The sequence below is a fragment of the Salvelinus sp. IW2-2015 genome, linkage group LG22 (assembly GCF_002910315.2).
Source record: "Salvelinus sp. IW2-2015 linkage group LG22, ASM291031v2, whole genome shotgun sequence".
Taxonomy (NCBI): Eukaryota; Metazoa; Chordata; class Actinopteri; order Salmoniformes; family Salmonidae; genus Salvelinus; species Salvelinus sp. IW2-2015.
Genome location: NC_036862.1, coordinates 16073887 through 16145975, shown reverse-complemented (window position 1 = coordinate 16145975; position 72089 = coordinate 16073887). Strand labels below are relative to the sequence as shown.

Here is a 72089-nt window from a genome sequence, read left to right as displayed (position 1 = left end):
CATCCATTATCCAACCCCCCCTTCACACACACCCTCCCCTTTTTTTCCAACTCAGATGGGAGACTGCAGAACCCTCCACCCCCCTCCCTCCCACCTCCATTTCACAAATTACTTTTCATTGCTGCTGCCTTAATTGGCTGCTAAACAGGCACAGTTGGGGCCAATGAGATTCCGCGGGGTAAACAGCTGCCTCCACACGCAATGTAATGGCAGGGTGCTGAGAGACAGACCTGAGACCTGAGCAAACCATCAGCAGGTAGCACCCCTACCATGGGGTCACTGTAGCAACCATGGACTACACTATTGTGTAGGAGACAGTGCATGATAAACAGGCTTGCATAACTATTTAAGCTAKTGTTCCATCAATTGAACAACATTATAACAAGGTAATAAGAAATAAGCTACTTATGTACCACATTCACACTTTGATTCTTTATAGGAAATCTTTAGCACAGAGTGTCATTTGAACATAAATTATAGAAACTGTAAATTGAAGATATGTATRTTGGAAAATAATGCAACTCCGTGGAAGGTCMGTTCCACTCCAGAACACACCTTCCACGTCGTTCATTATTGTCCATAGAACGCATAGCTCCTCATTGWTTATCCCTTMCATATTGTGTGTACCAAATGTATATCCTATGTTTTAGTTTTACAGATGCATAAACCACCTTAACAAATGAAACATGTAGTCTAACAGAAAGATCGACAGGACCAATGACATCCTCTCTCATCCCAAATTAAAATTGAAATGGTGCATATGGCTGTCTCTGCAGTAACTTCATCAAAATCTTATCTTATTGGACAAAATGAAGAAACCATGGCCCCCTTGACAGCAAATATCATATTCAGTTAGGCCCTATCAGAAACAAAACAGAAAAATGTTTCTGTGTGAATTCAGTATAGTTCATGATTATCAAATATGCAAATATATATATATATTCATATATATATATATACATATTTTCTCTCTTTAAAATTGTATATACACTGGCAAAATTAGCAGGTGCTCTAATGTTGCACCCCTCCTCTATATTGTATCTCTGAATACATCTCATGCATGTCACAAAAAGCAGTGACTGACTTTTTTATGACTGTTTGTGTAGGCTAACCCAGACATGACTTTATGTTGAGGGCCTGTTGCATTGTATGACAATTCATGAAATATGTAAAGTGATGCTCCTGTTTGAATAGGGCTTTAGTGATAAAGAGGTGTGATGCTTCAGGAACAACCATTACCTCATCATCATCACCCAGGGCTTGCTGGACAGATGGCTTGTGGCCGAGGGGGGTCAGCTGTTCCCATCATACCCTCATGTGACTCCTTTAGTCCTACAATGCCTTGTTATCTTAAGGCTGTGGAACACAATGTGAAGGAATGTGCATCTTCAGCAATCCACATGAGATTCACAGACTGCTCTCCCATGCGCTAGCGAAGCTGAAACCCAGGATTAGCAATAGAAACTAAATTCAAATGTCATCTTGTTCATCATAAATGTTGGATTTTATGCCACAAATTGATCAATCAATGTGTTCTCTCATAGTAAATATGAGTATGCTATTTTAATTTATCCTAAAATGGGTCAGACAATACAGATGTAGGATCTTAATTTGAGTCAGTTTGCTACCACAGAAAAATTATCCTGCAGCAACAGGAAATGCRAATTATTATGTGGATTTTTGTAGGGGTTGACACATTGTTCGTTAGGGCAAATCAAGTCTGACACTTTAAAGTGGAAATTTCAAACTTCAGAAGCATTTTWAAACCTTRAATACACTACAAGTTTGCATTTCCCGATGTGCAGGAAAATTCTCAGAAAAAAGAGTGATCAAATTAAGATCCTACATCTGTATAGGCCTTTTGAACAGTGTAGAACAAGATAACCCTATTTCTTGGATACTCAGCATCAGCAGCCCAGCAATGCAAACCACTGCACTTTTTCCTCCCTCCGTAGACTTATGGGTTCCCATATGGACTCTCAAGGGCCTGTTGTTTGCCTATCACAACAATTAGGTCATCACCAGGTCTCTGTTGGGTTGCTCTGTTTACAGATCTCAGAGAGGTGGTAGCCATTGCACAGCAGTAATAGGACACCCTTTCGCTCAGTGACAGGTCCAGGGTCTTGGATCGTGGGTGGACAGACAATATTACGGTCTGTAACAGAATTCGACCAAACGTCATTGTCTGTGTCAACAGATCGGTCAATACAAACCTGTAACTGATTCCTCTCCTCCTCACTCTCTTGAAGTATTGACGCAGTGATACCAGGATCATGTTGCATGGTGCCCTTATAAAATGATTGATACACAAATCTTGCGTGCAGTGTTTTTTTTTGCTTAACAATGGGATTGTTTGTGTGTGTCACACAGGGCTCACAAAACTCCAATTCACAGTAGATTAAATGATCAACTCACTTTTTTTAGCACTGACTTTGCTAATAGCTCCTTTATTGAGGAAAAATGTACTTACTATGACTGAGATACGTGGTTGTCCCACCTAGCTATCTTAAGATGAACGCACAAACTAAACTCAGCAAAAAAAKAAACTTCCCTTTTTCAGGACCCTGTCTTTCAAAGATAATTTGTACAAAATCCAAATAACTTCACAGATCTTCATTGTATAGGGTTTAAACACAGTTTCCCATGCTTGTTCAATGAACCATAAACAATTAATGAACATGTACCTGTGGAACTGTCGTTAAGACACTAACAACTTACAGACGGTAGGCAATTAAGGTCACAGTTTTGAAAACGCAGGACACTAAAGACTCCTTTCTACTCAATCTGAAAAACACCAAAAGAAAGWTGCCCAGGGTCCCTGCTCATCTGCGTGAACGTGCCTTAGGCATGCTGCAAGGAGGCATGAGGACTGCAGATGTAGCCAGGGCAATAAATTGCAATGTCCGTACTGTGAGACGCCTAAGACAGCGCTACAGGGAGAAAGAACGGACAGCTGATTGTCCTCGCTGTGGCAGACCATGTCTGTAACAACACCTGTACAGGATCGGTACATCTGAACATCACACCTGTGGGACAGGTACAGGATGGCAACAACAACTGCCCGAGTTACACCAGGAACGCACAATCCCTCCATCAGTGCTCAGACTGTCTGCAATAGGCTGAGAGAGGCTGGACTGAGGGCTTGTAGGCCTGTTGTAAGGCAGGTCCTTACCAGACATCACCTGAAACAACGTCGCCTATGGGCACAAACMCACCGTCGGTGGACCAGACAGGACTGGCAAAAAGTGCTCTTCACTGACGAGTCACGGTTTTGTCTCACCAGGGGTGATAGTCGGATTCGCGTTTATCGACGAAGGAATGAGCATTACACTGAGGCCTGTACTCTGGAGCGGGATCGATTTGGAGGTGGAGGGTCCGTCATGGTCTGGGGCGGTGTGTCAGAGCATCATCGGACTGAGCTTGTTGTCATTGCAGGCAATCTCAACGCTGTGCATTACAGGGAAGACATCCTCCTCCCTCATGTGGTACCCTTCCTGCAGGCTCATCCTGACATGACCCTCCAGCATGACAATGCCACCAGCCATACTGCTCGTTCTGTGAGTAATTTCCTGCAAGACAGGAATGTCAGTGTTCTGCCATGGCCAGCGGAGAGCCCGGATCTCAATCCCATTGAGCACGTCTGGGACCTGTTGGATCGGAGGGTGAGGGCTAGGGTCATTCTCCCCAGAAATGTCCGGGAACTTGCAGATGCCTTGATGGAAGAGTGGGGTAACATCTCACAGCAAGAACTGGCAAATCTGGTACAGTCCATGAGGAGGAGATGCACTGCAGTACTTAATGCAGCTGGTGGCCACACCAGATACTGACTGTTACTTTTGATTTTGACCCCCCGTCTTGTTCAGGGACACATTATTCAATTTCTGTTAGTCACATGTCTGTGGAACTTGTTCAGTTTATGTCTCAGTTGTTGAATCTTGTTATGTTCATACAAATATTTATGCATGTTAAATTTGCTGAAAATAAACGCAGTTGACAGTGAGAGGACGTTTCTTTTTTGGCTGAGTTTATAATTATTGTAGCTATGGATAAGAGCGTCTGCTAAATCAGTGGTTACCAAATGTCCTTTTTTTTTAAGGAACTCAGTCCGTCTTTCAATTTACTCTTGAAAGTTATAATAGTAGAATGCACAAGGTGCAATTTCTAAATTAGGTAGTGCATCATCAGTTTTCCTCGGGTCATGTCAGTCATTGCAGACCTTAGAGAGCTATTTATAACTTGTAAGAAATATCCAGATCAACTAGCCCATGTCCACTAACGCTTTTTAGCCAAGTTTTTAAGCCCATAGATTTTGTTGTAAGGTTTGAGTCACTCAAAATATCACATGAATACACATTAGACATGGCAAAATGTATAAAATTGCAAGAWAATTAACTTTAAAACTGCAAAAATATTCACTGCACCCCATGACAAATGTGTATAATTGCAGGAAATAAGCTTTAAACCTGCAATATTTTCTCTCCAACAAGAGGGGTGTGAACAGTTTGTGTCATGAACAATTCTTGTGCCCATAGAAAKAGACGTGGAGTGTGCGCCTCGGGATGTTCCCCAATGCTGGAAGGGGGGCTTGAGTGAAAAAGTTTGGGAACCCCTGTGCTAAATGACTAAAATGTAAATATAATATTGGCCTACTGGTGTTCAGTGCATCAGTGCATGGAGGGTAAGATGGTTGAAATATTGTTATTAGGGGATTAACTCATTGGTTTCTTTGTAGGCTACACTTTCTTGACAAACAACTCTCTAACATATTGCACCTGAGTCATAGTTTCTGCCATAGAAAAGACCAGAGGCGTCATTCCTGTAGGGGCACAATTTTGTCAAGATTGGGTTTAGCTAGCCTAGACAGGTTCCCAATCTCCCAACCTCATAACTAGATACCAAGAAGCCATTTCAGCCTACCAAGTTAAAGTAGCTAGCTTGGCTAACTATCTTAGCTGGCATGCCTGCTGGCAAGGTAGACTTCAGAAAAGCAAGCAATAACTAAATGTACTGAATAAGACTCACATTCCTTTCAATATCTTACCCAGATTTGACCAGATATGCAGAGTAGCATATTTTGTTTCTTTAAAAAAGAACAACCAGTCAGGAGGATATATACAGCTCAAGAGGTATGCTTAGATATGCAAAAAAATATATACATGTTTTTTAACATAGAATTAAGCATAATGATTACGGCTCTAGATTGCATGAAAAAGCTGTTTCAGGTGTTTGAATGCAATAGGCTCCAATTTATGGACTGGGCGTAGCACCCCTCCAGACCAGCCACCAGACATTCTCATGTACTTTGTGCCCCCTCAGATTTTTGGGGTGCATGACACCCCTGGAAAAGACCTCTGCTGAATGAATCTGCTGAATGCATCGCATTATGATTGGCAATCTCGAATTATGCGCCGCCCACAACAGCAAGCGAGTGAGAGARAGAGGTACCATATCTCACCACGGATTGTTTTCCTTTGATAAACTCTTCTGCCCAGAAACAGGGTATGGGCATCAGTGGCAGGGAATGAGCGATTGGTTGGAACTGCGCGCGGCGGCAGTCCCCGCATCCCTTGCCATGGAAACTGTCAGCAATTTAACATCAACCGACATCAAGGTTTTCCATTTGTCTGCCCGCATATTCAGGGGATAGTGACACATGCACCTATTTTTTAATTGTTAAAGACCAAGCGTTTCAATTGTCCAAATTGTTTCCGTTCTTATAGACCCACACATTATTGTTATTTAAAAATCGTATATTCCCGTTTCACCACAATTACACATTTTGTTTCCATAATTAATATTTGGCAACATGTGGCCAGAAGATGATCTCATATGTTCATAGGATCTATTTGAAGGCATTGACATGTGAAGGGGGTGTTATGTTGCCCTGTCCCTGACACAGTTAAGTAGCTTAATTATAAGGCCACTGACTCTAATAACCGAACCTGTATAATAACCATAATAAACTGATGTAGACTACCAGACAACGCAGGAATTATTTATGTATTTTTTATTTGGTAGACATTGTCGCCTCCTTGTGGATTTGGCAGATGTAGGGAAACTATCTGCATTTTCACTGCATTAACACTCATTATCAAACATAAACTGCTATCCGGTCATTTATTTCCAAGATATATAGGCAATTTTTATCCGATAATATAGGCTACATTTCAGGTCTATAGATAAGTTATTTTCAAGATTATGGAGGCAGATTTGAAACGTATGATATGCTTACTGTCTCTTTAAAAACGGTGAAGGTTCCACATTTTGTAGGAAGTTGATTTATTAATTTATTGTTTTACATTGAACCTTTATTTAATTAGGCACGTTAGTTAAGAACAAATTCTTATTTACAATAACGGCCTACACCAGCCAAACCCGGACAATTGTGCGCCGCCCTATGAGACTCCCAATCACGGCCGGTTGTGATACAGCCTGGATTCAAACCAGGGTGTCTGTAGTGATGCCTCTAGCTCTGAGATGCAGTGCCTTAGACCGCTGCGCCACTCAGGAGCCCTATTATTACAGGAAATKAATATACAACAGAGTGTGGGAGGAGGCAGTAGTTGTACAAATCCGGTAGCCAGGGAAGGACCCAACGAGGCCAACAAGCTATCGGCTAATAGCTTTAACATCACATGTATGTGAGATTATGGAACGCATGATTACGGAGAGGCTAATTTACTTCCTGGAGAGCAGGGGGCTAGTATCACCACATCAGAGTGGGTTCAGAACGGGTAGGGGAACTATGGACCCAGTGCTCTGCTTAGAAGCAGTGTTCAGGAAGGCTGAGGTGAACAAGGAGTCTGTTGKWGCTGTCTTTTTTGATGTGGAGAATGCATATGATATGATGTGGAAGGAGGGGTTGATATTGATATATATCAAGCTTGATGTTATGGGRGTAGGAGGAAGAACGTACAACTGGATAAAGGATTTCCTGTTTGGAAGGTCTATTCAGGTGAGGGTGGGTCTCTATCAGGCAGATACCTGGTGGATAACRGTACACCGCAGGGGAGCGTGATTAGTCCTCTGTTCTCAATTATGTTTACCCTCAGGTACGGCGGGATATTGGGARGTCGTTATTTGCAGATGATGAGGCCTCATGGAAGAGTGGAAGAAATGTGCCTTACATAGTCAGGAAGGTAAAGGAAGCAATTGATGAGGTAGAGYGGTGKGCATWAATGTGGGGATTCAGGTTCTCTGTAGAGAAAACTCAGACAGTGGTCTTTACCAGGAGGAAGGTGGGAGATTAGGTATGTTTGAGGGTATATGGGAGAAACTTGGAGAGGGTGRSRKMYWKCMKKTYCMKTGRGGTRTRSKYTGMCKMWMSAYWSRCYWKRSYRSMAYASWYTRWKASARWKSKGRYMMMKKSWAYRTWSMMKKKSYCMSMWYTSTMWYARWSTRTKSYRSYMWRGYSWRTSKWKMGKCARMSYAYACCYCAMKGRAMMKGMWRKMYSYCACYYWSTWGTGGGATGTTGATGTTGTAGTTTTAATTAGCAAGGCAGAGGTAAAACGCCTGATATGGACAGTTATGGTGCAGAAATGGCAGGAGCAGTGGAGTAGAGATACYAAGGGCAGGCATTTATTTCAAGTACAGAGGAAAGTCAGGAGGGGAGGACGGAAGGAAGGGACTGAAGAGAGGAAGACATTTTTACAAGATTAMKGGTGGKACACAGCTGGTTGAACAAGACCTTACATGTGATAGGAMAGCATCCAACAAGAAAGTGTGATTATTGCCAGGAAACAGAGACAGTGGAGCATACTGCCCACATGCTACAGTGTGGGCAGTATCCGAGGGAAAGAGAGAGGCTGAGATCTAGTATGAGGGAGAAGGGGATACAGGGAATTAGTTTGAAGAGTATATTGAGTAGAACGTCATTAGATATAGTCTCAAATATTTTGTTATCTTTTTTAAGGGCAACGGGGCTGGCAGGTAGGATTTAGATTCCCCCGTTACTGGCCTACACTCCAGTACAGTAGGTGGCGGTAATGCACCATAACGTTGGATGCCAGCCGCTGATAAACCCCACCGAAGAAGAAGAAGACGAAGGAAATGAATATCGGGACACATTGTCGTGGAGCTGAAATTGAGACAKTGTATTGAACACACTGTCTGTAACCACAACGCACTTTGATAAAGGTAATCTAGTTCGAATATATTGTGATACTTTGTAACTTTACCCCAACCTGGTAAACAATGTTGCAAAGTTTAATGCAGTTACTTCCAACAGGGGGCTACGACTCCTTACCGATAGCGTAGACATGGTCCGGTGTGGTRCGCTTCAAGTGTCTAAAGAGAACTTTTAAAACCAATGTTATTTACTTGTTTAATTTGTAAAGGTAGGCTAATGTGTAAGTAATTTGCTATAACGTGATTTGCGTGTCATACTAAACTACTTTCCAGGTTATGTGCTTTCACAAATACCCTTAATAAGAAGGCTTTCTCACAGAACGCAGCTGGACTCGTGAAAGATGTTTGAATTAACTTAGGCTACAACACCTTCGCTTTATGTAGGCTAATTCATTATCCATAGCCTGGCCAATTCCATGCTGGTACTCCGTTCATGCTGCAAATACGGCTGTTTCACATTTGTGGATCACTTTCTCCAGTGTATTGCAGTGGTTGTTGTGTAATGTGTGTACAACCTTCCAGGCTGAATTTCTCAGACTTTTAAAAAACCCACATCATCTGGAAGTAGCAGGATTTCAGTCCACCACCTGCGTATAAGGACAGCCTAGAGGCCATGGTGAGCTTCGGAAATGCAATTAAATATTGTGTGTTGTAATTTTGCAGATTGACTGTAGTTTAGGCTGATATATTACTTTAGTCTTACTTAWGACATTGCCAAAATCATACATACTAGCTTCTCTGAGTGTGTGATTATGCAAATCAAACCATAATGGGAATCTAATGTGCTGATACTAGTATCACAGTTGGTTAACCATGACATGTAATACTAAAGCAATTGTACACAAGTGTGCTAAATAATAATTATTTTTTTGCACGCTGTGCTGCATTCATAGGTATGAGGCGGAGYCGAGTACCGTAGATCAAATCAAATTTTATTTGTCACATACACATGGTTAGCAGATGTTAATGCGAGTGTAGCGAAATGCTTGTGCTTCTAGTTCCGACAATGCAGTAATAACCAACAAGTAATCTAACCTAACAATTCCACAACTACTACCTTATACACACAAGTGTAAAGGGATAAAGAATATGTACATAAAGATATATGAATGAGTGATGGTACAGAACGGCATAGGCAAGATGCAGTAGATGGTATAGAGTACAGTATATACATATGAGATGAGTAATGTAGGGTATGTAAACATAAAGTGGCATAGTTTAAAGTGGCTAGTGATACATGTATTACATAAAGATGGCAAGATGCAGTAGATGATATAGAGTACAGTATATACATATACATATGAGATGAGTAATGTAGGGCATGTAAACATTATATTAAGTGGCATTGTTTAAAGTGGCTAGTGGTACATTTTTACATAATGCTTGTTTTGAACAACCCCGTTGTAGAATCTTATTCTAAATGCATGTACACCATACATTTCTCAGTCTACAGTGGTGGATCTCAAGACAAAGGAGGAGAAGGATGCAGCGCTTGACAGACGGATCGAGGCTCTGCGCAAGAAGAATGAAGCTCTGGTCCGGAGGTACCAGGTGAGCTCCCACAGGATCCGATTTATAGTTCTGTTGTAGCAGCATYTGGGTGGCTCAGTTGGTAGAGCATGGCACTTGCAATGTCAGGACCGTGGACCCGATTTCCCCGTTGGGGCCACCCATATGAAAATGTATGCATGCCCAATAAGTTGCTTTGGATAAAAGTGTCTGCTAAATAGTATACCCTATTGTATTATATTTTTAGCTTATATCACACAGCTAAATTGCGTAGCCACGTTGTAAAATAGCTTTCTGACTGTCCGGATATTCAAATGATGGTCATCGGTCACTTTTCTGTTGACTCCCAGAATTAATGCATGATTTATCAGGTTAGGGTGAGACACTGATGAGCCTATCATCAATCAGCCAGCCTTTATTTTGTTATCTTTCTACAGGAAATAGAAGAGGACAAAAAGAAGGCGGAGCAGGAGGGTATTGCCGTGAAGACGCAMCCACCCAGGAAGGGCCGCCCTCACGATGGCCCGCCAGAGGGAGACCGATGGAGGACAGAGAAAGAGAACTTCACTGTCACCGTAGACCTCTCCAAACCTGCAGGGGTGAGATCAGGATGAGGGCTCTGTCTCAGCACATACTGTAGTACCAGGCTATATCAGACCAAGCTGACTAATCAAATCAAATGTATTTATATAGCCCTTCTTACATCAGCTGATATCTCAAAGTGCTGTACAGAAACCCAGCCTAAAACCCCAAACAGCAAGCAATGCAGGTGTAGAAGCACAGTGGCTCGGAAAAACTCCCTAGAAAGGCCAGAACCTAGAGAGGAACCAGACTATGAGTGTTGGCCAGTCCTCTTCTGGCTGTGCCGGGTGGAGATATATAACAAAAACATGGCCAAGATGTTCAAATGTTCATAAATGACACAGCATGGTCAAATAATAATAATCGCAGTATTGTCGAGGGTGCAGCAAGTCAGCACCCAGGAGTAAATGTCAGTTGGCTTTTCATAGCCGATCATTAAGAGTATCTCTACCGCTCCTGCTGTCTCTAGAGAGTTGAAAACAGCAGGTCTGGGACAGTAGCACGTCTGTGGGAACCAGGGTTCCAGGGTCCACAGGCAGAACAGTTGAAACTGGAGCAGCGCACGGCCAGGTGGACTGGGGACAGCAAGGAGTCATCATGCCAGGTAGTCCTGAGGCAGGTCCTAGGGCTCAGGTCCTCCGAGAGAAAGAGAGAATTAGAGAGAGCATACTTAAATTCACACAGGACACCGGATAAGACAGGAGAAGTACTCCAATATAACAAACTGACCCTAGCCCCCCGACACATAAACTACTGAGCATAAATACTGGAGGCTGAGACAGGAGGGCCGGTCAGGAGACACTGTCCGATGATACCCCCGGACAGGGCCAAACAGGAAGGATATAACCCCACCCACTTTGCCAAAGCACAGCCCCCACACCACTAGAGGGATATCTTCAACCACCAACTTACCATCCTGAGACAAGGCCGAGTATAGCCCAAAAAGATCTCCGCCACGGCACAATGACTAATGACCAAATCAGTCATGTTCATTAGGCAYCAMAATTAGATATGGACTAGTTACTACCTGAACTTGTCCAATAARAACACACAATTTYCATTTGAAAGCAATTTATTAAGTTTGTGCCAACTGGACAAACATGATTTAAGAAGACCAAAAACATGACAATGTCCACTCTCAAACACTTGGCCTTGAGATAACCTCCTGAACTCTGAAAGGTGGCCTCTACCAGAACAAGTCTCATAGATGGGCGCCTGCAAAAGTCTATTTGCCCGCTCACATCCAATTTCCTGTCAGTCAAATCATAAATTTTCCCCTGCTCTGGCAGCTGGATGAGATTWGGGATGCCTAATGGAGGACGTTGAYATGAGGTGGACCTGAGAGGGCCAAAAATCTTACAGCAGCTGGGTGAAATGATGCTAGCTGAGTCTGGTACATCTGACACAGAACATGGAAGTGATGACGTACACCATGAACAGAGAGATGTTTTGTACGTGCGTCATGTCTGCCCATATTAGGAAACCGCTCATGGAAATCGTGCATCTGGTTCCAACTTTATACCCCTKCTTCAGCTTGATGATTATAAATCTATGTTCAGATGGGTAAAAGTTATATAATTACATTCTACATAGGTGGAGGTGAATGCAAATCCCTGGCTATGGTTGTGTCCCAAATTGCACCCTATTCCCTTCATAGTGCACTACTTTTGATCAGAGCCTATGGGGAAATAGGGTGCCATTTGGGTAGCACTCTGTATGTCCCAAATTGCACCCTATTCCCTTCATAGTGCACTACTTTTGACCAGAGCCTATGGGGGAATAGGGTGCCATTTGGGTAGCACTCTGTATTACTACCTGAAGGGGATGCTCTCAAGCCATTCCTGCTCTTGAAGGTAATTCCAGTACGTGCCACCTCCTGTCAGACAGCATGTTTTTTAATAAGCCTCCCGTGGAGAGACAGGCTGGAGTGCATTTTAATCAAAGCCKGTTGAGATCATGTCCRGTCCCAGATGGCCCCTACATCTGTGATCCACCCCACTCTTCACACAGTAAAGGTCACTCATTCAGACAAGAAGGGACTTGTTTAGGGTACTGTGGTATTGCCCTAAATGTATGTATGCCATGGTTTTTCCCGGTCTCAGTGGGATAAAGCGGACCTAATCAAAACGTATGTTCTCCCTGCAGGAGAAACGGGTGATCAATGACTGGAAACAAGGGCCACCGCGAGACAGGCGGGACTCTGAGGAGGGATACGACCCCAGACCCCAAGGTGAAAGCCCCCCGCGGAGGGCTTCGTCCGGGCGGCTCAGCAGGGGTGGACAGAGAGGGGGAGGATCACGGCAGGAGAGGAGAGAGCAACGCACTGACAGACCCCTAGAAGACTCACGCCAGTCCCATGACAGACCACCAAGAGAGGGGAGACCACCAAAAGAGGAGAGACCACCAAGAGAGGACAGGGGTCCAAGCATGGAGGGGCCAGGAGAGGGCCCCGGCCGCAGTGAACGTGCCCCACGCAGAGGAAGGGGAGGAAGAGAAAGAGAAGGAGGACCACCACCACAAGGTGGTGACAGGAAGTCTAAGGTCTGAGAGCAAAACCATGTYAGCTAATAACTAGCGAGGYAATGTTGCTGTAGATGTGCCAGGTTGTATAGTTTCAATAGCCTCACGGAGGTTTACCAGTGGTATAGTCTCCATAATGAAGGTTCGACCTTTTGGTTGTACAGTATATCTTAGTGATGACGATGTAGGTTACTTTGCAATGACATGAGTAATGGGGAAGATGAGTACATACTATAGTAATTGGAGAAAAAGACCAGATTTAGCTAAAACATATGGGTGTGAAATGAAGCGAATTGGGATGGCGTATCACTTCTCTCTTTATTCTTTCTAAAATAGTGTGCCTCTGTTGTGCCTCTCTGTAGGAGTGGGAGGAGAAAAGGAGGCAGAACATTGAGAAGATGAACGAGGAGATGGAGAAGATTGCAGAGTATGAAAGAGGACAAAGGGTATGTACAGGATGCCATTTTGTGAAAATACAATTACAATCGGATTATTTGATGACAGTTTAGCATTGAAGACGTGAAATAGATGGAGTGTAAGGTTGCTGTTTTTGGAATCCCTCTGCAGCCTGCCGAGGGAGACAAGCCCATCCGTAACTTCCTGGATGACCCGCGGCGCTCCGGCCCAGTCCCGGACATGGACCGCAAGGAGGGCAGCCGCCGACACGTCCGAAACTGGGGCGGTGTAGACTTTGACAACGTGAAGACAGGATCTGAGCTGGAGAAGGAGTGGACAGTGAGTGCTCTGTTTTGTGGAAGGCATGATCGGTCAAATGTTCTGTGTGGTTTGTCTTCTTTTGGTTGAAACGATTATTTTCTTGAAAATTATTTAAAAGTTTGATTTATCGGTTTATAATGTCTTTCCTTTCTCTCCTCTGCRTCGTTAGTAATTCCCTTCTCTCTTAAATCCTGTTATCAATCCTGCTACTTTCCTTTCCCCTTSTCTTTCTCTCTCCCACAGAGTCRGAGACCAGGAGKCCCTAAGGGCTCCATGGATATGACCATGTCTATGACGGGCCGGGAGCGKGCCGAGTACCTCCGCTGGAAGAAGGAGCGTGAGGAGATTGACGAGGAGCGTCTGGCCAGGCACAGGAACGCCACGGGCCAGTGGAGACGGGAATGGGACGCCCAGAAGATTGACGGCTTGTGAGTGACTGACTGGAGGAGGACCACTGACACACTGATGACACCTCGCTCACAAATATCCTYGGAGACAGCCATGGCTTTATTCACAAAAATAGTAGAACAGCAGGCATTCAGTGAACCAAACCRGGCAGTGCATACTGAATCCCCAAGATGACAAAACTGCTCCAAAATATGAAATTACCAGATGCCACACTTTGTTTTAGATGTTGTGYTCAATTTACTGAACATCCTGAGATGCAGCCCAGAAAGAGAGAACCACAAGAGAACATATCTAAATAGTAGTGGATAAACATGAACCACATTCAACAACCTCTCTTTAATTCGTTCTTTCGCTGTAAGCAGTGTGAGATTAGAAGGTCCATACAGGTGCATGTTGGGGAGGCTTGGCTGTGGTCAGGGTTTTGAGTTTATTTGTATTTTGACAGGGACAGTGCACATTTTAATCAACGTTTCAGTAAAAGTGCCGGGTTTTAGCCAGATGGCAAATTTTCAAACGCAGTCCCTGGGCAGGTTATTAAAAACTGTCAATAATAACAGATCAACAATGAGCAGTGAGCACATGCAAAGCAACACGTAGCAAGCAGACAGACAGACAGACAGACAGACAGACAGACAGACAGACAGAGCACAAAAAGCAACAAAACAAAATACATAAAAGCAACAAACAGTGTTTCCATACCTCACAAGCTACAAACAGATAACATGGAARGCGGSGATACACAGCTAGGGATTATGTTCACAAGTCGAATTGTCCTTTAGCCATGTCTTTGTTTCTTGTGACTGTGCAATAGGTGTGGGGGTGGTGGCAGGGAGGGGTTGACAGGTCCTGTGGTAATGCAGTGTGACAGGGAGTGAAGGTGAGGAGGTCTGACCCTGTGGTGCTTTCACAGGTTCAAGGAGGACCCAGCTGTGGCTGTGGAGGGCATGCTGCCAGACCAGGGAGGCAGAGGCAAGTCATCCCCCCCCCCCCCCCCCCAGACTCTGATGACAAGGCGTTGTTGGTTGCCACTGTTACGGACAAGGACGGCAGACTTTACTCAACTCTTTCTCCCCCTCTATCCCAAACAAACGCATTCACCCATTTACAGCAGTGCTTACTCTCAAACAGATCTTCTGCTAAGTATCATAGTCACTACAAACCTTTCCATTAGACACAGCACACTCTCATTGATGCTTTGGGAAGGGGATACCTAGTCAGCTGCATTTAACCCCTCAGGTGGCTGCCTTAATCGACACCAGATCATCGGTGCCCTTTCGGTTTTTGGTCCAACGCTCCTACCCGCCAGGCTACCTGCCGTCCCTGGAGCAACACTCTAATTTTAAGAACACTTTTATCTGAGCTCCGTTAACATAGTGTATTATCTGTGTATGGTTATGTTGTGGTTCCCCTGTGTGTAGTGATGTGAGTGACATCACTCTGTGTGTCCTCCCCATAGCCAGGAGGCGTGGCTCCCGCCCACAGCCTCACAGCGGGGCCTCAGGTTAGCCAATGGCATGGGACTGAGTTTGTGTGTTCAGTGTGTCTTTCCCCCCCCTGTATTCTGCTGTGTGTTAGGATGTGTACCGAATGGCATCTGATTCACAATAACACACTACTTTTGACTAGAGCCCTATGGGTCCTGGTCAAAATGGTTCACTATAAARGGATTATGATGCCTTAAGAGCAGCACTGCTGTGTCTACTGGGGCTGACATTCATTCGTTTTCAAGGTCTTTAATCCTGTTCTTCCACTCCAACCCCTTTAATTTGAACTCTCCTCATCCTTCACTCCCACAGACGATATGAAGGGGCCTCCCAAGGCGCCMACGTTCGGAGACTTCCTGGGGCAGGGTAGAGGACCCAGGGAGGGGGGGAGGGGACGAGGACAGAGCTACAGGTACAGCTCCTCCTCTTCTAAGGCTTTAGAACAACATCTGTTTTGTTTTCTGCTTTCGTTCCTCACCATTCCAATGACCGGGTCTCTTTGACAGCATGCACGATAACCGCTGGGAGGCGGAGGAGGAGAAAGAGAAGGAAGACAAACCCAAGAAGGAGGAGAAGACTTGGAAGGAGGAACGGAAGCCCAAATCTCCCTCATCACAAAATGTATGTCGTCTCCCACCACCATGCAYTTGGATCTGTGTTTTGGCACATTATATATATAATCTAATAAATGCCATTTAGCAGACACTTATCCAAACCGTCTTAGTCATGCTTGTATACATTTTACGTATGGTTGGCCTCGGGAAACGAATCCATCACCTTGGCGGTACAAGCACCATGCTCTACCAACTGAGCCATACAGGACAATGTATACCAGTGTTGTTTTTGAACATGATCTCTTTCCATGATCCACATTAACAGGTGACTTGCCTGCTTCTTTCCCTCTTAGATGGAGAAGAGTGGTGATGCAGATGAGGATGAGTGGGAGGATGCCAGCGACGAAGAGGACTATGATACGGACGGGGATGACGACGATGAGGGGGAGGAGGAAGGGAGAGACGGACAGTCCACGAAGAAGGCACCTCGCCCAGAAACCACAGCATTAAAGCCCGTCGCCACCTCACCCCTTCCCTCCACTCCCCCCTCCGCAACCAGTCCCAAAGAGAAGCGCACCCCGAGGCCCAAGGTCTACATCCCCTCCCCACAGGAGGCTCAGAACTCCCCCGATGGCCTCAAGCCCCTCAGTCCCTTTTCTCTCCTGGACGGCCACCAGCCGGTCAGAGACTGGGGGGAGGAGATGGAGATGCAGTCACCCCGGAGCAGTATGGGGGAAAGCCCCCCAAAACCCCCCAGCACTGATGAGGGCCCTGCCCAGGTTAAAGTCCAAGAAGACAGCCGCAACTCCAGCCCCAGTCCCAACGAGAAGGAGAGAGACAAACGGACAGGTACAGATATTTATATACTGGTTTGACCATTGTATTATATTGCAAGATCATACCATACATTTGGCATACTGTTGAATGTGCTTCCATTTTAATTCAGGATAAACCAGCAAAGTTGATCATAGGTTTCTTCATCCACACTCATCTCCCCCCTCCCTCTATCATTCTCTATATAACTCTCAGTTGTGGTCACTGCTGCTCCACCAGAGGAGACTCTGATCCAGGAAAAAACTCCCGCATCATCATCATTAGATCCTGTCTCTACACCCACTGATCCCCCAGAGAAAGAGGAGACCACAGCCATTCCACCAGCCCAGGAGACACCTGCTACCCCCACAGAGGGTAACTATCCCACTGCAGAGCAGCTGTTTAAAAAAAAAAAATCTCTATCAAATCATTTCTAGGTAACAATTAAGTACCTTACTGTGATTGTTTTCAATTAAAATGGCCCGCTTCTTAGCAAAGAGCAATTTCTCCGACAAGAATTTAGCTAGGACTGTCTGGCAGTGATCTGAGTGGGGAGGGGAAAACTAGCTGTTATTAGTAGAAAGGTTTGGAACTTTCTTGTTGGTCTGTTAACAAATTTAGCCTGGTGATGTCATCAGGAAGGCAAAAACTCCTTCCTACCAAACCAGGCTGAAATTTCAGGCGGCCTTTTCAAACGGCTCTTGCACGAAAAGGGCAGTATCGTAATTTTCAACATTTCCACGCATTATTCCAACCTCATAGTGTGGAAATGTATATAAAACACAAGAGTTTCACATTTTTGACTGCACTGTGCCTTTAATGCTAGAAGATCCTGTGAGGCTGAATTACACACAGAATAAAAATGCAGGCAAAGCAGTATTGTTGCTTATGGTCATCTGACGTTTTATTTTTATGACTACCTGAAGGTTGTGGTAAAAATAGAATGATGTCTGACTCGTTCTTCCTTCCCTGAACCATCTGACCCAGATGAGGCCCCTGCCGCCGCTCCTGTCCTGGAGGCTGACCAGAGCCTGTCTGGGCTGGCCACAGCCCCAGAGACGGCCCCAGACACCTCAGAGCAGTCATCTTCAGGTGCGGTTCACATCAATGACTTTGAGACTGGGTTTCTGTATGAAGTCTCTGACTCCCACCGAGCACTAACCACAAAACACAAACCAACCTACCTCCATCCTTCCCTCTCTTAGCCTCCTTTTTTATATATTTTTCTTAATTCGCCGCTCACCGCTCTCCTGTGTGTACTCTTATGCTGTCTATCTGAAGTTGGCTGGCTGGCATGACCCCACAACCAACGTCTATTGGGCACGGTCAAGGCTTGTCTGTCGCTCACTGCTTCACTCTGCATTTTCTGGCCAWTGGGAGCCCTCTCTTTCCTCAATCCTCTGTGAAACTCCTCCGCCTTGCCATTTCCTCCTGGGGAACTGAATGTACTAACCTCCGCCCTCTTCACGATGGCTACAACACCTCACTGTGTGAATCCCTGACGTTTTACCCCTTGAACACTTTCCTTTGGGTTCTCCTTCTCATTTCCTTGWTTTATGGGTTAATGCATTTACTATACATGCTGCCCACCCTGTCCCCAACCTCAAATGAGCAAAATCGCATATTTWTTTCYGTTTTTCATGGGTTTGTTAATCGCATGACTGACATATGGATGAATAGTGGCTTGAGAAGATTAAGAATCAAATTAGCTCTTCCATTAATTTCTCCTCATCATGCTGTCTGCTTCTTAAATTGATGTCTGTTTGGCTAAGACTTATCACTAGGCCTGAAATGGAATGATGCAAATTGTGCTAACCAGAACCAGACACTCATTGGATGACAACAGTACATGTTTAAACAGTGCATTACTCCATTTGAAACCACCAAACAAACATGTGTGTTTTATTGCCCTGTGTTTATGTATTTTGTCTCAATGTCATCAAAATGCATATTTTAGCCTTTCCCATAGTCTCCACTTTGACATGCCTAGGAAGGTTGAATAGCACCTCTCTGTAAAGCTCTTCAATGACAAACACAAACAATTCCCGTGTTTCTCACTTATTTGCTACATCCATTTTTGGATGTATAAATTAATAATGTACAGTATACTCATTTGATTCTTGAAGAATATAACTCAAATGCCTCATGAACTTAGTTCAACTGTTGTACTCTGAGCGAACCCCAAATATATAAGCTTGTTTTACTCCATTATTTGTAAACAAACACTATCGCCTCAACATGATTTTAAAACTATCCTCTTGATATCATGGCTGGTCAGTCTTTGCATCCATAGCTCTGTCTATGAATTTCAGTGGTTACATTTCTCCAGGCCCCTCCCTTAGCTTTATTCCCAAACAGAAGCGGGGTGACCACTTTGTTATTGTTTCAATTAAGGATTCTAGCTTTCATGGTTTCAGAAACCATTTATTGCTTTCTCATGAGCTTAGTTTAAAAAATATATATGGAATGGTACATTATAAAATGTGGCTCATTAGCACAGTGTAAAATGCACTCTAAATCATTTTTTAACAATGTGTAGGATAATGTGCATTCATTGCACTCCCTTTGTCTCTGAGGGCAGAGTGCTAAGAATTAGCACTGACATGCCTTTTTAGAAGTGCATCAGTTATTTATGACTCAAGCTTTTTACATCAGTCGAGTTTGTCTGTAACAGCCCAGATGGTATATTTGGGGATACACAGAACAAATGAATTGAGCATTTCTCTGTGGAGCTACAATGCACTGCACTTTGGCAAGGCTGCTTAAATGCCCATTAAATTAACATTATGAAGGTGGGATTGTATGACTAGATTTTTGTAGATTTTTAGTCGAGAGTACTAAATGTAGAATCCATCCCCCAACCCTTATGAGTGTTCTGTTGTAGACCAATTGCTTCAACATGGATTGATGTTTTTGTAGGTTATTGCAGCCTTCTGACGCCATGACTTCACATATGTGATTGACAGCTGTACCTCGGTATCACAACATGATACCGTTACGACTGTTTTTCGTATTGAAGCCCTGGCAGTGAAAACTCCCATAGTCTGTAGAAGGCTCTTCTGAGTAGATAAATGTTTCCTTGTTGTCTGGTCCTTGTCATCATTATTAGGCGTCTCCTTACAACCTGGTAAGTGTGTTTCTCTGGTGGTAATCACCACAGCTAATGGCTGGGGCTGCATCCCAAACGGTGTCATATTCCCTTGATGGTGCAMTACTTTYATAGGGCTCTGGTCACAAGTAGCGCACTATAAAGGGAATAGGGTGCCATTTGGGGTCASAAGTAGYGCACTATAAAGGGAATAGGGTGCCATTTGGGACTCRACCTGTGCTTTGGCTGAATGAAGACGCTCACTACACCAAATCCGATTGGTCTAGTGAGGGTGGAGATCAGTGAAGTACGGGAAGAAGAGGCACAATTAATGTTGAAAGGCTTTTATGAGGAAATTAGCTGCGGTCTGACCGACATGATGGTGTGGATGTAATGGAAACCCTTTTGAACTCTGAGCCTGATTGAATAACACCGCCTCTCTTCGTGTTCTTTGATGTTTTACGAGACTAATATTGGTCCATGAGAGGACTGTTACCCAATCCCACATTGAATAGGCAATCAAATGATCATTTCAGAAAAGGCCTATTTGGCTGAGGACACATACTGTCAATGATGAGTAGCTTGGGTTACGTTCATTTAAGCATATTCCATACATCGTAGTACTATAATATCATGTATGAGCATTATATAAATGTTTGGACAACCATTGGTACTTATTTTGTCTGCTGAGAGCTAATACCAGTCTGGGACCATGCTGTCCCATGCATGTGGTGCTGTGTTGGACACAGAGGGCAGATTAATCCAGTTTGCAGCACAGTGACCCCCCCCTCTGTTCTCTATCAACAGGCTGAGATCTGCTCTAGGAAACTGACTTTTCAGTACTAGTGGTTCACAGATGGGAGGATGAGGGGAGAAAAGAATGACAAGAAGGAAGATACTGGGCCTCGTGCACCAGCAGCCATCACAGACAGCCTGGAGGGATGTGGTCGGGCACCTGGCCTCCAAACCGCTTCCTCTCCTCAACAATCAGACCACGTATGTTCTGTTCTGTTTGACTAGGAGCAGCACCTTGTATAGAATAGTGATACTGCCGTTCATTTGAGCCACTATGGTAAATGGCTTGGGTTTTATAGCAGCCAATCAGGATGTAACTGTGATGTCAACAAAGCCCTGACTTGTTTTTACCTTTTTTCTTTTTGTGTTATTGGTTTGTGTGTGATTAACAAATCAAACTATTACATTTCGCAAAGACTGAAAAATATAAAATTCTCTTACCTCAGTTTTTCAACCTTTTTAGCATTTTTTAAAAACCACCTCTTTTGGAAGGTCAAAGAGACTATGCCCCTTCAACATGGCTAAAAATGCCATATTTGGCATGCTAACAGTTGAAAGAGCATTCTCCTTGAATGTAGACATCCTGGTGATGAGTTTATCCACACTTGTTTTTAATAGCCCTTACTTTAAATATTGCCAAGACCCCCCCCCMAAAAAACTGCCACTGTTACTGTCCCAAATGGCACGATCTCTATATAGTGCACTTCTTTTGAGTCCTATGGGCCATGGTCAAAAGTAGTGCACTATAAAGGCAATAAGGTGCCATTTGCAATGCGAACCCTCTCTTTGTGAAGTGTGCGTGGATAAGGATTGGCCTTAAAATGTAATACTTTTCAGTTATATTTTGTCATGAAACTGATAATGTGAACGAATATAAGCCATGCCATTGAATAATGTACATTCTGTCTCCTGATAATGTAACAATGTTGGTTTACATTTGGGACCCCAAGAGGAGTATAGTTAAATGTTATTCCGTTATTTTTAAGTGGGGTACACTGTACTTAAATACAGGCATCATGTGATCCTGGCAATTATGTTTGTTGATAACCATGACAATCCAAAGCTTTCCTTTAATTTCTTATTTGCAATAGATCGCTAGTGGCGTTTCTAGTTTTAATCAAGGGGCATCAGAACATGTAGCTCAACAAGCCAAGATTTTGGTTAGATTTTTAATCTTGTTGGCTTTTTAGCCTACTCTTAGTCATGAACTCAAACTCTGGCTCACCTATCATGTTCAGGAGCACAGATATTGAACTATGCTTTAATTTTATTTCTCAAAAAGTAATGAAGAGGTGAGATGCGAAGTCAAGAACCCAAGGAATTGCAATATGTAGCCTATAGTATTTTGAAAGCAACAAAACATTCCAATGTTTGTGTGTGTGGGGGGAAAGGCATCTATTGTCATTTGCATTCGTATATCCTCGTTTTCCGTTTCTGATGACTTCGTGATTGTATTATAAGCATCGAATTTACCTGCAATTTCTTCGTTTGAATACAAAATTGCGTTGATTTTTGGAGTGGAATGTAACTGGCCTATCTAAACTAGCTTGACCCGAAATCGAATACATCAGTTGATAACCATGATTTTTTTATTCCAAGATATTGACACTTTAATCAATCAAGAAGGAGATTACAATTGAAAGCTTTTTGATTTGTCAGGAAACTCATTGTTTTATATGCAACTGTCAAATTTTCAATATGAAATGTATTMTGTTTTATTTTGCTTCTTAGTTTTCATATCAAATAAATGTATGGTGGTACGGTCTCAATTATGTTTCTCGTGATTTACAATAAATGCAACCTCAAACAGCAGACTGATGTATTTTGCGTCTCTTGTGCCTATTTGTAGGGATTATAATGATGTTTCTGCCAGTCCCACAAAGTGAATGGAGTGTCCAGGCTTTTAGTTCATGATTTTGCTCAAGGGAGAATATTTTGTTCGTGATGCTTTTAAAGGTATTTCACCATCCACGAGACCAGAAATATTTAATAGATCTAACTGGATTTTTTTTTTTAAATCAACAACCCTCATGGACATAATTTTGATAGACGTCTGTGCGATAATCATAGGCAAATGCACCGATCATATTTCTGGGACGTAGGCTAACTGTTAAACTATAATCCAATCTATGTGCTTTTATAGCTTTTGACCCGCCCTATTTGATCCCATTAAATTGTAAACTGTTCTGCATAGCTGGTGCGCGCCAGACGCCCTGTCCTGTTCATAGAGAGGGTTAATTAAAGCATCGTCCCACCAGGAGCAGTGACAGCGTTTCCACAATGCCCACCTGACTTGAAGGGGAAAGAGGCTTTGGAGGCTTTGGACACTGACAAAGAAACAGACTACATTCGACGCCAGGAAAAGGATATAACAATTGCAGGATGAAARCCAACAAACAAGTTACCACCGTGAAGCAGAACGGGAACATGAACAGAAGGCCGAGCTATCCGGGCGACCAGCGGGTGAAGCATGCCAACTTAACCACAAAGATTTGGGTTAAAGTGGCGATGGCGATTGCTTATTTTCTATGCGTGTCAATAGCTGCCTTTATTCTGGCAATCTACTATGTGTTCTTTTGGAGTCCGGATCCTGTCAATAGCCCGGCAYATGACAATGTCACCATCCCGGCAGTCACCAACAACACAACGTGCCAGCCGAGGTTATGACTGCGTTAGATCGGTAGGCTATCCTCCGCGGTGATAGCCCGCGCAATGGTTGAGACTTTTTAGATCCGCTGTAGGACAGACACCTGGAGAGAACACAGGCACACGCAGCAATGGTGTACCGCGACAGAGTGGATAGCATGACATTATTTGAAGAAGGATATTGGGATTTTTGCAGCAGTCTGCTGAACTATTCAGGTTAGCCTACCGAGGAAATTATAGAGTTTGACAACCGAAACACGTGTGATTGCCTGTAGCTTTTCGGATGCAGAGGGAGGGACATTTAATCAGTTAACCCATCCACTCATTCTCTCTGTTACAATAGACATGTAAAGACAGTTWAGCACGTAACTCCAGACAAATAGTTAATCTACAGTGAAACTGTTGTCACCTGTAACAAACCCCTATAGACGATCTGTTTTCTATTATGTGGCACTGTACCCCCCCACCCCCATTGTACTATTTAAATAGGTGGTATAACAACGTGGCAGTTTTKACTTTTTTTCATTAGAGACATTTAGTTTCTAAGTACATAATAAACATTCACAATGTATGTTTGAATGTCATGATTCTCTGTGTGTAATATGATATTCTCAAACGACAGTCATTTAGAATCCGGCAGATGCATCTTTTGTTACTGTTCCATGGAGAACAGGCACAGGAATTGGCACACTACATCTGCCTMTGTATTTTAATGTGGCAAGTGTCTCCTACATGCTTCATTGTTCACAATATTGATGAAAGAGTGCAGTTTGTCCTCTAAGGGCCCCAGGTGTTTGTAAACTCATCTTGATGTCCAATTTTCCTCATTGTGTGTGTATCTTTCTTTGTTTAATCAAACCTCCGTTGGTATATTGCCAAGAGAAGTAAACACTTAGCCTACTACTATCCCACTGCTATCAAACATCACGACAGTAGCTATGATTGACAATTATTGTTACAATTGAACAGTCGCTGTACCTCGCTATACTCTCCCTATGTCTCGGGGGCATATGGGTGAAGCGGGAGAGGGCTGCAACACTCCATTAAATTGCAGAGGAAGTTGTCAGGACCCGTTCCTTCTCCCTAGCTGCCTTTGCTTCCATCTCCTCTCCGAGGCGAGACTCATGTATGACTCATGCTTTTTCAGCAGCTGTGATGTGATGGCTCCTATAAAAACCTTTAAATTGACAACTTTTTTTTACCAAACTTTTGACTAAGCAAAGTGGGAACTGGGAAGGTGCGAACAATCCTGAAAGAAGATGACAGAGGTAAGAAGGGAACTGAGGCACCTATCTGAGCTGGGTCAGACTGGATCTGACTCCTACAAGGCTGTCTCCAGACATGCCCCCTCAGCTTCCTGCAATCAGGATCAGCTCTATTGGAGTTCTGCCTTCTGGGTAGGGATATAAATATTAACCACACTGCTGTACTTGATATTAAACAGTAYACTGTACAGCGCTGATTTGAAAATGACATTCATTGGTGCTCTACAATGCCATGGGATCCTACCATGGTAGCACTGTGCCCAAATGTTCTCTCATTACATCCACTGCAAACACGGTTGGACATTTTCCCTGTCTCCATAACTGCTATTGTTTAATTTCCACAATAAATGGTGTCATTTCCTCAAAGTTCTTAGTTTGGTTTTGGGGAATTCTCTTGATAACAATATCCACTCCGGATTCAAGACCGTTGGACCAATGGAAATTCTATAAATTCAAGTCATTAGAAAGGTAGAATTGTCTTTATTATCTATCATTTTGTTATCAATTAATAGAACAGCATAAAAATAATAATTCACAGAATTGCATTTGTTGTGCTCTAATAGAACACTGTAAATGATTAATAAGAATATTTCATTACAGTTTAGAAAATGTGTAAAATGTGTGAAGTCATAATGTGCAACCATTTCCCGTTCAAAACAATATAAATGAGGGAGAAGATACCTATTTCACCACTAGGGGTCATTGTTATATAAAAAGTACGTGAACTATCATATGCCAATCTTCTGTTCCTATCTATAACCACTGTATCTGTTGTCCTTGGTGACCTTCCAAAAATAATTATATACTAATACATCCAGTTGCAATTGGACATTAATATTGTATTTTGACTACAAAATATGGTGAATACAATATCAGTGTTTGCAACGTAACGGAAGCACACAAGTAACATTGTATACAGTTGAATTCGGRAGTTTACATACACTTAGGTTGGAGTCATTAATACAAATTTTTCAACCACTCAGCAAATTTCTTGTTAACAAACTATAGTTTTGGCAAGTTGTTTAGGACATCTACTTTGTGCATGACACAAGTAATTTTTCCAACAATTGTTTACAGACAGATTATTTCACTTCTAATTCACTGTATCACAATTCCAGTGGGTCAGAAGTTTACATACACTAAATTGACTGTGCCTTTAAACAGCTTGGAAAATTCCAGAAAATGATGTCATGGCTTTAGAAGCTTCTGATAGGCTAATTGACATAATTTGAGTCTAGAGTCTATTGGAGGTGTAGCTGGGATGTATTTCAAGGCCTACCTTCAAACTCAGTGCCTTTTGCTTGACATCATGGGAAAATGAAAAGAAATCAGCCAAGACTTCAGAAAAAAAATTGCAGACCTCCACAAGTCTGGTTCATCCTTGGGAGCAATTTCCAAACGCCTGAAGGTACTACGTTCATCTGTACAAACAATAGTACGCAAGTATAAACGCCATGGGACCACACAGCCGCCATACACCGCTCAGGAAGGAGACGCATTCTGTCTCCTAGAGATGAACGTACTTTGGTGTGAAAAGTGCAAATCAATCCCAGAACAACAGCAAAGGACCTTGTGAAGGTGCTGGAGGAAACAGGTACAAAAGTATCTATATCCACAGTAAAACGAGTCTTTATCAACATAACCTGAAAGGCCGCTCAGCAAGAAAGAAGCCCCTGCTCCAAAACCGCCATAAAAAAAGCCAGACTACAGTTTGCAACTGCACATGGGGACAAAGATCGTACTTTTTGGAGAAATGTCCTCTGGTCTGATGAAACAAAAATATAACTATTTGGCATCGTTATGTTTGGAGGAAAAAGGGGAGGCTTGCAAGCCGAAGAACACCATCCCAACCGTGAAGCACGGGGGTGGCAGCATCTTGTTTACATACACTTAGGTTGCGGCAGGTAGCCTAGTGGTTAGAGCGTTGGACTAGTAACCGAAAGGTTGCAAGATCGAATCCCCGAGCTGACAAGGTTAAAATCTGTCATTCTGCCCTGAACAAGGCAGAACAAGGCACTAGGCCGTCATTGAGAATAACAATTTGTTCTTAACTGACTTGCCTAGTTAAATAAAGGTTAAAAAAAATATATTTAATAATAATATGTTGTGGGGGTGCTTTGCTGCAGGAGGACTGGTGCACTTCTCGAAATAGATGGCATCAATAGGAAATTATGTGGATATATTGAAGCAACATCTCAAGCATCAGTCAGGAAGTTAATGCTTGGTTGCAAATGGGTATTCCAAATGGACAATGACCCCAAGCATACTTCCAAAGTTGTGGCAAATGGCTTAAGGACAACAAAGTCAGGTATTGGAGTGGTCATCACAAAGCCTGACTCAATCTTATAGAAAATTGTGGGCAGAACTGAAAAAGCATGTGTGAGCAAGGAGGCCAACAAACCTGACTCAGTTACACCAGCTCTGTCAGGAGGAATGGGCCAAAATTCACCAACTTATTGTGGGAAGCTTGTGGAAGGCTACATGAAATGTTTACCCCAAGTTAAACATGGCAATGCTACCAAATACTAATTGAGTGTATGTAAACTTCTGACCCACTGGGAATGTGATGAAAGAAATAAAAACCTAAATAAATCATTATCTCTACTATTATTCTGACATTTCACATTCTTAAAATAAAGTGGTGATCCTAACTGACCTAAGACAGGGAAWTTGTACTAGGATTAAATGTCAGGAATTSTGAAAAACTGAGTTTAAATGTATTTGGCTAWRGTGTATGTAAACTTCCGACTTCAACTGTATTTGCTCATTTTCAGCAATCAATATTTGCTTGCTAGTTTTAATTTTTAAAAGCTGCCTTTCTAAMATTCTGTAAAGTACAAAACTAGATATAATAGTAACACAACTCAACAATTCACATGGACAACTCACATTATCTTGTTGGCATTCCAAAATCTCTTAGAGTGAATTGTTGTCAGCCAGTCTTCAGTCTGAGACTCTCTCGGTCTAAGTGTATTCTTCAGAAACCATCTCTTCCAGATCAGTGTCAGACCCTTCCCTTTGGAAGTTCAACTCCGGGGATATGTGGCGGCGGTGTCCTCGGAACACGTTACACCCAGACCTAGATCCTGAGTGATAGTAGCGGTAACGCTTTGCCTGCTGAGGAGGTCTGCTGTCTCTATCTYTGCTCACACCACACATCTCATTAGGCAGCCTGTATCGTTTGGCCCGGTGAGGTCTCCCATACCCTGTTTGTAGAGAACCATCTGTCATTCTACTCCCAACACATCCCTCCTCTAGAAAGCACCAGTTTTGGAGCACGGTGGCTGCAGATGTTTTTTAAAAATGTTTTATTTCACCTTTATTTAACCAGGTAGGCTAGTTGAGAACAAGTTCTCATTTACAACTGCGACCTGGCCAAGATAAAGCAAAGCAGTGCRACASAAACAACAACACAGAGTTACACATGGRTTAAACAAGCGTACAGTCAATAACACAATATAAAAAAGAAAGTCTAWATACAGTGTGTGCAAATGGCGTGAGGTGGTAAGGCAATAAATAGGCCATAGTAGCGAAGTATTTACAATTTAGCAAATTAACACTGGAGTGATAGATGAGCAGATGATGATGTGCAAGTAGAAATACTGGTGTGCAAAAGAGCAGAAAAGTAAATAAAAACAATATGGGGATGAGGTAGGTAGATTGGATGGGCTATTTACAGATGGGCTATGTACAGCTGCAGCGATCGGTTAGCTGCTCTGATAGCTGATGTTTAAAGTTAGTGAGGAAAATATAAGTCTCCAGCTTCAGCGATTTTTGCAATTCGTTCCAGTCATTGGCAGCAGAGAACTGGAAGGAAAGGCGGCCAAAGAGGTGTTGGCTTTGGGGATGACCAGTGAGATATACCTGCTGGAGCGCGTGCTACGGGTGGGTGTTGTTATCGTGACCAGTGAGCTGAGATAAGGCGGAGCTTTAACTAGCATAGACTTATAGATGACCTGGAGCCAGTGGGTCTGGCGACGAATATGTAGTGAGGGCCAGCCGACTAGAGCATACAGGTTGCAGGGGTGGGTGGTATATGGGGCTTTGGTGACAAAACGGATGGCACTGTGATAGACTGCATCCAGTTTGCTGAGTAGASTATTGGAAGCTATTTTGTAAATGACATCGCCGAAGTCAAAGATCGGTAGGATAGTCAGTTTTACAAGGGTAAGTTTTGCGGCGTGAGTGAAGGAGGCTTTGTTGCGAAATAGGAAGCCGATTCTAGATTTAATTTTGGATTGGAGATGTTTAATATGAGTCTGGAAGGAGAGTTTACAGTCTAGCCAGACACCTAGGTATTTGTAGTTGTCCACATATTCTAGGTCAGAACCGTCCAGAGTAGTGATGCTGGTCGGTTGGGCAGGTGCGGGCAGCGAACGGTTGAAAAGCATGCATTTGGTTTTACTAGCGTTTAAGAGCAGTTGGAGGCCACGGAAGTAGTGTTGTATGGCATTGAAGCCTGTTTGGAGATTAGTTAACACAGTGTCCGAAGAAGGGCCAGATGAATACAGAATGGTGTCGTCTGCGTAGAGGTGGATCAGRGAATCACCCACAGCAAGAGCGACATCATTGATATATACAGAGAAAAGAGTCGGCCTGAGAATTGAACCGTGTGGTACCCCCATAGAGACGGCCAGAGGWCCGGACAACAGGCCCTCCGATTTGACACACTGAACTCTGTCTGAGAAGTAGTTGGTGAACCAGGCGAGGCAGTCATTTGAGAAACCAAGGCTGTTGAGTCTTCCAATTAGAATAAGGTGATTGACAGAGTAAAAAGCCTTGGCCAGGTCGATGAARACASCTGCACAGTACTGTCTTTTATCGATGGCGGTTATGATATCGTTTAGTACCTTGAGCGTGGCTCGGGTGCACCCTTGACCAGCTCGGAAACCGGATTGATTCAAAATGGTCAGTGATCTGTTTATTAACTTGGCTGTCGAAGACTTTAGAAAGGCAGGGCAGGATGGATATAAGTCTATAACAGTTTGGGTCTAGAGTGTCCCACCCTTTGAAGAGGGGGATGACCGCGGCAGCTTTCCAATCTTTAGGGATCTTGGACGATATGAAAGAGAGGTTGAACAGACTGGTAATAGGGGTTGCAACAATGGCGGTGGATAATTTTAGAAAGAGAGGGTCCAGATTGTSTAGCCCATCTGATTTGTATGGGTCCAGGTTTTSCAGCTCTTTCAGAACATCTGTTGTATGGATTTGGGTGAAGGAGAAGCTGGGGAGGCTTGGGCAAGTAGCTGCGGGGGGTGTGGAGCTGTTGGCCGCGGTTGGGGTAGCCAGGAGGAAAGCATGGCCAGCCGTAGAGAAATGCTTATTAAAATTCTCGATTATCGTGGATTTATTGGTAGTGACMGTGTTACCTAGCGTCAGTGCAGTGGGCAGCTGGGAGTAGGTGCTATTATTCTCCATGGACTTTACAGTGTCCCAAAACTTTTKGGAGTTAGAGCTACAGGATGCAAATTTCTGTTTGAAAAAGCTAGCCTTTGCTTTCCTGACTGACTGCGTGTATTGGTTCCTGAGTTCCCTGAAAAGTTGCATATCGTGGGGACTATTCAATGCTAGTGCAGTCCGCCACAGGATGTTTTTGTGCTGGTTGAGGGCAGTCAGTTCTGGAATGAACCAAGGGCTATATCTGTTCTTAGTTCTACATTTTTTGAAAGGGGCATGCTTATTTAAGATAGTGAGGAAATTACTTTGAAAGAACGACCAGGCATCCTCGACTGATGGSATGAGGTCAATATCCTTCCAGGATACCCGGGCCAGGTCGATTAGAAAGGAATGCTCGCAGAAGTGTTTCAGGGAGTGTTTGACAGTGATGAGGGGTGGTCGTTTGACCGCGGACCCATAGCGGATGCAGGCAATGAGGCAGTGATCGCTGTGATCCTGATTGAAAACAACAGAGGTGTATTTGGACGGCAAGTTGGTCCGGATAATTTCTATGAGGGTGCCCATGTTTACGGATTTAGGGTTGTACAAAAGTGGGTCCCTTGATAATTTGCGTGAGATTGAGGGCATCTATCTTCGATTGTAGGACTGCCAGGGTGTTAAGCATATCCCAGTTTAGGTCACCTAACAGAATGAACTCTGAAGATAGATGGGGGGCAATCAATTCACATATGGTGTCCAGGGCACAGCTGGGAGTTGAGGGGGGTCTATAACAGGCCGCAACAGAGAGAGACTTATTTCTGGAGAGATTCATTTTTAAAATTAGAATCTCAAACTGTTTGGGCATAGACCTGGAAAGTATGGCAGAACTTTGCAGGCTATCTCCGGAGTAGATTGCAACTCTTCCCGCTTTGGCAGTTCTATCTTGACGGAAAATGTTGTAGTTGGGTATGGAAATCTCAGAATTTTTGGTGGCCTTCCTAAGCCAGGATTCAGACACGGCAAGGACATCAGGGTTGGCGGAGTGTGCTAACAAACTTAGGGAGGAGGCTTCTGATGTTAACATGCATGAAACCAAGGCTTTTTCGGTTACAGAAGTCAACAAATGAGAGTGCCTGGGGACACGCAGGGCCTGTGTTAACCTCCACATCACCTGAGGAACAGAGGAGTAGCATGAGGGTAYGGCTAAAGGCTATCAAAACTGGTCGTCTGGTGCGTTGGGGACAGAGAGTAAAAGGAGCAGATTTCTGGGCGTGGTAGAATAGATTYAGGGCATAATGTACAGACAGGGGTATGGTGGGGTGCGRRTACAGTGGAGGTAAACCCAGGCACTGAGTGATGATGAGAGAGGTTGCATGGATTCGCTAGTTATGCTGGGTGAGGTCACCGCATGTGTGGGAGTTGGAACAAAGGAGGTGTCTGAGGCATGTTGAGTGGGACTAGGGGCTCCGCAGTAAACTAAAACAATGATAACTATCCTAAACAACAGTATACAAGGCATATTGACATTTGAGAGAGACATTAAGCGAGGCATAAAGCAATCACAGGTGTTGATTGGGAGAGCTAGCTAAGACAACAACGGGTAAGACAACAACAGCTAATCAGCTAAGACAACAACAACAGGTCAAATGTGTAGTGGGACTCCAAGACTGAGGTGGTGGAGGAAGACACATCTTGTAGAGGATTGTAGTTTTCTGAGTGTGGCTCTGGAGAGGTGTCAGTCAGAGGGACGTGAAGTCCAGGCCMAGCAGTGCTCAGCAGCACTCGTCTGGGTGTCATCCATTTCCAGCAGCTACCACGGGGTTTGGTTGAGTTGACCTCTGTGGGAGGCTGGTCAATACTATAAGAGTGTCCTCTCTTCAGCCAGCTAGAGATTCACCTACTCCTGGGCATTTCCCCTGAGCCCTGTGGTGATTGGTAGGGTTGGGAGTGGCAGACATACTCTCGATTATCGTGACTGGCAGAGCAGAGAGTTCTGGATGACCTGATCAGTCAGTGGCTGGAGGAGGAGTGGGGACATAGCTGAACAAGTGGAGCAGTGGCCACGGCTCATTCCACTAACACACCCATCCCCAGGCTCCTCGTCCAGGGAATAGGGGTTGCAAATCACATTGTCAACCAGGAGCAGGTCACCCACAGTGTTCTCACAGAGAAAGTCACCCATGTCTTTTGGTGGAGCGCTCAGTCTGGACTAGAAAGAGCCATTACCTGACCATTCAACATCTGCAGTCTCCATAAACTTTCCCTGTGCTCCAACTGCTGAGGGTCCATCCTCTGAGGGTTCTCTTGGCTCTTCTTGACCCCCTCTACCCCTCCATGGAGATCCTCCAGTGAGTGACCATCATATTCCTCTTCCTCTCCCAGCAGCCATGTCTCTTCCCCCACAGCCTTCTCCCCCATCTCCTCTTCCCCCTGCTCTTCAGATCTTTCACTAGGAACTTGACCACGGCACTGGGCAGCATAGGCGAGAGGCGTCCTCCCCTGGCTTTCTGAGCTGCCTGGGTGTGCCCCATGCAGGACCAGGAGGCGGACGGCATCCAAATGACCGCATTCGCTGKCCAGACTGAGGGCGGTGCGACCTTTGTTGTCTCTATGTTCCACCTCCGCCCCCCTAGCAAGGAGCAGCCTCAGGAAATGGGTGTTATCTGCGGTCCGTGGGAGTTTTGCGGCACACATCATTGGGGTGCGGCCTGTCGCCAGCCCCTGCTGTTCCTCTATGGTGGCATTTACCGCAGCCACACCCAGTGCAGCTAGGATGAAGTGGGCCATCTGGACCTTCYCTGCTTCCATGGCCTGGAAGAAGATTCCCACGCCAGATCGCTGTTTGATCAGACCMCCTGGTGCATCCATGGGCATCATGCCAGCAGGTGTGCCAAGGTGTGAAGAAGAGCTCAACACATTCACTCTCTTTCCATCAACACTCACTATAACATCCCAGAATGTGGATTGAGTGTGCATGGTCAGTCTGTATWGCAATGTGCCCAATAACACATTGATTAGATGGAAAGACCCCCCAGCTGTCAACACTMTCCATTACTGTCCCTCCCTCCCTCTCTCTCTCYGTCTCTCTCTTTGTTCTCTCAAATATTTGATGCCAATGAGCCTTTAACCTTTTTTTAACCCATGTAGATATATTCTAATACCATCATCCTTTTGTGGTGCTGATGCTCTTTCAGTTTATTGGAGGTGGTATGTTGCTATGGTGACACTAAAAGCACATGACAGGTAGGCTCTTTGTATTTTGGTAAGGGGACCATGAGGGGGAGTTAAAGGGCTCACCTTCCATTATGTTGAGATGTAACATACCCAGGGCATTATATTGAGGTTTGTAGCATACCCTGGACTAAAAAGCATGTTCAGTGGTAATTCTCGATTGAACATGGTTTGCCATAGAGTTGCATTTATGGGGTAACCCAGAGCTGTATATTTAGATACATAAATGGCTCTGGGGCAACCATGCTGAACTCCCTAGTCATTACCCTCCTTTTAGTGTTAAACCAACTGTGATTTTGGCAAAGTTAATAGTGAACGGTTCCTGATGTCATATCAGTCAAATCAAATATATAATAATTTAATCAATCAGTATGATTGTATTGGTTGCTACGGAGCTCGAGCTTGTAGTCGTAGCAGTTCCCCGGATGYAGTATTACCACCAGCAGCCTCAACATGGCGACAAGAAAGTGAGACTTCGTCTAATGTTACTGAATTTGGGCAGCTTCTTTTATTAAGCGAATCAATAAACTATTTGTCGATTTGGTGCCATTTAAGCGGTGTACAAAGGAAATTTAAGGTAATTATGACACTAATAATKTATTTCATTCATTCAGCTGCGCCTACTGTTAGCTATCTATCTTAGCTAGCCAGCCCAAACTAAGTTAAGCTAGCTAGCTGGTTGCTACCATTAATACTAGCTAACAAGTGGCTAGCTAAAGTGAATTTGTTTGGATAGTTTGGCTAGTGAACAAAAAACTGACTTTTCTAGAATAAGAGTACCTTTATGCAATAAAGTAATTGATGATGGATCGGGAAACCCAGCTAACCCAGTAAAATGAGCCACAAGAGCTAACGTTAGGCTACTCTTATTGTAAAAATATACAGCTACTATAACTAACGTTAGGCTACTCTTATTGTAAAAATATACAGCTACTATAACTAACGTTAGGCTACTCTTATTGTAAAAATGTACAGCTACTATAACTAATGTTAGGCTACTCTTTTATTGKAAAAATATAGCAGCTACTATAACTAACGTTATGCTACTCTTTTATTGGAAAAATATAGCAGCTACTATAACTAGCTAGCAGCCAATGACAACCTCTAAGCTAGTTTAGTGAGCTGACAAATCCAACTGGTAAACTAACATTACCTTGGTTCAGGTTTGTTAGTAATCCACTGCTATAGCTAGAAACCTTGCACCTCAAAGTACTATAACGTAAACTCACTCACTTTTGTACATCGCCTTATTTTAGCGCCCCAAAAACGTAATACTTCCAGATCAACTGTAATGTCAATACCATTGYAAAGCACCATTTCTCCCCTTTACAACAGAATCAATTACATGACCCCCACACTGCCCGTTTCTGCATAATTCAWCAAGGCAATCAGCTCCGTCGGGTCTTTWAAAAAATGGCGGGTGGGGAAGCGAAACTAATGCGTGATAGTGAGAAGGAGAGATGTTGTGGGAAAATTGAATTTTTTCACTCAATCTGTCCAACTTATCACCTTATCGCCTCTAAAATGTAAATAAAACACTATAAAGAGTTTATATAATGTGTCATTACATACCTATTTTAAGGTTTGTGTCGAATTTGAATCRGGTTTTTAGGGCGGTGCTAAAGTGATCTTAGAAGTAAACAGCGGCTTTGAGAATGATGATCGCATGCAATGATGACGCAAGAAATGACTAGGTATCCCCCCTTACCCCCGTCACTGTCCATTTCTTGTTTTTAAACGATGAGAGAAGTGCTACACCTGGTGGAGAGAGATTGTAAGACAAATAGTTGCTTTATGCGTGCTGTACGTTACGACATGACACGTAACGGAGGGTCCGTTCTTTCAACTTTTCTCCAATACTATAGAGCCATTACCATGTCGATCAAMGCTTGAATAGAAACGTAGTTCACACCCCCTATTTTGAAGTCAAMACAGTCGCTACAGTCCCATTCGTTTCTTTGTAGCCTCGTATGAATGTTGCGGTTGGGCACATTTGTACGGAATGGGGTGAGTTTACGTTAGCTGTTATGCTGAGAAACAATGATTTTGTTAGCTACCTCTAACGATTCAAACACGCCTTAAAGTCTAGGGGARCTAAGTGATGTGCGTTGTCTCTGCTGTAACGTTAGTGTAGGAGGAGCAATTACTTTGTTTGGAAAGTCAAGATTTGAGGTTCTAACCTTTGTTAGCTGCAGTCTAATCTAGCTATTTGCTCTACTGAAGAATTCAGGCCTTGTATTATGGCCTTATTTAATGTCTTGTAAGAAGAACAGGTCTGCAGGTAGCCTAGGGGTTCAGAGCGTAGGTCGCTGGTTCGAATTCCCGAGCCGACTAGGTGAAAAATCTGTCTGTGCCCTTGAGCAAGGCACTTAACCTTAATTGCTTCAGGGTCGCCATCAATAATGGCTGTTCCCTGGTCGTGACCCCACACCCGGACGGTGTCTCAGTGGGATATGCAAAACAAATGTCTAATTCACACACAATACACATTTGTACATGTGACATAGGACAAATGTAAGCACTCACCTAATTATTATTATTTATCTGATCTATGAAATCCTGAACTCTAGCCCTGTACCGATCCTGTGCAGGGGTTGTTACATGTGGTCTGCCACTGCGAGGACGATCAGCTGTCCGTCCTGTCTCCCTGTAGCGCTGTCTTAGGCGTCCCACAGTACGGACATTGCAATTTATTACCCTGGCCACATCTGCAGTCCTCATGCCTCCGTGCAGCATGCCTAAGGCACGTTCACACAGATGAGCAGGGACCCTGGGCATCTTTCTTTTGCTGTTTTTCAGAGTCTGTAGAATGGCCTCTTTAGTGTCCTACATTTTCATAACTGACCTTAATTGCCTACCGTCTGTAAGCTGTTAGTGTCTTAACGACCGTTCCACAGGTGCATGTTCATGAATTGTTTATGGTTCATTGAACAAGCATGGGAAACAGTGTTTAAACCCTTTACAATGAAGATCTGTGAAGTTATTTGGATTTTTCCGAATTATCTTTGAAAGACAGGGTCCTGAAAAAGTGATGTTTTTTTTGTTGCTGAGTTTATATTCAAATGCCAGTATGCATTCTACAAAYGGTGGAATAGGCTAAATATGATAACATAACAACTGATGGCATTAGCTAACCTCTGTAGCTAGCTAGCAWGCAACGCTAAAGAGATTGCAAACCGGTTAGTATAACTCTTGCCAAACTCCTTTTTTTTCTTCTAAATAATAGCTACCTGGGTAGCATTTATGATGCCAGCATACACATTACTCACACATTATAATGAAAAGGTGCCTTTCGGTCCCAAAACACAGGTTTTCTGGAGACTTGTGGGAGGAGTGCTGATGATGTCGCCCACTGTATGCGCTTTCGGGAAGCCTGATTTGCATCTAGACTGAGGAGAAATCCGCACACAATGCATCCCTGACCACCTCCTGAAATGGTCAGCAGGATCTGAACACAATCAGACCACTTAGCGCTTTTTGAATCTATACCAGTCTTTTCAATGCCTTTTTCKTATTCTGATAGCAGAAGTTGCATGTAAGTGTCAAGTGTAGACACAACCCCCCCTCTCTTTTTTTCCATCCTTACTTTTAGAGACTTAGCAGCTGATAAGTGTATAGTGCTGGTGTGACAGGGTGCAAGTAAGCAGGGTTGTGCGATCAGTGCCGGGCACTCCACACATTCCTGGCATGTCTGAGTGCTGCTGAGGGTCTCACAGACGGAACCCCTGCATTCTACCCACTCAAAGACCTACACTACACCCAGTCACCCCCAAGAACTCAATCTGTAGCACCACRCCATCTCTGTTTGTTAGGGATGGGTGTTCGAGATCAACAGACACAGTGATAAGCTGTAAGGGGTTTTGGAATAGTCATGACTAGTGTGCTCCACCACCTTGGCTATGTGTCAAGTTATTAAGCTCTTCAGTTTTGTGCTGTTAGGACATTGACAGGGTATCTACACACTGCCCAGAAACAGACTGGCTGTTTTAGTTTGTTCCCCCGACAACCGCTGTGATAGGTGGCTATTTATCGGAACCAACACGTTTCTGATAAACATTTTTGTGTGGCATAGGCAAATTTTCCCCCATGAATTCTGAGAGTTTGGCAAGGAAGCGAATAAAATAGGAAGCAAATTCTAGGACGCCTGGCCTATGCTTTCGCTGGTGGTCAGTAGAAAAGCCGTTTTATTACTGCTCTGTGCTCTCGGATGTATTTTTTGGTGGTGGTTATTCAGAGAACTCCATGTCCAGACCATTCAGGTCACCGATAGTTAGGCTTACAATTGTAACTCTCTTTCTAACAGGAGGCTTCAATTAGCCCCGTTTCTCATTTCCCTTTTTTCTGCCTGCATAAATCCCCTTTTAGTAGAGAGCGGAGTGGTGCAGCAGCGTGGGGTTGTAGTGGAGACACCCTAGATCAGAGGCTGCAGCCACACTGGGTTCACATGATCACGGGCGGCATGTTGTCGTTCTTTTGATCTGAGCCCTACGGTTGCCTCCATAGGGGAGAAAAACACAGCTGAATAAATCAGACAGAGAAATAGGAGGCATCAGTTGCCTCTAGTGCTGATTTATAGAGGACGACCTACATGCTTTCATTGGTCGCGCTTGTAGACCACTTACGAGCGTGTGGATGAGTTAAACCTGAACATGTAGGRCATAGACTAGGCCCAAAACCATACTTCCAGTGTATGTACAGATGTTAATGGCCATTATGTGTGACATCTTCTCATCATTTTAGCTACCAAAGTAATGTAGGCTAGCCTATGTGGTGTTTTGTTTGGTGGTGTCTCGCTAATCCAGACCCTGTAGGCCTATTTACGGTGCATTCGAAAAGTATTCAGACCCCTTGACTTTTTTCACATTTTCTTACGTTACAGTCTTATTCTAAAAGTATTTTTTCCTCATCAATCTATACACAGTACCCCATAATGCCAAAGCAAAAACAGATTTTAGACATTTTTGCRAATTTTATAAAAAATGTAACTGAAATATCACATTTACATAAGTATTCAGACCCTTTACTCAGTACTTTGAAGCACCTTTGGCAGTGATTACAGCCTCTACTCTTCTTGGGTATGACTCTACAAGCTTGGCACACCTGTACTTGGGGAGTTACTCCCATTCTTCTCTGCAGATCCTCTCTAGATCCTCTCAAGCTCTGTAAGGCTGGCTGGGTAGTGTCGCTACACAGCTGTTTTCAGCTCTCTCCAGAGATGTTCGATCAGRTTCAAGTCCAGGCTCTGGCTGGGCAACTCAAGGACATTCAGAGACTTGTCCTGAAGCCACTTTTGCGTTGTCTTGGCTGTGTGCTTAGGGTCGTTGTCCTGTTGGAAGGGGACCCTTTGYCCCAGTCTTAGGACCTGAGCACTCTGGAGCATGTTTTCATCAAGGATCTCTCTGTACTTTGCTACGTTCAGCTTTCCCTCGAGCCTGACTAGTCTCCCAGTCACTGCTGCTGAAAAACATCCCCACAGCATGATGCTGCAACCCATGCTTCACTGTATGGATGGCGCCAGGTTTCCTCCAGACGTGATGCTTGGCATTCAGGCCAAAGAGTTCAATCTTGGTTTCATCAGACCAGAGAATCTTGTTTCTCATGGTCTGAGAGTCCTTTAGGTGCCTTTTGGCAAACTCCAAGCGGGCTGTCATGTGCCTTTTACTGGGGAGTGGCTTCCGCCTGGCCACTCTACCATAAAGCCCTGATTGGTGGAGTGCTGCAGAGATGGTTGTCCTTCTGGAAGGTTCTCCYATCTCCACAGTGGACCTCTGGAGCACTGTCAGTGACCACTGGGTTCTTGGTCRCCTCCYTGACCAAGGCCCTTCTCCCCCGATTGCTCAGTTTGTCCGGGCGGCCAGCTCTAGGAAAAGTCTTGGTGGTTCCAAACTTCTTCCATTTAAAAATAATTAATACCACTTTGTTCTTGATTCCTTCAATACTGCAGAAAAGTTTTGTTATCCTTCTCCAGATTTGTGCCTCGACCCATTCCTGTCTCGGAACTCTACGGACAATTCCTTCGACCCCATAGCTTGGTTTTTGCTCTGACATGCACTGTCAACTGTGGGACCTTACATAGACAGGTGTGTGCCTTCCAAAATCATGTCAATCAATTGAATTTACCACAGGTGGACTCCAATCAAGTTGTAGGAGGATCAATGGAAACAGGATACACCTGAGCTCAATATCAAGTCTCATAGCAAAGSGTCTGAATATTTATGTAAATAAGATTTTTCAGATTTTTGGGGAAAAAAYGGTTTTCRCTTTGTCATTATGGGGTGTTGTGTGTAGATTGAGTGGGTATTTATTTAATCAATTTTAGAATAAGGCTTTAATGTAACAAAATGTGTAAATAGTCAAGAAGTCTGAATACCTTCTGAATGCACTATTTCATGTTTTTTAGGGGCCCTCTCTCTCTCTGCCCTGGCGAAAGGTGGAGTCAGCTTTTCATTTGAAGGGCTTTAGCACAGCTACTGCTATTTTCACAGCATGCCTCACTATTCGGCTATTAAAATGCTTTCATCTGCCCATGACCCAGGGAGGCGCCTCACTTTCCAACTTTCAACTAGATGGAGTCTATGCCTCGTTCAGTCTTTAACTCACTTTCTCTCTCTGTTTTATAATTTTATTATAAACTTTCTCATCAGTAGTGCTTCTCTCTCTCCCTCGCTTGCACATTCCTGTCTCGCTTTCTCTTCACTGAGTCCTACCTCACTCTCTTCGACCTCACTCTCTTYGGAGCAACTTAGTCTCACTGAGTGGAGAGTGACCAGAGGATATTATGCTGTAGTCCTGAATATGTGGAGTAGACTGGTCATCTCTTCAGCCCTGGCTTCACATTCTCATTCTCCTGCATTTGTTTCACATTGCCTTTAACCAGTGATTGCAGCTGGCTAGCGTTGTTTTCAGACAAGGCTGATGTCACTCTGTGGGTAACCGTGATAGCATCGTGAATCTCTTGTCATCTATGTCTCTTAAACAAAGCCCTCTCTGTGTAGGTCAGCCTGACTGTAATATAGGCTCAGTGTAGTAGACTATAGGCTACACACAGTGCAGTGAATTGTTTGCAATGTGTAATCGTTTCAATCGGAGAGGTCCACAATCAAGCCAGGACCTGCTTCCCTGGCAATAGAAAGGTCTTGTGTACACAGCTTGGCAGGGGATTGTGGGTAATGGGCTGGCCGCATTTCACCTCTGCTTTAACTGTTGCACAATGAGAGAATAGAATAATGAATTGTGGGTGCAAAACCAGAAGAAAAGGTGCTGTTGTTGCATTATGCAGACATAACCCTGGAATATTCTAAGTGAATGAGGCAGTGTTTTTGTTCCTGCCGGTGAATAGGCCCTGCCACTGTGTGCATGAAAAGAAGAGCACTGAATGTGCAGACTGAGCAAAGACTTAGCTTTGACTGCCATTTTGATATTAATATCATACATTTATTTTACACCAACCTTTCCAAGCTGCTCTGCACAAGCTAGATATTAGCCCAGTGGGCCAACTTTTACTGTGCTTGACAGTATGACTTCATTTTTATTTTGATGATGGTAACAAAGCATAGGCTAATTACAGGGCTAAGCACCGCAACATTACCTTGCCAATTACAGTGTGTAAACTGTAGCTATGTGATTCGTACATCCATGTTCTCCCCCATACGGAGCTTCTTTGAAATTGGAGACTGTGGGTTGACGAGTACGGTTTATTTTTTCATCTTTACTGTTTGCTGTGATTTCTCCCAGGTCCCTTGTGATGTGTGGACCTACTATGTTGAGGTGCAGCCCTCCATGGGCTGCTAGGCTTTGTGTGGCTTGCTGTTTGCACTGGAGAGTTGGAGAGATGGAGAGAGCTCTAGAGCAGGGATGGGTAACTCCAGTCCTCAGGGGCCGGAGTGGCGTTACACTTTTCCCCCATCCCTAGCAAACACAGCTGATTACGCTAATTGCATTCTAAACTGAAGGTCCTGATTAGTTGATTATTGTAGTCAGGTGTGTTAGCTGGGGCTGGTGCAAAAGTGACAAATCAGGCCCCCGAGGACTGGATTTTCCCATCCCTGCTCTAGAGGCTGAGCAAGACCACTAGTTATTGGGCCCAGCAGCACAATAGCATACTGTGACATAAGCTGTGTTTGAATACCCATACTGTATACTACATACTTAATGAGAATATACTATTAGGTMATTTWAGTATACTGTAAACGAACGGTATCGTTTCAGTTGAGGGTACTAGCGCTTCGCCTGTCTACCGGAAGTTGATGCTGTTGCTATGCAACCTCTTGCTAGCCTGTTAGCATAACAAATGACTAGCTAAATATTTTCCGATTTTTGGGTGTGTTTGTAAATTCAATCTGGAGTGCCAGAGTGCTCTCTGGGCGTTCGTCAATCCAGAGTGTTGTCAGATTGACTGTTCGTAAATTCAGAGCGTTTTCGCTCTCGGAGTGGTCAGAGAGCACACTGGACGCTCTGGCCAAGGAGTAGGGATTTTCCAAGCGTTCAACGGCAGTCAAGCACCCAAGCTAACTGGCTAACGTTGGCTAGCTACTTCCAGATTMAAATGAGAGAACAACCCACTCTGACCATTTTACTCACCCTAGCAGASCTGTTTAGGCTGTTTTCATGTTATCCAGAGAGTTGGTSACTAACTGTGCTGCTGCCAACAATTTAATTACGCTTTTTTTTGCCAACATTTACTGACGCCGGCCATATTCAACAGGTGTTGAGCGTTCGTAAATTCATGAGTTATTCTACGCGAGACTGCTCTGAAATCGGAGTAGATATCCATTGAATCACACGACTATACTACTTAGCTCAGAATTATGTAAATAATCATGTCAGTAAATGTTGGGTAGTTAGTTAATATACTATCTGCTGTCTGGCAAGTTCGATGTATTAGTAGCCAACTAACGTTAGGTAACTAGCTTTTTCAAACAGAAATTTGCATCCTGTAGCTCTAACTCCAAAAAGTTTTGGGACACTGTAAAGTCCATGGAGAACAAGAGCACCTCCTCCCAGCTGCCCACTGCACTGTGGCTAGGTGACACGGTCACCACYGATAAATCCATGATAATCGAAAATTTCAATAAGCATTTCTCTACGGCTGGCCATGCTTTCCTCCTGGCTACCCCAACCCCGGCCAACAGCTCCACACCCCTCGCAGCTACTTGTCCGAGCCTCTCCAGCTTCTCCTTTACCCAAATCCAGATCGCAGATGTTCTGAAAGAGCTGCAAAACCTGGACCCGTACAAATCAGCTGGGCTAGACAATCTGGACCCTCTCTTTCTAAAATTATCCACCGCCATTGTTGCAACCCCTATTACCAGTCTGTTCAACCTCTCTTTCATTTMRTCCGASATCCCTAAAGATTGGAAAGCTGCCGCGGTCATCCCCCTCTTCAAAGGGTGGGACACTCTAGACCCAAACTGTTACAGACCTATATCCATCCTGCCCTGCCTTTCTAAAGTCTTCGAAAGCCAAGTTAATAAACAGATCACTGACCATTTTGAATCCCACCGTACCTTCTCCGCTGTGCAATCCGATTTCCGAGCTGGTCACGGGTGGACCTCAGCCACGATATCATAACCGCCACCGATAAAAGACAGTACTGTGCAGCCGTCTTCATCGACCTGGCCAAGGCTTTTGACTCTGTCAATCACCGTATTCCTATTGGCAGACTCAATAGCCTTGGTTTCTCAAATGACTCCCTCGCCTGGTTCACCAACTACTTCTCAGAAGAGTTCAGTGTGTCAAATCGGAGGGCCTGTTGTCCGGACCTCTGGCMGTCTCTATGGGGGTACCACAGGGTTCAATTCTCGGGCCGACTCTTTTCTCTGTATATATCAACGATGTCKCTCTTGCTGTGGGTGATTCCCTGATCCACCTCTACGCAGACTGTATACATCTAGCCCTTCTTTGGACACTGTGTTAACTAACCTCCAAACGAGCTTCAATGCCATACAACACTCCTTCCGTGGCCTCCAACTGCTCTTAAACGCTAGTAAAACCAAATGCATGCTTTTCAACCGTTCGCTGCCCGCACCCGCCCGCCCGCCCGCCGCCCGACCAGCATCACTACTCTGGACGGTTCTGACCTAGATATTGTGGACAACTACAAATACCTAGGTGTCTGGCTAGACTGTAAACTCTCCTTCCAGACTCATATCAAACATCTCCAATCCAAAATCAAATCTAGAATCAGCTTTCTATTTTGCAACAAAGCCTCCTTCACTCACGCCGCCAAACTTACCCTAGTAAAACTGACTATCCTACGATCCTTGACTTCGGCGATGTCATCTACAAAATAGCTTCTACTCACATACTCTCAATCTCTACTCAGCAAATTAGTCTAAATCAATCAATCAGTCTTATCATAGTGCCATCCGTTTTGTTACCAAAGCGCCTTATACCACCCACCACTGCGACCTGTATGCTGTAGTCTGCTGGCCCTTGTTACATATTCGTCGCCAGACCCACTGGCTCCAGGTAATCTACAAGTCTATGCTTGGTAAAGCTCCGCCTTATCTCAGCTTACTGGTCACGATAACAACACCCACCCGTAGCACGCGCCACCGCAGGTATATCTCACTGGTCATCCCCAAAGCCAACACCTCTTTGGTCGCCTTTCCTTCCAGTTCTCTGCTGCCAATGACTGGAACGAATTGCAAAAATTGCTGAAGCTGGAGACTTACATTTCCCTAACTAACTTTAACATCAGCTATCTGAGCAGCTAACCGATCGCTGCAGCTGTACATAGTCCATCTGTAAATAGCCCACCCAATCTAACTACCTCATCCCCATATTGTTTTATTTACTTTGCTGCTCTTTTGCACACCAATATCACTACTTGCACACCATCTGCTCATCTATCACTCCAGTCTTAATCTGCTAAATTATGGATACTTTGCTACTATGGCCTATTTATTGCCATACCTCCTCATGCCATTTGCACACACTGTATATAGACTTCTTTTTTCTATTGTGTTATTGACTGTACGCTTGTTTAATCCATGTGTAACTCTGTGTTGTTGTTTCTGTGCACTGCTTTGCTTTATCTTGGCCAGGTCGCAGTTGTAAATGAGAACTTGTTCTCAACTAGCCTACCTGGTTAAATAAAGGTGAAATTATAAAAAAAGAAAAAAGAATTAACTAGCTAACATACTGCTGTAATGCTATGCGGTTTGTAAGGATAGCGTAGCTAACAAATTGTCAGCCAATGTGTAACAACTTATTTGAAAAGGCATTACTTTATTACTTTTTTAAACATTTGTCATAATTAGTTAAATTAAAGCAATGWATTTGTATCCACTCTCGTCGGTCTTCAGCTGCATGTTTTCCGACATTTTTCTTTAAATCTGAAAGGTTAAAAWGCCACGCCCATTTTCAGAAGAATTGCATTATGGGCCCTAAAGGCATGGAAATAGTGTCCACTGCATGTATACTTCGTATTTTGGTGAATTTAGTACRTCATCTGGGAACTTTTGGCATACAACTATATCCATACTATGACCAATAAGCATACTATGTACTCAATTCAAGTCACAAATAGTGCAGTTAGTATGAGTATTCGAACACAGCTATGGATTACCTGYGCATGTGCATGGGTATGCTTCACTAAGCTACAACGTGATGGCAGCCAGACARAAACAGCAGAGAARTTAGCCTAGTTACATTTTWTTTWTAWTTTTTWATATACAAATMTTGTTGCTCTTAGTTGTTGCAGAGGTCAGCCCGATACGGCTGTTTACTTCGGGAATTRCTGACTCTACCTTTTAACTGAATCGGTCAATCAGGTTAACATGAACTCTCCTAATTTGAAATGTAATTGTTTTGTTCCTCAACTGAATCAGCATAGCTTGATATCTCAAACATGCTTGTTAGCTTAGTTTGACAAGATGTTGGAACAGCCCCAGAGTCGTTATGCAATGTAAGTCCTGGCTTGTAAACCCCTGCAGGCTCAACTAAGGAGAACCATTATTACGACTATTGAGTTGCAAGCTGGAAGTTTAGGAAGTTATTCTCATGGGGGGCAGGTAGCCTAGTGGTTAGAGCGTTGGACTAGTGACTGGAAGGTTGCAAGATCGAATCCCCAAGCTGACAAGGTCAAAATCTGTCGTTCTGCCCCTGAACAAGGCAGTTAACCCACTGTTCCTAGGCCATCATTGAAAATAAGAATTTGTTCTTAACTGACTTGCCTAGTTAAATAAAGGTATAAAAAAAAGTGTATATATATATATATAGTTCTCTCTCTTTCTTGGCCTATGTGACGGCTTGTATTTTAGGGAGGCCCTTCTCGTTGACTGTCATGAAGTCCAGACAGATTATTTCAGATGTAGTGTTGGCTATCAAAGTACTTTGAACTGACTGACTGACTCCTGTATCCCAGTTAAAGCTCACATTCCATCCTTTATCATTGACCTTTCCACATTCCTCAGCCAGACCTGGAAGTCTGCATGGATTGGCCAAGGCAGCAAGGGCTTTGTTTGAACCCAGCTTCTGGRTTGGTTAGTATCTGACATGTCAAGCCCCATTCACATTCACACTGTATTGTTAGGGTTTTTTCACATATAGAAAACTGTTCTTTGTATCTACACTACCCTTGCCTTTGAATGAGGACTYAACTCTTTTGACAGTTCACTTAACATATTTTGTGGTCTGAGTCATCTTTGCTTTCACATTGCTAGTTTTAGAAAGGAACCAAGTACTTTTTCCAACATTCACTCAATGCACTCTGGGTTTTAGAAAGTGCAGGACAAGCCATTCCATCAGAATGTATTATCGGACAGCTAGATATCTACTTATATTTTGGAATCTAATAGATTGCGTTTAGTTAAATGATGAGACATATTTGTAATCAGAAGATACTATTAATATATAAATGTTATTGGTAACAGAATAAATGTCAGAAGAATAACTGCAGATGAAATAATGCTGTAATTGAAAATGTAGGCTACTGYCCCTTTAATAGAGTGTTAGGGGTCAAAATCAAACGTTGTTTCTTGTATTATATTTTSTATTCCATGGTATAGATCAGCGTATCAGGACACAGAACACTTTAGTTTGAGGTTAAGATTTACCATTGCTGAGATCTTATTTTCACATGAACAGAAAAGGTCAAAAAGGGTCAATGATAATCCCTGGAAAAAGGCAGCAAATCATCTGTCTGAATTCTTAATTTTAACACGTTTAGTCCAATATCTTATATAGTGGTCWAAATATTATGACATTTTCAGGGTTGATGTAGAACATAGGGATGGATGATTCATATAAAATATTTATGAAATTAATATGCAATATTATGTAAATTAGGCACTTAATATGCATTAACTTAAGCCCAATAATTTAAGGTAGGGTGGTCATATTAACACATTGTCATGCTTTATGCAAAACAACAGAGTTTGTAACAATTTGAAACAAGTTATGAAATTAGAAAACGTTTTATACTACTTTATGCAAATGAGATGTGTAATATGATAATTGCTTCATTGGAATTATAAAATACAGCATGTTAAACCCATTCATTTAAATTCAGGTGGTTATGTTAACATATATTGCTGTTTTATGCAGAACTGGGAGTCTACACTGAGGGGTAAAGTGTGCACACCAGGTGTGGTAACAGAGTAAATGGGATTACATGATCATGAACAAAAAGCAGGGTTACTATTTACCAATTAGTAACAGTTAGGCTGTATCATAGTTATATTGTCTTCAGTAGCCCAACTGATTAGGCCTAGAGTGCCAAAATAATACTCCCAGCCAACCCTGTGTGTGTGTGTGTGTGCGCCCAGCATCCCTACCAGCACCGACAGACACACAGCCCAGCACCGACAGACACACAGCCCTGCACCGACAGACACACAGCCCAGCACCAACAGACACTTCTCACCAAGTCTGTACTGCACTAGTCTAATAACATAGCTTACAGAGCCTTCAGAAAATATTCACACCCCTTRTTCCACATTTYGTTGCAGCCTGAATTCAAAATGGATTACATTTTTTTCCCTCATCCGTCTACACACACTACCCCAAAATGACAAAGTGAAAACATGTTTTTTTAGAAATGTTTGCAAATGTATTAAATGAAATAACTAATTTACATAAGTATTCACACCCCTGAGTCAATGCATGTCAGAATCACCTTCGGCAGCGATTACAGCTTTGAGCCTTTATGGGTAAGTCTAAGAGCTTTGCACACCTGGATTGAACAATATTTGCACATTATTATTAAGAAAATTCTTCAAGCTGATTGATCATTGCTAGACACCCATTTGCAAGTGTTGCAATAGATTTTAAAGACGATTTTAAGACAAAACCAACTTGGCCACTCAGGAACATTGAATGTTGTCTTGGTAAGCAACTTGTGTATATTTGGCCAGTGTCTGTTGGAAAGCAGACTAAACCAGGTTTTCCTGTAGGATTTTGCTTGTGCTTAGACCTATTCAGTTTCTTTATCAAAAACTCCCTTGTCCTTGCCCATAACAAGCATACCCATAACATGATGCAGCCACCACCATTTGGCTGTCCCAGTGTTGAAAGTTCTTAGCATGGCAGTTGCGTTACATTTGGGCTCATGTCGCGTACATTTTAATAACTTACAGTATYGGGATTTTTAGACATTGGTTACAACAGCCATATTCATGTTTTCAAATGATTTATTATATATTTTCAGTGGTGGGAAAAGTACTCAATWGTCATACTTGAGTAAAAKATACCTTAATAGAAAATGACTCAAGTGAAAGTCACCCAGTAAAWTACTACTTGAGCCAAAGTCTAAAGGTATTTGGTTTTAAATATACTTAAGTCAAAGGTAAATGTAATTGGTAAAATATACTTAAGTATCAAAAGTAAAAGTATAGATTGTTTCTTATTCCTTATATAACCAGACGGCACAATTMTCTTGTTTTGATCTATTTATGGATAGCCAGGGGCACACTCCAACACTCAGACATAATTTACAAATTGAGCATTTGTGTTTAGTGAGTCCACAAGTTTAGAGGCAATAGGGATGACCAGGGATGTTTTCTTGATAATGTTGTGAATTGGACCATTTCCMTGTGCTGCTAGGCATTGAAAATGTAATGAGTACTTTTGGGTGTCAGGGAAAATGTAAAAAGTACATAATTTTCTTTAGGAATGTAGTGAGTAAAATGTGTCAAATATAAATAGTAATGTACAGATAATCAAACTAGTACTTCAAAGTATTTTTACTTAAGTACTTTACACCACTGCATATTTTGACGACCAAATTGACATTTAGTGAAAATGGATTTGTTTCCTGATACTTTTTGTAGAATTATCGCAGAGCGTCCATTGTTTGTTGCGTCACCTAACACCCTACCTTTAGGATAGAAAATCTATTCTAGCTCTTATGTTGTGATTCTCACCAAATATGTTGTMTTCTTACACTTCAAACCCCACAGTTGAATAAACAGATGATGAAGTTTTCTTAGCACATTTTGAACTAAAAACTAAATTTTGGAATTTCTGTGCGTCCTTGGAAATCGCTATTCAATATCCCAAAAACAACACATGTTTTTTCTGCAAACCATCTTCTCTCTTTTGTGGTACCAGTGTGAGGGTTTATGGCAGGGGAAACAGCATTGCAGTAGTCTAGTGGGTGGTGCACGTTGGCCTAAAAAAGGGAACCGGATCACACAATTCAAGCAAACCTAACTCAAATCAAATCTCTCAATGGTCTCAGTTCTGTTTGCTATTTTCAGTTCGGTTGGTCATTTTTGAGGGGTCTGGATTTCTTTGAGTGTTCACCCTACAAAAAAAAAGGTCTTTAAGGTACCAAGTGAGAACATCCTTACACTCCTGGTGTTACTATGTTATAGTCAGGGGTTGGACCCAGTATGGGCACAGAACAGAAAACTGTAAAATAACGACATTTTTAGAGGAACAGAATCAGAGCCAAGAACGAAAAGTGATCTATAATGTTCCAGAACATAACCTTTATTTTAAATGGATAGAAGCCAGTTAATAAMGTTTTTTTACATTACGGAGAGAAAAAAATCAGTCCCACAAACGCAATAATATGTAAAGCCCTCACTCTGTCACTAGAAACGTATTCCAGTGTCTGCCTGCCAGCTAAAAATCTTTGTGTGTAAACTACCTGCTCCTCCCCCTCCGAAGCATACTGTAACCTACTGACGTTTCAGCGTTATTCAGAAATTAGGACAGATTTTTAATGAAGAATGGATTACATTTTTCAATGCTAGTTACGGATACTATAGTTATGTTTCACATTAGATTTGTTAACTACAAAAAGGTATATCTTGTTTTTAATTCTGGTGGCTTCTGCCCACACAAGCTTGTTAGCTAGCTAGCATTGGTCCAACGTTAAGTCAACTCTCGAAAGTTCAGAGATAATCAAAGTTGCTCCATAGAAGCCGCTCCTCCATAGGTATAATTCTGTGGGCCTAATTCAGATAGCTAATGCATGCCAGATACATTAGATGAAGCCTGAACTGTGCGATGTAGTAGGGAGTTGTAGTTTCCAACAGGCCAATATTCTACAGTTTAGTGCAGAATACTTGGTAATTAATTACAATGACCATAATCCATTGCGCACCCGCTTAAACTTGTCGGGTCTGTGTGGAGCAGACACCGAGAAGAGATAACGCACAAGATGGAGAGGAATCGAAGCAGTTGCTTCACGAGCCTGAAAATACATGATCTAAGTGATTGATGGTCGGTATTCAGCAGTCATAAAAGTAAATAAGGCATTCTTTTAAGAACTACTGACAGGGATTTTGTCAGAGAGCATAGGCAGCAGCTCTATATTGATAATATTACTTGGAATGAAATAATAGTAATCAAGTAAAACAAATATTTTATTAAAGTACAGTGGAACGGAACGAAATAAATAGGGGTTCTGTTAAGAACGAAACGATTGGAAAATAATTTCTGTTCCAACCCCTATTTATAGCATACTGTATTCCTTTGCACATTAGCAGCAACTCATTATGATGGAAGTCAAAGGGGATCATTACAAATCTCCTTGGTGACATTTGCTTCATCAGCATTATTTGATTACGTTTGCTTACACTATGAACAGTTTTGATGGAGGAAGCTACTATGCATGTTTTTGTTCCCTGAGAGGCATTTCTCTTCACTGTTTACTTGTGTTCATCCGTTTACAATCCTGTTCAAATTAGCAGTCACTGGGTATTTCACAAGATGCCATTTAAAGCCTTCATAAGACAGTGCTATAATAAATAAGCGAGTACATTAGTATTTACCAGTAGTTGAACATTCCAGTTTCCCACTACTGTGGCAAAGTGAGTCAAGCTTTCAGTTTGGTCGTGTCATATAATAGATTACATAATAATATCGAGAATGATTTGTCTTGCTTTTCAACCACAATGAATAGTTCGAAGTTATGATCATTGAACAGACACACCACATCTAAAGGCAGTGGGCGTTCCTGGATTTGAAAGAGTCTGACGTGACTCTTTTTACCCCCTTTTCCAGGTGACGTCATGATACTGGCCCGCATTTGTGAAACCATCGGAATGCGACAAAATTGATCTTCTAAGAGATTTACAGCTATGTTTCGGATTAAGTTATTTATAACTCGTTCTGTCATAAATGTRCCTTTGGGTAAATACGGCGTGTGCACTAACCGCAGCTCTTTATCGATTTGAAACGCTGCGGAAATAACTTCTTGATCTCACTTTGGGGAGTCTTCTAACAGAGCGAGGCTGCCTGGATAATTTGTTCCTCGTTTGTTCTCATGCGTGACTGTGAAATGATATCAATTGGATTGTATCGCGTTGGATAGACATTCTGGTGAGTAGATCGTAACCAACGTGTTGCTTTACTGTGGTTATTCATTGTTTTCATACTTATTCCTACGTCAAAAAAGCGAATAGAAGCTAACCGAAAATGCTTCTCGACCGTGAGAAGTTTAATCTCCGCTGAAAAATGTATCTTTACTTCTGAGGTCTAAACACATTCATAAGATTAGCCAGCACGTTATTGAAACAACTTATTATAGCGGTYAAATCCAACAAAKTCGCTATTTACATACATGATTTTAGTAATAAACGCAATGATTTCTCACTACACATTTCGCTACACAATCTTTACCACCAGCATGTGGTATTCCATGCGTAACATCTGGTATCTATTCACTCCTCCCACTAGACGTGTGCTTCGTAAACCTGCTGACGTCTGTTATTTTTWAATTAATATAGTTGTATTTTGCTAAACAATCATGAAACACTACTTCTCCAGTGTTTCTTCACATGTAAACAACTGTCAAAAGTCATCCGAAACAACGGGATTGCACTCAGGAAATTGGGGGAGGTAGGCTACACCCTGAAGTAACAATATTTTTCAGACTAGCTTTCATCTCTTTGGTAGTGTGTTTGCAAGCTATAGCCTAACGTACATGTTTGATGAGTGCTTTTTTTCCGAAAGTAATGAAAACAATGGTGTAGTAGTAGTAATTTAGTTGGATCTGACACTGTCAGTATAGTCACACAAGCACGTGGGTTACATACARTATGGGAAGCTGGTATTCTTATCTTAATTCCTACATTTACTGTAATTGCTCACAGACCTACTCGTTTGTTTTACAGCAAATTGCAGCCCAACACCAGGCTTGGTAAACAACAGATAGGCAAGACTGAGAAACAATCTGGCTGTAATTGGGGGTCGGTTCCAAGGTCACACTGTGTTTGCACTGCACTTTGTAAATCTGCGAATCTCAGAGGTAGAATTCAGTTAGTTTGCACTTCTGACTCAACACTGGGCAGTAACCTCAAATGAAAGATGGCAACAGTAGAGCACGCCCACAAACATCTAGACTATGCTACATCCTGATAAGCTGACAGAATTATTGATGCTACAGGCAGAGTGATGCGGGCAAGGTGAGACAATTCCCTGAAGATGTGTGACCTCATCACCTCTGAACCCAGGTGCAACTCGGCTGCATAGTGTCCGAGATGACACAGCCTACTGTTTTGCATTCAGGAGAGAGCGCAACACACTGAACATTGCAGAGAGAAATGCAATGAATATAGTTGGCATGACATGATTCATGTCAAAGGCATGTGTGTGTTGTACTATACAATATAGGCATATTCCTGTATGAACACAAGGTTTTGCAATGTTGAACAATGGTGAGACCATTAAGCCAGGTGTGTACTCTTAGACTCTGACATAAACATGTGCTTTTGTGATTAGCTATGTCTTTCTCAAACAGTTTCATACAATCTCTTAAGTCTCCCCTGGAAATGAGTCATCACCTGAATCTATCTTTGGTTTTGAAATGTGTTTACATGTCCTTTAACCTCCCAAGTGTTGTAGTCCAAAAATTGTATGTGAGGTATGCCTACATGGGAAAGAGGAAAACCATTTTGAGTTTGCAGAATAAGGCAGTTGATGAGTAGACGTGCCGTTGTCCGGGTCTGTGTGGTGACAGTGGAGTCTGAATGATGAGGCGTTTTCCTGTTAATGGCCGCTGCGTCAGTCATGCCTGACTGTTTATCCTCCAGAGTGGGCCTGCCCTGAGGACAGCTGTTTTGATGTTAACTGGTTTGACCGAGAGCCCCGCTTCAAAGAGTTCAAATTGGGTGTTTTTGCTTTGCTACATTACAGACTTGACACACATGGCTGTGCCTAGAGTCTGGTGGAACACCCCTTGTGCTTGGACAGACGGTAGCTCTCTGGCCATGACCCATCTGGGTCTACACTGCCACAGAAGTGTCTTTCTTGCTGCTCACCGGTGCATAATAGTATGCTAATGTATTGTGAGGGACTCCATAACCGGGAGAGCGTGTTTTGAACTTTACGTTTTTTGTTCACTTTGTGGGCGGTTGCAGCTCTACTCTACATACACAGAGGGAAATTATTCATGAATGGTAGTGATATATAAGCTAGGCTTTATGACTGCTTTACTGACAGACAGGGAGAAGAAAATGGAGATAATACATTTGAAAATATTCCCATCCTTTGTTTTTCTCTGGGCCTCTTATCTCCTGTCCTGTATCTGTCTAGTCTGAGTGCATGGACACCTGTCTCTTGCTCCCCCTGCTACCTTCTCCGTAGGGGGAAGTGTAGAACACGGAAGAGTGATTTTGTCTGTCCTAGGGCCTTCTGGGGGAGGTGCTACTACACATGCTGCTGTGACTCTCAGCTGTGCCTCACCTGTTCAAACCTGTCTCACCATTGCACTGCCTGCAGACTGCTGCCTGAGCTCCACCATGTGGTCTGTGCTGCTCTCCACTTTCATTCAGTCACTTATCCTGGGGGAAGGCACCGTTTTATTGATGTTTTCGTCAACTCTAATGTAGTTTCTGATGGTATTTGGCCTTCTGGCATTGAATAATCCTTTTTCCTTGGCTGTGTTAAAATATTTCCCCCATCGTTGCTTGGCTCCACTAAGACAGAGTTTCAGAGGAGCAACCGAATACTTCAGCAAACCACTTTACAGGCCTGTCAGCAAGATTCAGTCGTGTGGGGCTCTGTGGTTGCTGCTCAGTATGTTTCCCATTCAATCTGTTTTTGTAAACCGATAACTCATCTAGCAGTTTTTGTAAACAACTAAATGATCTAGCAGTACTGTCAGTAGCCACTGCCTTATTTGATATAGTCATCATGCTGACTTGTGCGTTCAACTCTGACCAGCAGTAGTGGCTTTTAAATAGTTAATGGAAGGCCCATGTTGACCTCATCTGTGGCCCTTTTTGTACAGGTTAGTGCAGATGGGTGGATGATTCCATTGCACTTCAAACATTCGCTGAGTCAGTTCTGCTTTATGGGCCAGTCAGGCGGTATTCCTCAGCCCCTCGCCAAGCACCCCTTCCCTGCAGCTTGGGTGGATCTAGGACCGTGGTCAGGAACAGGCAGTATATCGCAGGCAGGCAGCCCAGCATTTGGATTCAGGGAGAGCCTCCTCTCTGATATCTAAAGCAAGAGAAGGAATCCGGAATGTAAAAGGTGTGTATGTGTGTGTGCGTGTGTGTTTGAGTATAGAGAAATACGCTAGGGGGAAAATGTGCTAGGAAAGGGGAAGTCATTTTTCTCTACAGCTGGGGTCCTTGGGCTCACCTCAGAGTAATACTTACCTGACTAATACATTTCTTGTCTGAAGAAAATTGCTGCAACTTGTAAAAGCTATTTGTCTTTATGGGAGGTCTCCCTACAAGTTATATTGTCATTTTCTAATGTCAACTTGTGTAGGTTACGTACACGGTTGTGTACTCTGTTTATCTCTCTGTGCATTTGCCAAAGGACATTCACTCAGTGTGATTGTGTCAGTCTACATTAAATGGTTTTCAGAGATGCTCTCTAGTAGAGGTCGACCGATTTTATGATTTTTCAACACCGATACCAATTATTGGAGGACAAAAAAAGCCGATACCGATAAATCGGCCGATTTTAATTTATTAAAAAAATTGTAAAATGTTTTTTTTTTTAACACTTTTTTATTTATTTATTCAAAAACACTTTTTACATACATATATAATAAGGACAATTACAACAATACTGAATGAACAATGAACACTTTTATTTTAACTTAACATAATACATCAATAAAATCAATTTAGTCTCAAATAAATAATGAAACATGTTAAATTTGGTTTAAATAATGCAAAAACAAAGTGTTGGAGAAGAAATTGTGCCATGTAAAAAAAAGATAACGTTTAAGTTCCTTGCTCAGAACATATGAAAGCTCGTGGTTCCTTTTAACACGAGTCTTCAATATTCCCAGGTAAGAAGTTTTAGTTTGTAGTTATTATAGGAATTATAGGACTATTTCTCTCTATACCATTTGTATTTCATATACCTTTGACTATTGGATGTTCTAATAGGTACTTTAGTATTGCCAGCCTAATCACTGGAGTTGATAGACTTGAAGTCATAAACAGCGCAATGCTTGAAGCTTTGCGAAGAGCTTCTGGCAAACGCAGGAAAGTGCTGTTTGAATGAATGCTTACGAGCCTGCTGCTGCCTACCATCGCTCAGTCAGACTGCTCTATCAAATCATAGACTTAATTATAATATAATAACACACAGAAATACGAGCCGTAGGTCATTAATATGGTCAAATCCGGAAACTATCATTTCGAAAACAAAACATTTATTATTTCAGTGAAATAMGGAACCGTTCCGTATTTTATCTAACGGGTGGCAGTCTAAATATTTGCACAACCTTCAATGTTATGTCATTTTCTGTCAAATTCAGGCGGCCCAAACTGTTGCATATACCCTGACTCTGCGTGCAATGAACGCAAGAGAAGTGACACAATTTCCCTAGTTAATATTGCCTGCTAACATGAATTTCTTTTTACTAAATATGCAGGTTTAAAATATAGGTTTAGAAATATACTTCTGTGTATTGATTTTAAGAAAGGCATTGATGTTTATGGTTAGGTACATTTGTGCAACGATTGTGCTTATTTTGCAAATGCGCTTTTGTTAAGTCATCCCCCGTTTGGAGAAGTTGGCTGTCTTTGTTAGGAAGAAATTGTCTTCACACAGTTCGCAACGAGCCAGGCGGCCCAAACTGCTGCATATACCCTGACTCTGTTGCACAGAGCGCAAAAGAAGTGACACAATTTCCCTAATTTAAAATCAATTCATGTTAGCAGGCAATATTAACTAAATATGCAGGTTTAAAAATATATACTTGTGTATTGATTTTAAGAAAGGTGTTGTTTATGGTTAGGTACACATTGGTGCAACGACAGTGCTTTTTTTGCCGAATGCGCTTGTTAAATCACCCGTTTGGCGAAGTAGGCTGTGATTCAATGATAAATTAACAGGCACCGCATCGATTTATTTAGTTTTTTGTTGCAAACTGTTTTTCCTTGCAAAATGTTTTGCTACGGTTTACTACGGTGTGCACTAATGAATACACCCCTGTTCTCCTCTCTGTGTTCCAGGTCTGATGCCCGGCTGCCGCCATGTTCACCAAGAAGAAGAAGCCCCGCGTCCAGATTTCGGCACCTTCCAACTTCGAGCACCGCGTGCACACAGACTTTGACGAGCAGGAACAGAAGTTTGTGGGGCTGCCGCGGCAATGGCAGTCACTGATCGAGGACACGGCCAAGAGGCCCAAGCCCTTCATCGACGTCACCGTCATCACCACGGTGGAGCCCCGCAAGGTCAGGGTTCGTCACAAAGGGACGTGGGAGGAAATGCGTGTGTCATAAACAGGAAGTGATGTTTTCACTGTAGGGTCATTCTCTGTTGACAAATTTTGATACGTTTTTATTTGTATTATTCTCTTCACCTCATTAGGGATAGAGTACACAGACGTTTCGCCTTTACAGCCTTCTTCAGTGTGTAGGTCATGGGGAAAGGGCACCGAACTATTACTGTCTCGGATTACTGTACGTCAGATTCGGATCACAGTTTGAATGCACAGAACCTAAACAGTAAACATGATTGTCKTCTTTCCGAAACAATCAACACAGCAAATGCAAAAGACATCACTGAAAATAGAATCTGCCTGTCATCATATCTCTTTTTAGAATGAAGCTGTGACAGTCCAGGAAGTCTCTCTTGTCCTGACTGGTATGATCTCAACCCCTCCTTACTTGGTGTCTCTCCCTCCTGTAGACCATAGTGCGGGGTAGTAAGATCGCTGTGGACGGCTCGCTGACATGGCTGCTGGATGAGTTTGACACCATGTCGGTGACCCGCTCCAACTCCCTGAGGCGGGACAGCCCCCCTATCCAGCCCCGCAGAGACTCTGGATCCTCGGGGGGAGGAGGCCATGAGAACGGGGACCTGGCCCACCGGACACACCACCACCCAGATCACTATGGAGACAGAGATAGGTACAGTGTCGGTAGAAGGGGGGCCAGGAGGTTTTCAGATCTGTTGTAAAATGGCTCTTGTCGGAAATGTTTCCACCACTCCAGAGAGATGTAACCTATTTACCGTGTCTCTGATGCACTAGGGAGCGGCCCAGGACGGACCAGTTAGCTGGTGGAGACCCCCGGCAGACCCAACGGGTACCCCGCTCTCAGGGAGAGGACGGCCGGCCACAGCAGCAGCCCCGGGGCCAGGAGCCAGGCAGCAGGCACCGAGAGAGGGAGCGGCCCTGCCCACCCCCTCCCCCGCCAAAGCCCAGAGACATGGACCCACGGGACCACCACGACCAGGTAGTCCGCAGGGACGGGCCCAGCGACAAGGGGCCCAGCGACAAGAGGCCCAAGTCCAGCTACACAGGCAGGGACAGCAGCCCCCAATCGCCCCGGGATAAGAGGCCTCTCTCGGGGCCCAACATCCGTATGCCTAACCTCCCTGTAACAGAGGGGGTGATAAAGACAGCACAGCAGAGCAGCAGGCCGTTCAACACCTACCCTCGTGCTGACAGTGAAGGAGGAAGAAGCCCCACCAGCCAGGTACTGACAGGCTGCTAGGAGAACACCAGAACGTTGGGTGATATGGAGAGAATGGAAACCATTGTAGCTAATGTTTTATCGACAGACCTCTCAGACATAAAGGTGTTGTTCATACAGTGTCATCATTTTCTCTCCGTTCTAGGAGCTGAAGCCAACCCGACCACACGAAACACCGCGCCACAACGGTCCCTCTAGTGGCCGCAGCGGGGGCAAAGCCCCACAGCAGGGCCAGCTACGAGGGGACCCCCACCACACCTCCCACCCTGTCCTGGGCCCTGAGCCCCCCCACGGCTACCAGCAGYTGAAGGCTCCCGTTCCCCGCCCCCCGGCCCCTGCCCTACCACCACAGCAGGCCCTCTCAACCCAGAGGGAGCCCCAGCGGGTGTCCCATGAGCAGTTCCGCGCCGCGCTGCAGATGGTGGTGGACCCGGGTGACCCGCGCACCTACCTGGACCACTACATCAAGATCGGAGAGGGCTCCACCGGCATTGTGTGCATTGCCACCGTCAAGAGCACCGGCAAACTGGTGGCTGTCAAGAAGATGGACCTGCGCAAGCAGCAGCGCCGGGAGCTGCTATTCAATGAGGTGGGGACAGTGGTCACTGTAATGGACTTGGATGGGGGTCTTGTTTTTGACCCTGTCATTGACTTAAACAGATTGAGATGATACAGGTTTTAAGATTGTGGATATTTAGGGAATACAGGCCATGAATTTATAAGCTATTAGTTGTGTGATCCATAACCTTTTATAGTGGAGTTGGCTATTACAGAGCTGATTTGCTGACATTTGTAAAAATGTGTCCTTCGTGGAGGGTGAGGTTGATGCATATCTTTGCAGGGGTGTAATGAGTGATGTCATATGCTGTGTAATTTCCCACGGTCTCCTTAGTAACTCTGGTTGCTGTGATCTCCAGGTGGTGATAATGCGGGACTATCACCATGACAACGTGGTGGAGATGTACAACAGCTACCTGGTGGGAGATGAACTCTGGGTCGTCATGGAATTCCTGGAGGGAGGGGCTTTGACTGACATCGTCACACACACCAGGTGCATGTCTGTTGATCGGTCTATTGATCGGTGGTTAGTGCTATCCGGAATCCTTGGGATGTCCCTACCATAAACTCTAACCTTTTTAAATTTCGACTTCAATGGGGTGATGTCAGAGTTGGACGTACCAAGGATACCGGATAGCAATGACCGTTGATCTGCTTCTCTGACAACTGACCAGCAGGACAAAAGACTATGGTAGGGCTGTCCAACCCTTTTTCTGGAGATATACCATCCTGTAGGTTTTCAGGCCAACCCTACCACCTGATTCAGCTAGTAAAGGTCTTGGTGAGTGGTTAATAAGTAGAATCAAGTGTGTTCAATAGATTTGGWGTGAGCCTACTGGACGGTAGATCTCCAGGAAGAGGCATGGGCAGCCCTGGGCTATGGTGATTTAGATTTAAGATTGTCTGTGTTTCATACTAGTCATATAATATTCAACTGCTCAAATCGTAGCTRTTTTTACAATACAAGCAATGGTAACCACTCAAAATGTTTTTTGTTTAGTTATTTGTTTCACCASAAGGTGGTAGTGTCGCATAGTTACACCATCACATCACTGCAATGCGACCTGTACTGTGTGTGTGATGTTATTTCTCTGTCAACTCGGAGTGCTAATGACCTGTGTGTGTGTGTCCAGGATGAATGAGGAGCAGATAGCCACAGTGTGCCTGTCTGTGCTGAAGGCTCTGTCAGTTCTGCACACCCAGGGCGTCATCCACAGGGACATCAAGAGTGACTCCATCCTTCTCACCCACGATGGCAGAGTAAGTACTCCGAACTCCAGGGGTTGAAGTTCTCCATCACTGCGACAGATTTCTGTCACATTGGGGAGTTTGGAAATGACACAGCCTAATACAGACAGAAGCATGTCTCTCCTACAAAATATATTCCCAAATAAATGTATTCCCAAATATTTTATTTTCCTCTGTTACGCTATGTGCACTGAACTGACATGTACTGTATGATTGTTGATGACACTCCGATGTTCAGATGAATGTAATAGTCTTTAATGTGAACCACAGCAGCGCTCAGCTCAGACAGCGCTGTCAAGCCTTCTGTAGCTGTTGGCAGTCATTCAACGCCTCTACTTTATCATTCAGGATGGAGCTTTCCAGTGACACTATTTTTGCCATGTAATGTGATTAAAACAAAATCAGACAACCTGATTATTAGAATAGTTTACCTAGTTGGSTTGTTGCGTGTTCTATGTGAGATAAATATTCCTCTCGAGGCACATTCAAGTTGCTAGAGCCATAGGAGGGGAAACGTATTCTGACAAGCAGTCAATGCACAACTATTCTTCATGCAATCACGGGAAAACACTTGAAAGCTGGGGGATCGCAGTTTTACGTTGCTACCACATTTATTTCTCTACTCTTTCAATTGCACGTGGCATCGTTTTACAAATGCAGTTGTACAATTGGAGTTTCAAGCATGGTTTAGGGGCAGCTGCACAACAGAGCACTTTAAAGGAGCGTTTATCGTCTTAAAAGGGCAATGACATACTTTGTAATAAAAACAAAAAAATGACATTTTTTCGAGTGAATAATTTACATATTTATATTAAAATTATAATTATTAATAATGACAGTCAGGATGTTGTGTCCAGTGGGGTAAATGGAGGTGGACAACCACCATGCTTCAGCCTATGTACATTTTATAGCCTCTATGCTCATCATTTGGGCTACAGGTGATCATGCTTATTAGTAATGGCACATCTGATAATATAGACCATGCATTGGTTATATGCACATGCTCCAATATGTTAAAATAATTTATACCAATATGTTATTGGGCCCATTTCTGGAGGTAGAAATGCAATTTTAGATGGCATCATGTTATTTCCATTCATTTTGGAATAGAATGTCCTTCCAAAAATTTGCCGGAGCTGACCTTCTCAGTCCTTGATGGAATTGGTCAAACATGATTGTCATGACTTTCTTACTTGAAAGGGAGGTGAACTTGACCCCAGACAATTGATCTGAGATCGACTTCAAGTGTCAGTCATTGGGATTATTTTGTTGCTTTAACCCCTGCCTAACTCTGACCCCAGCTCTGCATCACTACCTCCATCAGACAATTATAAGACTAGAGTATGTACACCAAACTCTGACCCCAGCTCTGGCATCACTACTCCAATCAGACAATTATAAGACCTAGAGTATGTACACCAAACTCTGACCCCAACTCTGCATCACTACCTCCATCAGACAATTATAAGACTAGAGTATGTACACCAAACTCTGACCCCAACTCTACATCACTACTTCCTTCATAGACACAAATATTATAATTTTCCATGGCAAAAAAAGAAAACACGAAACAGACTGAACTCTATGGACCTTGAAAAACCTGTATGATATAAAATATTGTGTGATATAGGTCTAGCTTTGGGAAATAACTGAATCTGAGTGAATAATAAGGCTGTGTGTGAAATGAAGTCTGATTCATGTTTTGTTTATTTGACATGATATACTTCAGAGTATTGTGGCAACCCTCCCCATACCACCCAGTCATAACAGGCTTTCATTTTCATATTGAAATGAAWGTCTGCTTTAAAACCATCTGTCTAAATGAAGATATGGGAAAGAGGAACTTGTTTCAGTCATGTTTGTTCCCAAAGTATTGTAATGCAGTACCAGTCAAAAGTTTRGACACACCTACTCATTCAAGGATTTTTCTTTATTTTTACTAATCTGTCATCAAGGCAAAGTGTGGCTACTTTGAAGAATCTCAAATATAGAATTTGATTTGATTAACACTTTTTTGGTTACTACATGGTTCCATATGTGTTATTTCATAGTTTTGATGTCTTCTATTCTACAATGTAGAAAAATAGTCAAAATGAAGAAAAAGTAGGTGTCTAAACTTTTGACTGGTCCTGTATATGAGAGGTAATGGAGGGCTTGAAGCTCAAGCTGTTCATTTACTTCTTCATTTACCCGACAACAGTTTGCAGATGATACAACAGTTTGATTGAGCCCAGGTGTCAACCTCAAGCCCCACTTGTCACTTGTAGCTGTCATGGTTAGCATGCTAAGGGCTGCRCTTAGCTCTTATTGTGGTTGACCCAAGGGGAAGTGTAGTCAGTCACCCTCAGCTGTTTCTCGGCAGACGAGTGTGGGTGCGTGCGTGTGTTCACTGGCGTGTTTCATTTCCCCTTACCAATTCAAAGCATGCTTTAGTCAGTGAGCCCTGTTCTTCAGAGGTCACAATTGGCAGACAGGATATTTATCCACCCAGGCATTGCAAAGGTTTTCTCAGAAAACTGTGGGAGTTGTTCTGCTGTGATGTGTAGTACTGTAAAGCCGCACATTGCTAGATAGAGGATTGTTCTTTGTACACAAAGGGTTGAGCCTGTCAATCAATAACACACAATGTCCATGTCAGCCTTAAAAAGTCTGTCATTTGCAAAGATACATTCTAAAAATACTGCTATGTTTTTAGGTAGATTTTAAAAGCATTTGATCAACAGTTACWCAGGTTGTCTTAATCTCAGCGGTGACATTATTTAGAAAATGTCCTGTGTGAATTGTAGTGTGGCTCTGACCCTCTCCTCTGTCCCCACCCCCCAGGTGAAGCTGTCAGACTTTGGCTTCTGCGCCCAGGTGTCTAAAGAGGTCCAGCGGCGCAAGTCCCTGGTAGGCACACCCTACTGGATGGCCCCAGAGCTCATCTCACGACTACCCTATGGGCCTGAGGTAAGGTCCCGTCAGTTGTGTCTGTGTGTGTGCACATTATAATTCTAAACTATCGTTGATCACTGTGTGTATATACAATATTCTACCCCGTAGGTGGACATCTGGTCCTTGGGGGTGATGGTGATTGAGATGGTGGACGGAGAACCCCCCTATTTCAATGAGCCCCCCCTCAAAGCTATGAAGATGATCCGTGACAACCTACCACCCAAACTCAAGAACTTACACAAGGTACTAGGCACACCAGAAAGAGCCCATCTCTCACAAAAGGCCCCAACATGGTTAACAATGTCCCTGTTATTCAACATTTTGAAGTCGATACTCATCCTTTGATGTTGTTTTTCCTTCTCTCTGTTCCCAGGTTTCTCCTCTCCTCAAGGGCTTCCTGGACAAATTGCTGGTGCGAGACCCTACCCAGAGGGCCTCAGCCAATGAGCTGCTCAAGCACCCCTTCCTGAGCAAGGCTGGCCCGCCCTCCTGCATCGTGCCTCTCATGAGGCAGAACCGCATGAGATGAGTGAGCAGAGGCCTCTTCCCCACTAAGTGGTAGTAGTCACATGGACCCTGAACCCCAAGCTCACACCTCGGACTCTCACTGATCTGGAGCGGGGGGGGGGGGGCAGCGGAGAAGCACTGCCCAGTTCGTATTAGCATTTTTGTTGGTCAAGCATTGTTTTAACGCACCTTTTGAAATGAAAAGGAACTCTGTCTGTCCCTTTTTTCCTGTGGAGGAAAAACATTTGGACACTACAAGGATTTATAGCTTGAGTGGTTTGGTGCAGAATGAGGCTTGGAAAGTGTTGTGGGATCATTAGACCCTAAGCTACCTGCTGGGGAGACTCACAAAAAGCACTGTTAGCATCCTAGCTGAATGGTCTGAAAAGCATTCTTCCACACATTACAGGACTTCCTCACTACATGGCCCAGTCTCAACTCTATTGCAATAGCCAGGACATCATAAACTACTACTGAAGGAGGACCATGCTTTTCTCTTACCACACGATGAGTCTGAAAAACACTTGGTCCCTGTTACAAACACTAAGAAAAGGTAAACACTGGAGTTGTGTTTTTTAGATATGTTTTCTTTATATTTCTTGTGTAAGTATGATGAACATATCTGCTTTGTTTTCTCTGTTTTGTGATTTTTGTTTAGGTTACAGTGAGATGATTTAAAGCACTACTCCGATAGAAGCTGCACTCCTGGTTGATTCCAATATATCGTCTAGTTCTTTAAATCATTTTTTATTACAAGATGAATCGTTTCGTTTTTTTAAATTTACCTGTGTTTACTAGAATATCATGGTGAAGTGAACATCAAGGCAGGTTTAGCTGTTATTTTTACTTTAGGGATTTAGCCGTGTARATTGTGCTCTCTGTAACCCTTCGATCCGCTGCTGTAGACCTCAACTGTTAGTCTATAGTAGTGACTACTAGGTCAATGTAAGGACAACCCTTATGAAGCACCCCTTCCACCATACACGTGTGTGTGTGTGTGTGTATATACAGGAATTCTCCAGATCGGTTAAATATATTTTTATTTTTTTCCTAAAGATGCATTTCTTTATTGCTTGACCTGGCTGACCTGGACAATGGGTCTGGACTATATGAATGTAGTGCTGAGCCACAAACAAGCTCTGCATTTAAAGATGGAATCTGCAGTAGGGTGAAACGGCGCCACTGACCGCCCCCACCACTGTTGTCATTTGTTTTTGTTGCCGAGCTAAGGAGCGTCGCGCAGCATTAAAAAATATATATACAAAAAAATAGCAGTACATATTGTGCTCTTCTATCGTGCGTGAAAAGATGTCCGAGTGGGAAAAAACAGTTTGCAGTTACTTTGTTGAAGGTAATATCGCAAACGGACGTGGCTGTTTCACCATTAAGGATTCCAGATTTAATGGCTTATTACATAAAGAAACGGACACACAAGGTGAAAATCCATGTTTAGCTTAATGAAGTGTGCAACAGATGCTAGAACTGAACTATTGTGTCCGCAATGTAGCAACGGCAGAAAACACAGATGCAAACACAAGTAGTAAACACTCACCGCAATTACCCACACACACACACACACACACTTCATGCAGGGCCCAACAAAAGTCTGTGATGCGAGTGGAATCACGAATTCAGACCTTAAAACGGAATTCAACAATATTCAAAAATAGGAAATCAACTAAATGTATTAGAAAATGTATTTTGCCAAGATTATCATAAGACATAAAATTGCATTAGTGATTTGTATTTTCCTTAAACTCCCTGAAGCAAAGGCATGGGAATTCCCCTGTCTGTGTGCAAGGTTGTCTGCCACTTTGTGTTGCTAATGATAAYCGTCTTCTGGTAGGTGGAGATACTTTAAAAAAAAATTGGGGACAAACTGCATTCACATGTTTGCCACAGAAACACAGATAACCAAACAAGTCTCTTGGCTGGTGCACGCTTGAATTAAAGGGTATCTACACCCAAAAATAGAAATGTCTTAGATTTTCCCCAGACCTCAAAAGTGCTCACCTGGTGTGTTTTAAGCATTGTTGTGAACTTAGAACATTAAATGTTGTTTTTCTATTTAAAAAGTGTGATCCTGGAAAAACAAAACAGATATTATAGGGCCCTATTCATTGTTACTCCCCATTTATTTTTTTCTCTGAGCTTCCCCCTCCAATTCTAGAGTAGCAAGACCAAGTCGCACATGTACCATAGAGAGCATCCAAAGACCACGAGGCCTTAGTGCACAGCAAAGAGTAGCCAATGTGTCTGTTCTGAGTTTGTGGGGAAATCAGAACAACTGTCCATAAGTAGACACTAACACTACATTGTGAAGTATTGTATTTAGATACAGAATTGAAGTGTCATAGCAGAGGTTAGTGTACTGTTTTAACATTCTGTCTCAAATGTACTTGCTTGTAGCAAATTGGAGTATTTAATATAGATTTAACTAATTGTTTTACATTCATATTTCATTAATCTCTCACTTAATCCATTTCAGTACTTTTTACTGCTGCTCAAAAGGTAGTCTGGTTGAATTTAAATGTGAGACAATATTCCATATTTCCAAAAGACAAGTGGAAGTCTGTTAAAAGTGACACGATGGTTGGCATGCCTGAATAATATGTGATCTGTCTGTTCCCTGTGTAAAAAAGAATGTTCTTCCAGTTTAGTTTAGCAAAACTGAGTGAAAAGATGGGCTGAAAGAATGACAATCAAAGTTAGTAGGAGTAAATAACTGTCTGCTTTTACATTTACATTACATTTAAGTCATTTAGCAGACGCTCTTATCCAGAGCGACTTCTTTTGCAACAATATTCTAAACTGATCACTTTTCATTGCTCACAAAGTTTTGTAACTATAATTGTGTAGCATTTTGACAACAAACTAATTTTCTAAAGAAATCCTATTTTGATACTCATTAAATCCATATTTATGTATGTATATTTCTAACTTAACTAATAAGTACCATGAAGTGATGGCACACACTTGGTATTTTGTGTTTTTGATTAAATACTGTATAACGATGAATGCAAAAAATCTATAGACTTATCATTCCTCAAACTACAGGATTGAAGCATCCCATTAACCCCCACATGTTACATAGGAGTTCAATCGCCATTGGTTTCACTCACTTCTACCACAGTTTTCAGTGGCTGGTATGAAACCAATCACGTATATTTCTCAGTTGGTATTTGACATTCCTGTAGCTTCTACTTAAATGAATGGCTGTCAAGGTTAGAATGGCTTAACATGGTTTTATCGTTTTTTGTGTGTTAATGCCTTAACGTTCAGAAGAGTAACATGATTTAATATGATTCCCTTTCTTTACAATTACTGTTAATTGCAAATATACATTATGATATTACTCATCTCCAGGAGTCTAGTGCCTCAGCGTAAACTTATCGTTGTTCTCGCTGGTTTGTGTTTGTTGAGGATGCTCAAATTCCAATTAGGAGCTGTGACGACTACTGACTGGCCTACTTGGTAATATATTTATGTGTGAATTTCTCCAACTTGTCTGTATGATCACTTTTCACACTTGTACGCTAAATCATTTATGCATCAGTATTGTCTAGTTTGTCATAGTTGACCATTTTTCTGAAGAGTCCAAACCCCCCTGGATTTTTGAATTTCCACTGGTTATTAAAAAAATAAACATTGCAGATTTTCGATATTTTTTGCAAATAGTTTTTCTAAAATGTAAGTTTTTTTTTTTGTCATGCCTTGTCATTGTGTATTGTGTGACCGTTGATGTCAACCATTTCAAAAGTTGTTACAGCAATAGCCTTTGTCTCCTCAGATGGTACTAATTTGCTCATTGCTAAAACACTAAAGAGCCAGTGTCAGCCAGAGTCTGCTATATCCAAAATCATCCTGCAATACTGTAATAGTAAATAGAGGCTTCATCAGTGACTGCAAAAAGGAAAATAAGGAAGGGAAAAGGGATACCTAGTTAGTTGCACAACTGAATGCATTTAACCCAAATGTGTCTATTGCATTTAACCCAACCCCCTATGAGGTCTGAAAAAGAACATATTCCATCTTTAATGAGGGATGTTTTGCCCTACAGGGCTTCATCCTACAGATCGGGTTACAACATAATACAGGCATAGCCCTAAYAGGTGGTGAGAAAGGATATAATGAGGGACATAGTCACTGATATCTCATACTGGGTAGAGTTTGGACTATGGCTTGTACATGCCACTCCCAGAGAGGTACCAGGAATTAACTTGTTTTGAAGTTGTGCTGTCATAAGAAATGACAGGTTAACTTGATGATGTTACAGTTGGTTATTAATGGTCTTAGTGACATTAATAGTTGCATCCCAGTTATTTTCAGTGTAGCACATATGAGGAATGCTGTTAGACTTGACCTTTGGCTATGTGAGGATGATTTTGATGGTGTTGTTGAATGATCACATTTGGCTGTGATTCTGGTTTTAAATCGTCATCTATTCGAAAGTATGGGCTGGAGCCCATGTTCTATAGGTGGTTGACTGCTAATAAGTCAGTTATATTGTGTCTTAGGTAGAACCAGACGTTTGTTTGTCTTTTCATATTTATCAACCTGATACATTGGGGAAATATGATAAGATCAAATATGACATCACACAATATTAATGTATCTCCGGGAGGAACTCAATTCTGTTGCATTGGCACGCTCGGCATTATTTTTAGCACTTCCGTCTAGTCATTCTATCAGATGTGATTCTATATCATCTGGCCTGGCACTGTGTACTTTTGTGTTTGTTCACTTCACWAATTTTAGCAGGCGACCATGGTGGGGACAGTCTTGTTTTAAACAGAGGATTTGTAAAAAGTGTGGTCCAAAACACTGACCGCTCATTATACTGCGGTGAACTGAAAGTTACATTTTCACAGCTCTGCGAAATTGAGCTTGAATTTCCAGAATGTGAAGGTCCAGCGGACGTTTGCTCCAGGGCGGGGTTTTTGTGTGAAGACTCAATGGTTACAGTGGTGGAGTTCATTTTGCATGGCCCGGTGCCCCGGGGTTGACGATTTATTTTAAGGACCCATGGAATTTTCTAAAATGAGGCAGCTCCGCCCATCCGTGGCACCAGGCCATGCAAAACGAATCGACAAATGTCACCAGCGCGSGTAGTCGGGACGGTAGCCTATGATAAGTCTCTCAGTTCCTGTCAAAAACTCAGCTGAGCGATGATTCAATTGTCAGCGGCTGTGAAATAGATCCACTTGTTGCTATATGCCATATTCATCTGGAGGAGATTTGTCGAATAAAAAAAACGAAATATTAATCTCGAGCGGACCATACATCAAGACCATACATCAGACGGAGAAGTATTGCTTTATTCCATTTTGGACTAATCCGTGGACAGAATATCTAGATTCTACAGGTGAGTAGCTTTATCGGTGAGATGTTATCTTTAGGCAAGTCATTTATTTTCAACATTTAATCAGTTTAACCCCAATAATATAACATGTGATTTGTAGGTTGTAGGCTGTAGTTTGTAGGCTGTAGGAATCATTTTTGAATTATTGAGAGTTGAGTTTAGTCGGCTAGAGAAATTGTGATTTTCAATTAGTGGTTTGATATAATAGCATTCTGGATATGGTATAAATGCGTCAGCTTTGGGATGTGTATTTATTTGGTGATATCTGGTGATTTCTGGGTATGCACCTGTGCATTCAGCTCCGTTGCGCATTTATGTTCAGCGAGCGCTGATAAGCTATTTAGTTGGTTTCTCATGAACGTTCCACAAACACTAGCCTGGTTTTGACGAACACAATAGCTTTAGCTTACCATATTCTGCCGTAGTCTACAAGGTCCTTATCATGTGTGACTGGATGTGTTTTGATAGGACACATAAAATCCCCATTGATTGCATGTCCTAATTTCCATGACAACACAAAGACATAAGTAGTGTGAGTCATATTATAATGGTTCACTTATATGGGATGTGGGTATAGTCACAAAAGGCACACCTATTCCTCTTGGATCAGTGGGATGGCATGAAAAGTGTCACTGTGTGTCAGTCCTCCATGTATTACACTTACAGTAACATCTCAAAGGGATGCAGCTGAGTAGTTTGAAAATCAGAGCAGAAAGTTGAAAGTACAGCATAGCAGAAGTCATTCAACCAATGGGTTATTACTGACTAACTAACCTATCAAACATGGGAATCATTGCAGGCACACAGAAGATAAACAGTTACCAAATCCATACAGAGGAGAAATACATCAATGTTTTACTGGATATGTTGATGACAACTTATTGTGTCCAAATGAGTGCATTTATTGATGATACTTATTACATTTCATTTTATAGTGTCGCATTTTAAAATAATGCTTTATAATGGAGCTGGAGAAATGTATAATGGCATACTTCACAGCTTGCGCAGAACAGAAGTTCTCTTTTAATATGACGGTGAGTAATATGCCACCCTCCTACATCGTGGTCACAGCTCACTGCCTGATAGATACAGGTGTAGGATCTTCATTTKATCACCCTGTTGCAGGAGAACCTTCCAGCAATGCAGGAAATGTAACATTCGTAGTGTATTTGAGGTTTAATAGACAGGCTTCGTGAAGTTTGTAATTTCCATTTAAAAATGTCRGACTTGATTTTCCCCTACAAAAATATCCATTAATTATAATCCACATAATAATTCACATTTCCTATTGCTGCAGGATTATTTTCCTGTTGTAGCAAACTGTCTCAAATGAAGATCCTACACCTGTAGGTTGTGTGAGAACAGCACACATGGTGTTGGCAGGGACCTCCCCCGCTGCTCCAGAGATGACTGGCACCACCCCCAATATGAAAGCACTCCAAAACCCACCACACCATGGCATTTGTGTTCGTGCCATACCTATGTGCCAAGTAGATTGCTAACACAGGAAACATGGACCCTGTGAAAAAAACCACTACCAGTCATATAAGTAATGTTGGTAAATGTCAGGTGTTAAACAATAACCCAAGTTTTTAGTTTCAGTTTTGAGAAATGAAAGGACATTGGTTCACTCATTCAGGGTCAGGCTGTCTGTGTTTATGGTAGCTGCAGTTGTGCACTGCTGTCCCCTGCCTTTATCACAGCAAAAGGGTATGATTTCCATGTGCATGATTAGATATTTGTTGGTATTTAACAACTGTGTGTGTGTGTGTACATGCATGCTTGTGTGTGTGGATAAGTGTGTGCATGACTATCTGCGGGGCACTGAGTCCTCTGTTTATTGTGTCTGCAGGTAGACTGTTTTGATGTCTACGCGGTGGGGGTCTCCATGGCTGTGTGGACATGTCATTTTGGGCTACGGGCTCTTTCTCCTGGTCRCCCTTCCAGACCTCACCACAGGTACCCATCTCCCTCCCCAACCACTCACTCTAACTGCCCACCCACAGTGATCACCTCTGCTAGGCATCCACGTTGCACCACCATGCACTAGTTGAAATAGTCACCACTGCACCCGAAAGCTGTAATCCATGGAATTAATGAAYTATCTGTACATACAACCTACATCACAGTGCATTGACACTCAGCCCTCTCCCCTGACCTGCAAGATTCCTCCTCCCAGACATCCACCTTACTCCATCCATACTACTGTATCTAATAATAAACTCTCTAACGAAAGCTTTTTCCCCTCCTCAAAGCACCTCACGGCACAACGCCTCTCCCCTATTTGACCTAGATAGTTTGTATGTATTGCTATGTAGGCTACGTGTGCCATTTTTAAATTGATGTAGTTCTGTCCTTGAGCTGTTCTTGTCTATTAATGTTCTGTATTATGTCATGTTTTGTGTGGACCCCAAGAAGAGTAGCTGCTGCTTTCGCAACAGCTAATGGGGATCCTAATAAAATAGCAAATACCAAACCTGAATCGCAGAGCTTTGAGATGCAATAACTGCAGGTTAGATTCAACAGTAAGGTCTAACAACTGAACTGTATGCCTCATCTGCAGGCAGGCAAGGGAACTGCACCTACCCGTTGGTGCCAGAACACGGGGGCTTCCGCTGCGAGCCCTCCCCCTGCCGAGGCTTCCCCCAGAAGAGCTTGATCTACTTCTTCTGTGAGCCTGGCTATGCCATCCCAAAAGAGATGGTGCGCAGCTTGCGCTGCCGCCACGGCAAATGGATCCCCAGCGTGCCCACCTGTCTCGCCATGCGAGGTGAGTGTAGTGTACTGCGTCACCACGGCCAAGGGGGAGGAGGGGGAAACCTTTGCCCATAGTGTAATGGACTAGAGCAGGGATGGGCAACTTTGATGGGGGTGGGGGCCACAGAATTGGAACTCATCATTAGGGGCTGCAGTGGCTCGCRGGTCTGCATACCCACATCCTTACCCACATCCTTACCCACATCCATACCCACAAATGCAGTCAGAGCCAGACTTAGTGAGCAAAATATTTTAGTGGCCACCCTCTTGACAGCAGAGAGAAAAAATTGAAGTTTAGAGTTAATTTCCTGCAATTCTACACGTTTTACCATGGGRCGTAGATAAAAGGTTGCMGTTTTAAAGCAAGTTTGCTGCAATTCTACATGTTTTGCCATGGGGCGGAGAGAATATTTTGATATCTGAGTGAGAGTGACTAACAAAATCAATGGGGGCCCCCCGGTCAGAAATTCTACCATGATTCTAAGTTTAGATAGCTGGCTGCTAGACTAATTTACCAATCTAAAACATTTTAGGTGACATGGGGTAATTGAGTGACTATCAGTGACTGAAATAACAAGAGAAAAACTGCTGATGCACACAAACAAATTTCGAAATTGGACCTTGTGTTTATTGTTATTTTTGGAAATGGATCCGCGGTCCTACAAAAGGGGGCGCGKGCCGCCAGTTGCCCTTCCCTGGACTAGAGCATGTGTGTGTGTGGAGTATGTCCATGAGTGACTGATATGAGATAAGTGTTAGGTTAACTACAGTCAGGTCAAAGGTTGCAGTGTGATTTAAGGTAGGCCCTGTACTCAGACTCACTGATTTGGTAAATGCATGAACTCAGACACCTAACAATTACGTTGCCTTGTTCCGGGYTGTCTATATGCATGCATAGAGGTTATGGGTTGATGATGTAAATGTTACATAGTCATCTCATAAGCTGAGTAATAGCAACGCTATGACCACYCTCCTTCATTCGTCCTCTTATTGGATGTGGAAGAGGCAGGTGGAAGCATGCACTCTATCCACTCTGTACCAGTAGATTTAAAAGCTATAATCCTTATGTAAGCATGACTATTTTGACTGGCCGTGAGTATAGCCTACGTAGGCTTTGCGTGGCACTAGAGAGGAGCTGAGCAGTGTATTAGGGTGCTTAACAGTATTGTGTGTGTCCTGCTAAGTGCTGACATTTGACTGTCGTGACTTTGTGGTACCAACCCCTTAGTTCCACACAACATAGGTCAGTGACCTACT

At 43.0% G+C, this 72089-nt stretch overlaps 3 protein-coding genes across 7 annotated transcripts in view; all 3 read left to right on the top strand.

Annotated features, from left to right (window-relative positions):
- Positions 1–8018: 8018 nt before the first annotated feature.
- Positions 8019–22410, top strand: LOC111949446 (coiled-coil domain-containing protein 9). The gene is made up of 15 exons (XM_023966644.2): positions 8019–8137; positions 8651–8744; positions 9575–9679; positions 10075–10236; positions 12365–12760; positions 13102–13185; positions 13307–13474; positions 13700–13884; positions 14775–14833; positions 15661–15760; positions 15855–15969; positions 16256–16751; positions 16932–17090; positions 17703–17807; positions 20611–22410. Exons 2-15 carry the CDS (start codon positions 8742–8744, stop codon positions 20613–20615), a joined length of 2142 nt encoding a protein of 713 aa, XP_023822412.1. The 5' UTR covers positions 8019–8137; positions 8651–8741; the 3' UTR covers positions 20616–22410.
- An 11132-nt stretch (positions 22411–33542) lies between these two features.
- On the top strand, positions 33543–66377 carry LOC111982821 (serine/threonine-protein kinase PAK 4). Of its 4 annotated transcripts, XR_011473851.1 has the most exons (11): positions 33543–33693; positions 56000–56221; positions 56679–56899; positions 57022–57469; positions 57612–58055; positions 58384–58517; positions 59158–59284; positions 62096–62221; positions 62315–62449; positions 62580–63266; positions 63372–66377. XR_011473851.1 is itself a non-coding variant. In XM_024014429.2 (10 exons), the coding sequence occupies exons 2-10, from the start codon at positions 56021–56023 to the stop codon at positions 62733–62735; spliced, it is 1992 nt and encodes a 663-aa protein (XP_023870197.1). In that variant the 5' UTR covers positions 33543–33693; positions 56000–56020; the 3' UTR covers positions 62736–66377. The 4 variants fall into 4 exon arrangements, 3 of the variants coding, with proteins under 3 accessions (XP_023870197.1, XP_023870196.1, XP_023870198.1); XM_024014429.2 differs by having other exon boundaries at positions 62580–66377; XM_024014428.2 differs by lacking the exon at positions 33543–33693 and adding an exon at positions 50584–50894 and having other exon boundaries at positions 62580–66377.
- A 1017-nt stretch (positions 66378–67394) lies between these two features.
- Positions 67395–72089, top strand: part of LOC111982822 (sushi domain-containing protein 6) — a 7471-nt gene continuing 2776 nt past the window's right edge. The window contains exons 1-3 of one of the 2 annotated variants that reach the window (XM_024014431.2): positions 67395–68078; positions 69928–70034; positions 70639–70845. In XM_024014431.2, coding sequence (XP_023870199.1) covers positions 69941–70034; positions 70639–70845 — 301 coding nt within the window. In that variant the 5' untranslated portion in view covers positions 67395–68078; positions 69928–69940. The remainder of the gene's footprint in view (positions 68079–69927; positions 70035–70638; positions 70846–72089) is intronic. The other variant, XM_024014432.2, reaches the window with a different exon arrangement.